At 37.1% G+C, this 51,507-nt stretch overlaps 4 protein-coding genes, 1 long non-coding RNA gene and 3 other non-coding genes across 12 annotated transcripts; 3 read left to right on the forward strand and 5 right to left on the reverse strand.

Annotated features, from left to right (window-relative positions):
* Window positions 1-215: 215 nt before the first annotated feature.
* On the forward strand, window positions 216-5,258 carry LOC116211505 (probable protein phosphatase 2C 42). 4 transcript variants are annotated; one of them, XM_031545952.1, is made up of 4 exons: window positions 216-878; window positions 1,719-2,089; window positions 2,953-3,211; window positions 4,792-5,258. In XM_031545952.1, the coding sequence occupies exons 1-4, from the start codon at window positions 563-565 to the stop codon at window positions 4,845-4,847; spliced, it is 1,002 nt and encodes a 333-aa protein (XP_031401812.1). In that variant the 5' UTR covers window positions 216-562; the 3' UTR covers window positions 4,848-5,258. The 4 variants fall into 4 exon arrangements, with proteins under 4 accessions (XP_031401812.1, XP_031401820.1, XP_031401796.1 ...); XM_031545960.1 differs by lacking the exon at window positions 4,792-5,258 and adding an exon at window positions 3,483-4,548 and having other exon boundaries at window positions 2,953-3,189; XM_031545936.1 differs by having other exon boundaries at window positions 220-878; window positions 2,953-3,189.
* A 5,195-nt stretch (window positions 5,259-10,453) lies between these two features.
* On the reverse strand, window positions 10,454-10,525 carry TRNAD-GUC. Its single transcript has one exon. It is a non-coding gene; the product is annotated as a tRNA-Asp (tRNA).
* A 940-nt stretch (window positions 10,526-11,465) lies between these two features.
* On the reverse strand, window positions 11,466-11,556 carry LOC116193345. Its single transcript, XR_004154257.1, has one exon. It is a non-coding gene; the product is annotated as a small nucleolar RNA snoR118 (small nucleolar RNA).
* Window positions 11,557-11,776: 220 nt separating this feature from the next.
* On the reverse strand, window positions 11,777-11,855 carry LOC116193399. The gene has a single exon (XR_004154305.1). It is a non-coding gene; the product is annotated as a small nucleolar RNA R66 (small nucleolar RNA).
* A 1,593-nt stretch (window positions 11,856-13,448) lies between these two features.
* LOC116193109 (calcium-binding protein CP1-like) lies at window positions 13,449-14,364 on the forward strand. Its single transcript, XM_031521878.1, has one exon. It carries the CDS (start codon window positions 13,562-13,564, stop codon window positions 14,063-14,065), a length of 504 nt encoding a protein of 167 aa, XP_031377738.1. The 5' UTR covers window positions 13,449-13,561; the 3' UTR covers window positions 14,066-14,364.
* A 470-nt stretch (window positions 14,365-14,834) lies between these two features.
* LOC116193108 (DNA replication complex GINS protein SLD5) lies at window positions 14,835-17,184 on the reverse strand. 2 transcript variants are annotated; one of them, XM_031521877.1, is made up of 6 exons: window positions 16,928-17,184; window positions 16,249-16,371; window positions 16,074-16,159; window positions 15,741-15,865; window positions 15,278-15,356; window positions 14,835-15,176 (listed from the first exon to the last, which is right to left on the reverse strand). In XM_031521877.1, exons 1-6 carry the CDS (start codon window positions 17,081-17,083, stop codon window positions 15,065-15,067), a joined length of 681 nt encoding a protein of 226 aa, XP_031377737.1. In that variant the 5' UTR covers window positions 17,084-17,184; the 3' UTR covers window positions 14,835-15,064. The 2 variants fall into 2 exon arrangements, with proteins under 2 accessions (XP_031377737.1, XP_031377736.1); XM_031521876.1 differs by having other exon boundaries at window positions 14,835-15,179.
* An 18,726-nt stretch (window positions 17,185-35,910) lies between these two features.
* LOC116192975 lies at window positions 35,911-37,052 on the reverse strand. The gene is made up of 3 exons (XR_004154178.1): window positions 36,809-37,052; window positions 36,575-36,706; window positions 35,911-36,127 (listed from the first exon to the last, which is right to left on the reverse strand). It is a non-coding gene; the product is annotated as an uncharacterized LOC116192975 (long non-coding RNA).
* Window positions 37,053-37,700: 648 nt separating this feature from the next.
* LOC116192974 (transcription factor bHLH148-like) lies at window positions 37,701-39,106 on the forward strand. The gene is made up of 2 exons (XM_031521690.1): window positions 37,701-37,920; window positions 38,084-39,106. The coding sequence occupies exon 2, from the start codon at window positions 38,262-38,264 to the stop codon at window positions 38,901-38,903; it is 642 nt and encodes a 213-aa protein (XP_031377550.1). The 5' UTR covers window positions 37,701-37,920; window positions 38,084-38,261; the 3' UTR covers window positions 38,904-39,106.
* The last annotated feature ends 12,401 nt before the right edge of the window (window positions 39,107-51,507 follow it).

Here is a 51,507-nt window from a genome sequence, read left to right on the forward strand (position 1 = left end):
AACTTATTTAATCTAATCAAACATTGTTCACTGTTCACTGTTCACCAAAAATTGTGATCAAATACATATAATACATAATACAAGATACATAGAAAATTACACCCAACAATATATTTTTGATTATTTTTCTCAATGAAGAACAGAGAGAATTGATTGAATTAAAATGGAAAAGAAAAAAGAAAAGAATTCCTTCTCAATCTCTCTCTCTCTCTCTCTCTCTCTCTCTCTCTCTCTCTCTTGTCCTCTTTGAGACTGTGTCTTGAGTTTATTTTCTGTCTTCCCCCACCAGAGAGGGGAATGATTCCTTGCCGTGTTCCTCCACCACCGAACACCCTCTCCCATCACTCCCTTGCGCTGACCCCAAACAGCTCTTAACCTGCGCGCCCCCCTCTTATCCTGCGCGCCCTTCAAGACCCCACCTCCCACTTCAAAACCTAGTCACCCCTCTTGGGAGCCCTCCCAGACCCAGATCGCCGGAACACCCGATCGGAGGTTGAGTTCGCCGGAATCGGACACCGGGGCTCGGTCTAGGGCTAGGGTTTGGGTCCATGAGAGATGTGGGATGCTAGAGGTATTGATGAGTCTGCTATCTTCATGTTGGAACCCGCTGGGTCACAATGATGGTAGTACCGGCGGCGGTGGCACCAATTTGGGCTCTTTCTCCAGGGAAGGTAAGGACGGCCTGCTATGGTTCAGGGACATCGGGAAATATGCCGCCGGCGAGTTCTCTATGGCGGTGGTTCAGGCGAATCAGGTCCTCGAAGATCAGAGTCAAATCGAGTCCGGTCAATTTGGGACATTTGTGGGGGTTTATGATGGCCACGGCGGCCCTGATGCTGCCCGATATGTTTGTGACAATCTGTTTCGGAATTTTCAAGGTTTGTTCTTTTTGTAGTCCCCATGTCAGAAAAATCTTGCTTTTGATTCTGATTGGTGGGTTCTGTTCTGAATTTCATCGATTTCTTGTGGCTTGGAGGTCAGGCACGTGATTGGGAGATTTTGGGGAATGACAGCAATGATTTTCTTTTCTTTTTCTTTTCCTCAAATCATTTTCACTTTTAATTGATTTTGGTTGGTTGAGCTCTTTATAAAAAGCCTCTTGCTTTTGATTGGGGCATCCGTGTGAAGGTTGTAGATTTGTAGTTTGAGGATTGCCCGATGAAAAGTTATGGAGGAACTCGTTGTTCTTTCCTTCTTAGCGATTTCGAATGCCTTGTAATTGTTTGCCCGGTTTTCTTTGCTGCGGGGGTATAATTCGGATCAGCACCGATCAGTTTAGAGTGAATTGCAGCCGTCAAATCTAGACTGCTGGTTCAGAGCCAATATGTGGACTAGTGCTTTTGCTTCTTAAGTCAAATGAGGATTTGTTTGTTGGGATCCCCCTTCACTAAACTTGCCAGCTCTCAGCTCACTGCAGATGTTAATCAGGAAACTCCGCACTTTGATGGATTCGTTGGATGGATAATTCAGGATATTTTGCTTGTATGCTTTGTTTGAAAGTCTATTGATTCTCCTCTTTGCACATGTCAAATGAAAGGAATAGTGAATTTGCAGAAAAATTAACATTGGAGTCAAGTGTGTCCCTCTGCCTTATTTGATTTCCTAAGCCTGTTTGTAATCCTGTCTCCGCTGTTCCACCTTCCCATTTCTTTCAAGTAATTGTAGTAATAGAGAGACGCCCTCTCATGTTGCCATTCTTAGGCTTTATGTTGGTGCAGCAGTCTCAGCTGAGACACAGGGAGTTGTGACGAGCGAAACCATTCGAAGAGCCTTCCTGGAGACAGAAGCAGGGTTCACTTCCCTTGTTTCAAATGTATGGAGTACCCAACCGAACATGGCTACTGTTGGGACATGCTGCCTTGTTGGAGTAATATGTAATCGGACCCTTTTTATAGCAAACCTTGGAGATTCTCGGGTTGTACTGGGGAAGAAGGTAGGGAACACGGGAGTAGTGGCTGCTATACAGCTATCAGCTGAGCACAATGCAAATATTGAGTCAGTAAGACAAGAGCTTAAGGAGCTACACCCTAACGACCCGCAAATCGTTGTCCTGAGGCATGGAGTTTGGAGGGTGAAGGGTGTAATTCAGGTACATCTCTAAAGTAATTTCTGCTAGAGAATAGAATTCATTCTATGAATCGGTCAACTAGCATCGTCTTTCCATGGAATTGCTTTGTTCGACCGCATGGTTGCTTCGGCTTTTCCGACATAAATATGATTTCAATTGTGCGTTGTGCCTTGAGAGTCGATTGAAACTGCCGTAATGTAAGGTCTGCAATTTGGAATAGAATTTGGAAGGCATTGTGTGAATCGATCATAGGCAATTAATTTGCTAAGGTTGAATTTTGGTATCGTGCTGTTCTGATTCATTGGGTCATTATGATAAAAGATGATATTTCACAAAATAAATATAAATAAGTTGAGTAAAACCATTTCTAAATTATGAAGGTTTAACTTCCCTGGATTGACATAATAAAATGATAAAAATTTGGCTTGGTCAAGTACTTGCTTAATATTCTTCTCAGCAGTTTTCTCTGTAGTTTTGAGGAAGATGATAGCATATGATGATCATAGTGAAACAGGCAATTTGTTTTAGAGAGTTTAATTTTGTCCTTGATAATACCCCATGGTAGAGGTAGAAAATACATCATTTAAGGAAGCAGATTCGGTCAGCCTTAGGAGAGGGGTCTGTTTGGTACTGCAAAACTTTCCAGCTTTTCTTTTCTTCCTACTATAATGTAAGATAAGAAATTAAAGGAAAAAGAAAACATGGAATTAGATCATTCGCTAGAATTTTGCTTATAAAATATCTCATGTTCTTAATCTTGTAAGACCAGAAAAAAGTGAAACTGGGAACTAAGCTCTTCCAAATCAAGTCTTTCCTTTTCACTTACTCTACCATGTTTTATAAATTTATTGGTTTTGTTTATTTATTTATATTTTTAATCACAGGTTTCTAGATCGATTGGGGATGTGTATTTGAAAGACTCGCAGTTTAATAGGGAACCGATAAACCCAAAGTTTCGACTTCCTGAGCCGTTTGACATGCCTCTGTTGTCTGCCAACCCAACCATCATTTCTCATCCTATTCACCCGAATGATTCATTCCTTATATTTGCGTCTGATGGTCTGTGGGAACATCTGACTAATGAGAAGGCCGTGGAAATCGTGCAAAGCAACCCTCGAGCGGTAAGACCCTCCTCCATTCTAGGTACTCCATTTTTATCTCTGCTGAAAGCAGTTTCTGCAATAAAGCTTGAATCTCTTCTGATCACATGGCCCTATATTGGGGAGTCTTTCAACAAAATTGGACTTCCATCTCATCTTTCTTAATTTCACAACCCAAGTATGTCTCTTCTGCTTATTAAAACCGAAATATGTCAAGTTTATGCAAGTCCGTGTAAGTTCATAAAGGGACAATATACTAGTGAAATGGGACAAAGTAATGTAGATGGATTTAATGTTTGATACTTGCTGTTCAGGTTTTTGACTCATATTATATGCAACACTGAGCTAGAGCTGGGAGAATCTCTTGAAAACCAAATTTATCATCCGCATAGGTCACTAAGGTTCCATTTCCACATCAATTGCCATTGAAATTACACTGATCAGCATGTCTATGATTGATCCAGATGAGTTCTTTTTCTTGGGTCTGTTGGGACAACTTTTGATTGCTAAGATTCTTGCATTAGTTGTCACTAGATGCACGCCTACACTATGCGCTGATATTTTTAAAACTTATTATATGAAACTTGTTTTATGATTGAAATCGACAGATTTGTGAAAAGATATGGTTAGTTGGGTTTGTTGTCTCAGTTTATTTCCTCTTTTCAAGTGGACATTCCTTAACGGTAAAACATTAATAGAAATTAGTAAGCTATTATGATATTAAAATTAAAATAAATATTAAAAGAAAATTAGCCTGTGCATGATTAATCTGGGGAGAAGGAAAGAGAAAAAGAAAAAAAAAGAGGGAGGGAGAGAAAAGTGGGGAGCGGGTGGTTATTTTTACGATCATGTTCTTGATCTGAGCTATTAAGTAATTAAGTTTAGATTATAGTATGGGTACAAATGGAAGTGGAAAGTGAGATAAGGATGCTTCTTCCTTTGCTTATGCTATCATGCTGGGAGAAGCTACCCTTTGTCGAAGTTTTCAGTTCCAACTTTATCCCTATAATCTATATTTCATTATTTAATCACCTTTAAGTTGATGGCATGATTGTAATGTTTCATAAAATAATTACCCACTTTCCTCTTTTCTCCCTTTGCTTTCTCTTCTCTCTCTCCCCCTTAAATGAACGTGCAAATCTTCTTTTCTTTTAATATTTATTTTAGTACTTTTATTATATTTTACTGAATTCTATTAATTTTTTATTGCGAGGGAGAACATGAATTCACTTTGAGGGTAAGAGAAGAGGAAAATAGAGGGACAAAATAAACCTAACGATATTTTATGGTGCAACCATTTGATTTCAATTTGAGGATGAATGTGGTATAAGATATAAACCCAAGACATGCCGCGGGCATTGCATTTAGTAATGATAGAGATGAAACCCAATATTATTAGGGATTTATGGTTTGCTTATTAAGAAAAATGGTCAATGAATGAGAAGAAAGATAAGTGACTATGGTTCAGGAAATCTGTACTGGGCATTCGTTAAATCTCCCCCCGATGTGATTTGCAATACAAGACCGATGAGAAAATAAAATGGGGATGATTTTCATGTTGCTAGGCGCAGCTTTTAAAGCAGAGAGTAGGTCTTCAATGATGTTCGACAATATAATTTGCAGGGAAGTGCGAAGAGGCTGGTAAAAGCGGCGCTACAGGAAGCGGCGAGGAGACGTGAGATGCGGTACTCAGACCTGAGGAAGATAGACAAGAAGGTGCGGCGCCATTTTCATGACGATATAACGGTCATTGTTTTATTCTTGAACCACGACCTTATATCCAGAGGCTCGGTCCAGGAACCCCCGCTTTCGGTACGGAGCGCCCTCGAGTACTAATTTTTCTTATTATTTGTTGAGAAAAACTCTCCTCCGGGGAAAATCGAGGAGTACCGTAGTAGTATTAGTAGTACTACCGCCACTGGGGAAGAGGAAGGGGGTGGAGGGAGAGATTTTATAACATTGTTTGCTTAGAGGGAGGGGGATTCTTTTTTTTTTTTTTAAATAATTTTCTTCTTATTTGTTGAGTGTAAGATCATCAGTGTAATAGTAATATCGTTTTGAATTCAAGATAATATTTAAGTTCCATGTCCTGAAGGGGATTACCATTCTCAATTTCCAAATCTGTGTGTGGAGAAGTGGAATTTTTTATCAAAATTCTTACGGTTTGTTTGGTTTTATAAATAAATTTTAATTTTAATTTTAATTTTACTCTATTTAATTTTATTTATCTTCAATTTAATAATACAATCATTATTATTTTTCAACTATTCATTACTTTTTTTACAATTTAATAACACAATCATTATTATTTTTTAATTAATCATTACTTTATCTCAAAATTTAATAACACAATTATTATTTTTTCTAAATTATTCATTATTTTTTCACACTTTTTTTCTCATAATTCAATAATACAATCATTATAATTCAATTAAAATTAAAATTCAACTCTATTTAACTCTAAAATTAAACACAGTAAATGCCTGGAGAGAGAAGAGAACAAACATGCATGGATGGACAGTAATTAATTTAGATGTTTATGGGAAAAAAGGAGAATAAAAATATTATTTCAGGGAAAAGGTCAGAACAAGAAAAAGAAAAGAGAAAATAATCTCATATAGTATAGTTTTGACCTTATTTTCACTTCCTAACACGTTTTTAAAAATTATCATACTCTAACACGAATTATCATTTTATTTTCAGATCTAGCACATTAAACTCCTAAAAAAAACTTAATGACATCTTATAACGCCATCAAACGTTAATTAACGGTGGGTCCTTCCTCTTCTTTTTCCTCCTTCACGCCTCTGCCTTCCCAGCTCCTCTAAGGTTCCACCAATTTCCTCCTCTTGCGGCCCTCTCCAACTCCTTTCCTCGACAATCTTCGCCACAACCTCTTCTCCCCTCCTCGCAAGGAGTCTCCGTCTCATCCTTTTTTCTTTCCTTCGATCTCTCCACGGCAAAACCTTAGAAATTGAATAGCAAATTCATAGGATAAATCCTTTTTAGTTTCTCCGATTGAGGGAGAGGAAGCAGGTTCTAGTCGTAGTCGTTTCTTGTTCGGGTCAGTGGGGTTGGTGTTTCGAAATTCATTTGTCGATTGTTTGAGAAAGAGGGAGCAGGTGGAAGTCCCGACTTGCTTTTCTGTTTGATTACGAGAAAGGGAACATGTGATGGTCCTAACTACGACACTTTGGAGAATCGGATATCAGGACATCAACTACTAATCGTCCAATCTAATACAAGGAATTCCAACAAGTCATCAACTAAAATGCCAACCCATAAGATGAACTTAAACATGATCAAAAAAGGCCATCATCAACCATGAAAGAGCCTACACAGACATAAATATTGCCACTATCTGTAGTAAGGACTCCACAACCTTTCTTAGCTAAAGCAATTTCTTTAGATATTTGTGCCTTAGGAGTTGGTGCAATTTGTTTCCTTTTTACTTACAAATAGAATTGAATGACTAAAGAGTATGTAGTGAAAGTTCCATAGATTTCATTAACATAAGATATATTCAACTTGCTTGTAGCTTTGGTGGTCTAAAATCATAAACACAATCAGGTCCAACAGAAGGAACCTCTGGTACAACATGACGTTATTGGTCCTATGTAATCACCTCATGCATAGAAGGTTGACTCATGTCTCCTGGCTCAGTATTGTTCCTCTTTTAACATGTCCAACATGCATGAATGCATTTAGGCTTAAACAAATCATAAAATGAACATATTCCACCAACATAACCTAATACCAAAAACTTACCTGAGTTGTGGAAGATTCAGCTTGGTTTTTTTTCCCTTTTTGTCTTTCCTTTTATGAGTTGTGGAAAGTTCAGTTTTGTTATTTTCTTTCTTGTTGTTTCTTCTTCTTGTAGGTTCTTTTTCATTGACATCCTTGTTTCGAGAATTCTTTGGCTTCCCTGGCCATCTTTTCACTTGTAGATGCAACACCGGTGGATCTTATACTTTACCCCAGAAGTTCTTACCATTTAGTGGTTCAAGTGGTTGCTCATATGCTTTCAAGTACATCTTTCTTTTAAAGTACTCGTGCACATACTTCTCTGTTCCAATAAACAATGCAACCTACAACGTGTAGGCAAGTAATGCTATTGAGATTCCACCTTCTACAAGAACATGTCATTCTCTTTGAATCAATCACATAACCTTCCCCGAGATCAGTAACCTGAAATTATGATTCCCCCGCATATACAATAGCGCAACGCCTACTTAGTTCTCTAGCCTCCTCAACTTTCTTTTTCACCCTTGGGCATAATTCATCAGTAGACCCCAATCACCAACTGCCTCTTCTCGGCCATCCTTTTCATCATTCTAGTTCTAATATCTTCCAACATATTTATCAACTGTTTAGCCCTTGCTTGCAAAATGTAGGCATTAAAGCACTCACATATGTTGTTGTGAACAATTTCACATTTATTTCATTCACTAATAAAAGCTCTACAAAACTTCGGAGGACCTACCTGCATAAACTGATCACATGCCTTCACTGATACTGCTCTCATTTCTTCCATTATCCTAAAAAATTCGGCCTCGGTTGTGCATATGACTGCTATCTAGAAAAGGAACTTTAGAGCCACTCCGCCATTGTTTTTTTTCCAATTAGCATAAATATGTCTAGCACAGTTTCTAGGCTCCACATGAGGTAGAAGTGCCTTTATTGCCTTCTCAAGGCCCTGCACAATTTAAAAAATAAAAATAAAAAGGAAGAAGAAGAAGAAGAAGAAGAAAGTTAGTCACTAAATACATGGTTATATAGCAATTGAACTCAAAGGAACTAGCAATTTATATAGAAATGATTACGTTTTGCTAATCGCTGATGATTGTCCACTTATATCCATCCTTAATTCCCAAATCTTTCATTAAAAGATCAAGAAACCATATCCAGGAATTTTCATTCTCTCCTTCCACTACTGCCCATGCAAATGAGAACATTTGATTGTTCTCGTTTCTACTTACAGCACTTAATAGTTGGCCCCCTAACTTAGATTTGAGAAAACAACCATCCAACTCAATCACTGATCTACAGCCATCTAAAAATGCCTTTCTCAAGCTATCAAAATATACGTAGAACCTCTTAAATCTGGTTGCACCATCAGGACCCCTCTATCGAGCATAACCTCAAATGTGCTAGTCTTATTCACTTTCTTTAACTCAGTTATGTAAGAGGGCGGCAATTTATAATGCTCTAGAATCTTTTTACATGTCAGAGATCTAGCTTTGTAACATGTGCTCTTAGTAACTGTGATTCCTAATTGCATATTCACCTCTCACATAAAGTATGAAATTCCCCAATTCAGATCAACTCGAAACTTTTTCAATAAGTGACTTGCTAACCACTTATAGGTTGTTTGGCTGGTCTTTGAAGTCCTGGAACAAACGTGATTTCCCGCAAGTTTTTTCATAACAAAGCCTTCTTTCTTGAGAGTTCAACTGCCATAGATTCTCCATATGCATTCTTTATTCTTGCAAATAGCCTCAATCTTCTTATCTCCTATCATCTTCCAGAGTATGTTAAACCCTTGAAAAATAGCCTTGCTTGACTTTCTTAAATTGATCAGGGCCCTCAAATATCAAGTTCTCCGAAAACTTGACATCATCAATAGGTGTGTTGGGATTAAAAGGTCTTCAACTCCATTATTATTATGAGTGACCACCTCATTGTCTGAATCAAAATAATCACTGAAATACTCAATATCATGTCCCTCTTCAGCACAATCATCGTCATTACCAACATCAATGTTACATGGTTTCATTATCTCGACAAGAACCATTTCTTCATTATCTTCTTCACTACCTAAGTCACTCAAGCCATTGTCATCATATGCACTTCCATCATCATCATGATCTGAACTAGCATGCTAAGAAGGATCATATTTATCCTTATCATCATCGTCATCCTCTACTCCATCATCTTCTCTATAATTTTCAGCTTTCCTATCAGTTTCAACATATATATCCACAATTTTATGCTTCATCCCATACTCAACCATCATCCATTACTTCAATGTTAGTGTTTGTGTCACACAACCCAACAACCAAACTAGTATTAGGGATCAAATACCACATCCTTTTTGGTTCCTTATGCCCAAATTCACTAAGTATACTCCTTAACTCGACCCAAGACACCTTATTAACATCCACAGGATAAATGGTTGATGAACCCCCAATGTACTTCTAGCCTAAACTCCACATATCCTCCATGGTGTAGTCTCAAACCAAACTTAGTTCGCACCGTACAATAGCCAGAGCATGTAAAATTATCAGCACAAATTTATTGTCAAGAAATAATCGTAAAAGATTAAAAAAAATCACTAGTTAACACTTTCAACTAAATTAATCATCATTAATTATCAATATTCAAATATTATAAAGTAATCAATTGTCAACAATTGAAGTAACTGAATGTTTTAGCTTACATTGTTTAACATTGATTTCAGTAAACAAATGAATAAATTGACAACTTCAAGCACGCAATTTAAGGCCACCTGCAAAGTAAGGGAATAATCTAAGTCATTTGTCTTCCTCGATGCAGTAAAGAAGTAGGGCCGAACGCAATAAAGAAACATGGAAAATCGCATATAATAACAATAAAGAAGCAAGGGAACTTACTAATGATTCTCCAAAGTGTCGTAATTGGGACCATTACTTGTTCCCTCTCTCACAATCAAACAGAAAACAAGTCGGGACCTCCACCTCCCTCTTTCTAAAACAATCGACAAATGAATTTCGAAACACCAACCCGAACAAGAAACGATTGTCACCGAAACCTGCTTCCTCTCCCTCAATCGAAGAAACTAAAAAATGATTTATCCTATGAATTTGCTCTTCGATTTCTAGAGTTTCACTATGGAGAAATTGAAGGAAAGAAAAGATGATGAGAAGGAGACTCCTCGCGAGGAGGGGAGAAAAGGCGACGCCGAAGATTGCCGAGGAAAGGAGTTGGAGAGGGCTGCGGAAGGAGGAAATCGATGGAACCCTGAAAGAGCTGGGAAGATAGAGGTGTGAAGGAGGAGGAAGGACCCACCGTTAATCAACGTTTGATGGCGTTATAAGACGTCATTAAGTTTTGTAGACGAAGTTTATCGGTGTGCTAAATATGAAAGTAAAATGATGATTCATACTAGAGCGTGATAACTTTTAAAAACGTGCTAGAAAGTGAAAATAATGTTAAAATCGTGTTATATGAGGCTATTTTCCCAAAAGAAAATAAAGGAATTTAGGCAAAAAAAAAAGATAATAAAGGAGACAAAAAGGGGGAAATACGCCGTTGCCGGGGATCGAACCCGGGTCTCCCGCGTGACAGGCGGGGATACTCACCACTATACTACAACGACTTCGACGTCTCATGTGCTAAACCATTTTCTAATGTTTGATGTACTGGTCTCCCACATTTCATAACCGACTACCATGAGTATTAAACAGGGGTGTTAGTCGTTCATAGTCCAAAAAAAATCCATTGAATGTTTTTTGAGTTTGAATTCGGTCATTCGTATGAGAAATTCCTTGCAGGCTTTTATCCAATATGATCGTACAATTTGAAGGCTCCAGGACCGGCTGGATTTTTCCCATGGCAAAAATTGAGCGCACTCTCCCTTCTTTTATCTGATTTCGAAATATTAAGGGTGCTTTTAGTTTGTATAAGTGTGAAGTCCCATTACGGATTTATTACATACATAATACCTATAAATCCGTAACACCTATTACCTTGTTTAATTTGACCAATAATCATGAATAGGATTTCGCTCGTGAATAAGGATTTGATGCGTTTATGTCTTCTTTATAAACTCGTTACATTCATGACCAATCCGATTACAATTAAATAAAATATGACAAACCTCAGTCCAACTCAAATCAACGTAAAGAAGATTTAGCTCCAAGAGCAACCAATTATATAATCGTGCATCATACCGTTGCCACTTCCCTTGGGAAAAAAGTGCCTGGCTCTTCCTTTAAAATCTTGAATGGTCCGTCCCCATTTTTATCCTTAATTAATCCTAAAATTCCCATCCATATTATTCAAAGCTTCTGCTAATGTTTCACCCAAAAGAAAAAGGCTTCAGCTAATGATTTTTCGGCCATGGAATCCGCCCCTTGGCACTGTTTCTTCAGAAACCATACCAAATTAAGTCATTTTGATAGCAAAAGCTGGTAGTCAATTAATTCCCTCTTTCGCACTTTCGGCTTAGATATCAAAATTTTCCGAATTCGACTTAAAAAATTGATTTTTTTTTACAGATTATTTATAAAGAAATTATGATAACAGAGCATCTAATGATATCAGACATAGCTTTCTAGGCTGCAATGTGCATCAAATTAAGCAGTCAAATAAGACATGCTCAGAGCCCAGTGCATGATCATCATCTATCGGGGAGAGCACCCGACTTGGAGGATACCGTAGCTGAAGCCTCATCCATTATCGGCTGGGACCTAAGGTACCGTACCAGCCAAAGGCGGTATGAGCTCCCCGGCAAGTTCAATAGTAAGAAACAATAGTGAGAAAGAATACCGAAGATAGTACTTCAAAATCTTACAGAAACTAAATAAATCGATCACAAAATAAATATAGAAATGTCTTTTTTCAAAGGGTCCTCAGGGATAATGCTTGTAGTTGTCATCAAGCCAATAAAGACAATCAGGTCTCAAAGATTTCATGCCATCATAGGAGCCCCCTCATAGCTCGGCTGTGTCAGTGACAATTCGCTTAAGAAAAAAGGATTCTGTTTGGAAAAAAAAAAAAAAAAAAAAGCGAATTGAGAGGAAGAAGAAGAGGATGGATGTCGCAGGATGTTATTCACTGCGCCCGGCGGTTATGGCGGAGGCGGAGTGACTCAACTCTCCTGCTGACGATCTGTGTGTGCCTCTTCCGTTGAGGAGCTTGAGAAACAAAACCCCCCATGGAGCTATGGAGATCTCATCCTCAGAGAGGCAAGAGACATTTCTTAATGAATCAGATACATTATCGCCAGAGAGAAAGAGGGAGACGGAGGGAGACAACCTGCGCAGCGTCACTGGTTCATGCGTGGACCAGATGCTGTGCCCTAAATATATAGCGGGATTAGGAGAATTAGGGTTTCTTCGAACCGCAGAAGAAGAAAGTTGAAATTACCAAAAGCACCTCAAGGCCCAGCCCATTGTCCTTTTGAGTTTGGGCCTGTGCAAGCCCAATATCTGGGCAATGCAATGCAAGGAACTTGAGTCGCGTTTTGCTTGAGTCCCCTCCCTTTTTTTCCTCTAATTTTTGCCAAATGTTTGAATGAGTTTGCTCGTATTAAATATAATGTGGATTGGATTGAGCCACAAGGTTTAGTACGCAGTTGAGAAATGAATTTTGTCTGCTATGACCGGGACAAGTTAATGGTTCAAAAAGCTATTCAGTTAAATCAATAAGTTGAGAACACCTCGTGATCTCACCGAATATATCATATATAGATGAGATAGTTGATTTATAAAATAAGTTCCAAGGTAAATAGTTGACCCTGCAGAGGCATTCTTTTTCAGAATTTAAAAAAACAATCATTTTGCGATATAATTTCACATTCGAATCTTATCAACCGAGGATGATTGGTCGTTTTGATGGATATAAATGAGAGACTAGTCATGTCATCCCAATGCATAGTTTAACTGGACCTCCATATCATCCCAATTATTAACTGAATCATATACATTAGTTTGTGGATCGAGTATATTGCCTCGTATTCTAATCCAATTATTATGGTGCAGTCGCATCTCGAAAGCAATCCCCATTCCGCTTCCCTTTCACATGTCCTCATAGCTAACAAGCTCCCGCGCGCACATGCTCTAAAGAACTTGATTAATCCGAACAAAAGTTGCCGATCGAATTACCGACAGTAATTCACAAATTGTTTGTGTTGCTTCACATTCTAATACGACACATTAGGACGACCTAATATAAACATATCGTACCATCAAAGTCACGTCACGCAAGCATTCCCCCCCCCCTCCTTCCACGCGTTCTGAGCTAAAGAATTTGAGCTTTGATCGAAGCTCAAACGCTTGGTGTTGCTAGTCGGCGAGTCTCAAGCTCTCAACCTCAGACGAATCGCTTTCAACATAAGAGACCAAAAACCACATGACGTAAGGCCCTACGACCAGTTCGAGCCACAACCACCGTCCTTCTGAGGCTTCCGATGTCACGACTTACGTCAGCACGATCCCCAATAATTTGGGGCATAGAGACTTTCAAAATCAGTGGGCCCACCGGAGCTCTGAACGCCTATAAAATCGTACGTATATAGCAAAGCCCCTCTCGCTCCCATTCACTTCCATTTCCATTCAAATTTCAAACAGACATCGTGTAAGGTTTCAATTTCCCCAGCTTAAGACAAGTACATCAATCGCCATCTTGCACAATGTGCCCTTCAACTAGGACCCTTACCCTAACCCCTGGTGGCGCGACCTCAAATTTCAAGCCAGCGTTTGAGGTCCTCGATGCTGACCGGGACGGGAAGATCAGCTACGATGACCTGAGCACGTTCTGTTCCGGGTTCCTGAGCAGTCCCGCTGACGCCGACCAGGACATTGTTGGGATGATGATCTCGGTGGCGGATCTAGACCGGGATGGGTTCGTCGAGTACGACGAGTTCGAGCATGTCCTAGAGGCTGCACAAAGGGGAGCCAAGAGCTCAGGGAGGGTCGGCGGAGGTGTCATGGAAGAGGTGTTCAGGATGATGGACAAGGACGGGGATGGGAGATTGAGCCATGGGGACTTGAGGAGCTACATGGAATGGGCTGGGCTTGAAGCAAGCGATGAGGACATCAAGGCCATGATCAGACTGGGCGACGGGGACGAGAAGAACGGGGTTTCCTTCGACGGCCTACTCAAGATCTTGGCTGTTGATAATATTTTACTATGAGACATCAGCAGACTCGAGTGGAAGATGGCACAAAACTTTCTTGTAATTTGTTTAAAAATAGATTGCGAAAAATGCCTCTCGGATCCCCTCATCGAGATCACCGTTCATCTTTCTCGTTTAGTTGTAAACTCGAACTCAGGTCTAAATGAGTGGACACCTTGTTTCGCACGAATAACATCGTCAATAGCTATCAAGTCCTTTTCTTCTGCATAAGGTTTTGTCAGGAGGTTCACTATCTCTCTTGTACAAGTGTTACCAAATATCATTGACATTATTTGAATAAAGCACATACAACCAAATCGAGGGACATAATTTGATTCGCCAGTTTGAACCGATCAAATGAGCTTGGCTGCTTGGTTTGGCTATCTCGGGATTGAATTTGTTTGGGATTAGTTTAGCTTATTAGATCAAGAGTTGTAACCTGTGAGGGATTCCCAGCCAAGTACCTACCCAAAACTCCTTTTGGCTCAACTTCTCTAGCAATAACCGTCTCTATATAAATTACGCTATGCTCAGCTTCCTAATTCTTACTGGAGTCCGTATAGAATTTAGTCTCGAATGATTAATAACGGACTACAACTGGAAGGATTTCTGCAATGTACTTAGTCACATGAATTTTTCTTAGCAGTGGTCTAGGAGGATCTGCTGTATTCTTTCTCTATAATGTACCATTTTGGGCATTTTTAAATATACTCGTTTTTTTATATCTATGGACATTCATTGATTATCGAGAAAAAGAAAAAAATAAAAAAGAAGAGGGACATAAATATGCGGTGAACAGCTCTGTTTATGAACCTGTGGTGCACAGAAACTGAGAGAAACCCTATCTCAGGGACAAAAGTATCAGGGAAAACATCATATACGTCGAATGAACAAAGCGAAGATTATTTCAATTTTGCGACCACCGAATGGACCCCTCGGAATATGCAGCAGAGTAGGATTTTAACGTTTATACTTGACGCTAGCACCAAGTTGTCGTTGCAAGAGATTTTTATGTGGTCATACCAAATCGACTTTTCTGCTCTCTAGTAGCTTCTTGATTCGTCTATACGGTATGAAGGACAGGTCACCAGGCTCCATCTCTAGTGGCAGATCCATCGCTAAGCTATCACTGCTGTGCACAGACGGGAAAGGGTAATACTACGAACACAGATTGAAATCACGTACCGCTTGCAGATGTTCAAGGACAAGATAATAGAATGGGTTGAATACCTGCTGTCTTGAAACTCGGAGGGCCCTACGTATTCTCGGGCTATACAGACAACGAATGTGTCCAGTGGGGGCTCTGGGACTGAAACCAAAAAATTTGGGGGACAAGTTACATTACCATCATTCGGAAACAGCACAGACAAGTGATCCTAAGCTGGTATTTCCCCCAAGTATTTAAGAACTCAACAAACTAAGAACGAAGGAAAAGATATATGGCAAGTCCGCAGAGATACTGGGTTTCATTTAACTCTTGAGAGATTGACTTGCCAATCGTTCCAAAAGCTTGAACTTGTTAGATGAAGACGTTGGGCGCGGTGATGCAAACACAAGCTCCAACATCATGTTAGATTTTCTAAACTAGCATTGTCAAACTGTTCTAGAAGCTTCCAACTACAGACAGAACAAAACATTTCAGCTTGCAGGATTATGTGCAGCAACATGTATTAAGCATGGTCAACAGCTTTACCCATGTCATCGACTTCGGCGTCATCTTCTTCAACAGTCGTGAATTGCTTCAGGATTGATTGGTAATTTTTGGGCAAGTGCGACAGCACGCTCTCATCAAGATGTTTCTTCATATCCTCAGCGCACCTATAACCAAGAATTGACAACTCCAATTAAAACAATTACAACAAGAGTAGCTTGTCTCACATATCAAAATTTTCACGTCACAGTTATTCGGTGTAGAGTAATGCAGCAGCAGCCAATTTGACAGAGCTTAATGTCTCTCTCATGAGAGTTGGTGAGTAGTATTCCGACAAGTTCGGAGGAAGATCGATTTCCTTCAACTGATCATTACCTTTGAACGAAGGCTTTCTCCTCTTTAGAAAGCTTCTCATGAAATTCTTGCTTCTTCAAAAGAAGGTGGAACATGTATTTTTCGATCTGCGAAAAGCTCGTAGCGTCAAATTAGGTGTTGACTCGCACACAGATCAAATTGAAACACTAGTTAGGGGCCGCATCAAGTGTACTACCTTTTGCAGACGAATTCGAAGATATGATCTCAACAGAAACTGAATCCGGTCCAAATCCATCTGGTAGAGGGATATCATAAGGGGATCGACACCATCCTCAGTAAAATCGTCCACTGTCCCTTCCTGTAAACGCGAGCCAAATTGGCATTCGATTATGGAAACCCGACACTCAACAGACATCAAAGCTACAAAGCATAACAAAGCTTCGCATTTTCACAAATTCCATCAGTTACAATCTGCCGAGGTAATTACGCGATAAACAAAGGCGAAGAAATTCAAGATACATTTTTTTTCTTTTAGAGGCTGAAATCAGAGTCAAGACTTTTCGACCGCGAATTTAACAGTGCTAGAAATAGTGTCCGATCCCGTAACGCGTTCCCGACAATCGGCACATGACGGTGCTTAAAGGGAGTGATATTCAGCCAAAAACTCGACTGACTTAGCACACGAAGCTCAGCTCAGCTCAGCTCCATAGGATTGCAGCCGAGATTGAAGGCAGACAGTGCAAAGGGATTTGAGGTCGAGGCAAGAAGCGCAATCAGATGCCAAGACATAAATTTACCCAATAATGCATCAAATTGATAAAATTGTGTGAAAAAGATATCGATTCTATCAAATCTCAGGTACAAATTGAGCGACCGAGAACTTAGCAGCAGAAAGCTGTAGAAGATGGAAGTACCAGTAACTCGATCTGCTTTGAGACTCTGTAGATCAAGTGGGTCTCGTAACGTAGGATCTCAGGAGCCGCCTTCTCGTTCCTCCACGCCCGCTTGAGCGGCTCCACGTCGGTCAACGTCCCGAGATCTTCCGTCGGACCGCTCGACCCTGACGCCATTTTCGATTCTCGGACTCCTCTGCCTGTTTCTTCTTCTTCCTCTGACCGAAGTGACGGGATTGAGATGAGAGGGAAGATGTCAATTTTTGGCGCCAAAATTGAGTTAGGGTAAAGACTAAAGAGGGGGGGATTAGGGGCTTCGGTAGACCGGAAGCATTTGGTTGCTCAACCGGTTCGGTCTTATAATTGGACCGGAATGGAGGTTGGCTTTGCATTTGCAGAAGTAACAAGTAAGCTAGGTTCCAATTCGCTCTCTACAGAAGTTAATCGTTTTCATTAATTGTTCGACCGTCCGTCGATCTTCACCTTCAACCTCGGAATTGCTGTAGTATTGTCACAACTTTTCCGTATCCTGTCAGTTTATTAAGTGTTCGGAATCGAGAAGTAACAAGTAAGCTCCGTTCTCATTCGCTCTCTAGAGAAGTTAATCATTTTCATTAATTGCTCGACCGTCGGTCGATCTTCTCTTTCAACCCTGGAATTGCGGTAGTATTGTCACGACTTTACCGTATCCCATCAGTTTAATAAGTGTTCGGAATCGGAATGTTGGTCCGTTTACTCTTTATTGTGCCTGCTGCTGCATAACAACAGCACATTAACTATGACACTCCCAAAGCATTAGCTTGACCCTCAACCTATTCTGCATAACCGAACGTACTATGACAGTGTGCTTTTCTTAATTATTAATGTCACTGTTGTTTTGGTGCTTCAGTTCAACTTTATATAGTACTTCAATTTTGCATCACATTTGTTGTTCGCAGTGCACTCATTTGTTTCGATGTCATGTAATATATATTATAAGCTGTTTGTTCTTTGTGACCATCCTTTCTATTTATCGAGAACCAGAAGCACATGCGAAGTTCTTTTTCACGATTTGGAAAGTTCGGAATTGCGTAATCTCAATGAATGATTTGCATAGGTTTTCGGCTCAGATTTAAAAAGCTGTACATTCTGCGTGTCTATCCCTGTCAACTTGTCAGCAAAACTGAAGCGTATACGGAAGTCCCTTTTTCATAATTTTGAAAAATTCAGGATTGTATAAACTTCGTTGATTTGCATCTTAGGTTTTTAAATAAAAATTTTTAATCGTGGGATAGAAAATTGATGCAAAGTTCTATGCTCAAGTTGAGTTCCTCATTGTTAGCTCGACGCACGGGTTCTACGGAAATGTTGTTGATCGCTCTATTCTCATGCTTTGCTTTTGTTCAAAATTTGCTGATTCTGCCGCCTCATAATCCAACTTAATCCCCTTGAGCTGTTATATCCGCTTCATCGATCTGTTTATTCCCCACTTCTCAAGTTTAATTGAACAGACCAGAAAATGTGAAGAATTCCCTCCTCCTATGAGGAGATTTTTAGGCTAAGGTCATTAGGTCACCTGCAATGGATTCTCGATCCCAAAAACTTGTAGACGCAGTGCCTAGGTTTGGAAGAGTTTGCGACTAATCTGTGCATTGAAAGACACAGGTTTGGAAAAGATTGCGACTGCTCGGTGCCTCGAAAGACAGACTGCTTCAATATGATCACTTATCAGAACAAAAAAAAAATTGCCTACTTAAACCGTGTTACAGTTGGGCATTTTACAGTCCGACATATTCGTACCTGATATGCATCTTGGTCAACAATCGCATATCCTGCACTTTTACATGCTGGAATGAATTCTTTTTCCCCATGGATTCGGATGATTTTATAATTTGCAACAATTTGGATTGAATATTGCAAAAGTTTTGAACACTCCCATCATCTAGAGACCACATATGTAGTTCACGACACCTTTAAAACTACTCTAGGCATATCCGTCATTCTAAAATCTTGCATATAAAATATTTGGGAGATATGTATCCTTCAATGGACTGAATTGGCCAGAATCTGCTTTAGTTAGGATCGATAGTATTTAAACTTCTACTGAATTTATAAGCCATGTCCATCTCCAATCCCATATTAAAATTAAAATGATCTTTATCCCTATTGTTATATATTTATGAAAAATGATTAATTGTTTTTTTATTTTTCAGTTACAAGATAAACATATGGGCTTAGTATAATGAAATATAATTTTAAATAACTAATAAATGAGCACGACTAGTTTCTTTAAGAATTTCGAACTTGAAATCTCTTGATTATTAGGCAAAAACATGCGCTATTACGCTATGCGCTCCTTGATAAGTATTTACCTTCTATTAATTTGCTTCTTCTACACTATTAATGTATTATCCCTAAGTAAGTAATGCCCTCTTGGTGTCGAATTCCAATTGGACAATTCATGCCAGTCTGAGAACATGAAATTAAAAGATGGCTAAAGCAACAACCTAGAAACAAACCTTTTTCTAAAATAGATACACAAATCCTTCAGTACAAAGAGTCAAATGTTAAAAAGCAAATTCCTTTTAAGTGGACAAGAAAAATATCAATCTTCTCAGGCTAATTATATCTTTGGTAGGCTTTCTACTGACTCGTGAGCTTGTCGACAAGGCAGAAGTTAATGAACTTGTCAAACTCAACCACTAGCCATGTGCATTACATTATAATTCCATTAAATTTCTGCTCGAAAGTACCAAACCAATCACAAAGAAAATGACTTGGAATAAAAATATCAGGAAATTCTCGTCCCTTTCTACGACGGTGCTTTGGACGCCTGCTACTGAGAGGTAAGAATCAATATTGATATGATGGTTTAAAGAGCCCTAAAAATTGTTCAGAAAAGAATCATAATAAAATATTTTGTAAATATTCCTTTTAAAGGATGGATGTATTGGGATGATTGCAAAGGTGGTGAGATGAGCAGAAGATACGTACGGTGCAAGCCTGAATGCCCCGAACGGTTTGTCACTGATTTGTCATAAAGTGTAAAGCCAATTACCGAAGGTGTTATAGGCTATTTCTTTGCAAGGATCAATAAGCTTGCTTTCATGTGGTAAGGGAGAGTCCGCATCTCTGTACTGATAACGAACCTTCCACAACGCATCGTATACGCATCATGGAACATGTGGAATCTACTCCATTGCGCGGGTTCCTTGCATTGTGTTGCCGTTGTCGGCCTTCTATCAATTTCATAGGCAAGTGTTCTATTGAGTTCCCTGTCCCGTTTGAAGATCCCGTTCAATTGGGGCCCTGCTAACGATCAACAGTACCAGTCGACAATATATATATCTGACTAGCTAGTTCTTAAGGTTGAATAATCAAAGTCTATAGTATATTTGGTTTTAAAGTTAAGTAGAGTTGAGTTTTGATTTTAATTAAGTTGTAATGATTATGTTGTTGAATTATGAGAAAAAATATGAAAAAATAATGAATAGTTGAGAGAAAGTAATGATTGTAAAAAAAGTAATGGATAGTTGAGAGAATTTAGTATTAAAAATTGAATTGAATGATTAAAAAATTGAAGAAAAAAGTTAAAGTAATAATTGTGTTATTGATTTTTGTTGTGCAGTGGATAGAGTTAAAATTAGGATTCAAAGTGAGATTTTAAAACCTGACTTTAACTTAATTATACCCACAACAAAACAAAATAACTCATACAAAGTCAAAGGATAGTCTCATTTATACCAATTTTTTTCAAAATCAAAATCATATAACTTATACAAAGCCAAATGATGGGCTCCATACATAATCATTTATGCCACTCTTTTTCAAAATCAAAATTTGATTTTAAAATATTACTTACAAACCAAACACAACATTAAAAACTTGATTGCAAACCAAACGGACCATTAAGATCTTGACTGTTATCCTAATCCTGATGGGGCAGGACTAAATTAATTTTTTACGCTGAGGTTGTAAAGATTGTTATGAGTAAATTTATTTTTCAAGATGAAAATGACCCAACATTAATCAAAGGTTAACGAATCCAAAAATCACGAATTTTACACTTTTTTTTATTTAGTTTTAGCATTTTTTTTAAAAAAAAATACACAAACATGGCAAATGATGCCAAATGGTGATTTACATGGCAAGTTACATCATCAAAAAATCAAAAATTTAAAAAATATAGAAAATGGATAAATAAATGTTTATATTTTCAAATTTAGCATTGACTCTTATACTTTTGCAGATAAAATCATGAGCCGTCATTTTTACCATATCAAAACCGAAATTTGAAATCAATCTTCCCACCCATCCTAGGGGTGGTGACCATGTGAGATACCTCCTCTCTTAAGATTTGAGTCTGAAAGTAAATTCCATTATAGGATCAATCTTAGGGGTGGGGGCTCCACCGACTGCCACCATCCCTCGAAATAAGGTCGCCAGGAACGTCAATAAGTTCCAATGACCTGATCTAAGAGGAAGGGGTTTTTAATCGGCGGTTAGAGATATCAATACCTCATCCAGGGACGGTGACCTCATCACAAGATGTGGTGGTCACCGGTGAGACCCCACCTCCTAGATCAAGCCCGAAATTCAATTTCAATTACGGGATCTAAGGTTTTCCATAATTCGGGTCACACCGAATTCAAACCGATCAGAGGTTGGCTCGGTTCGGTTTGAATTAAATGGACAACCCTAACGGCATCTATCTCGAGCCTGGGAGCCTTAACTGTGTCAACCTATTCTAGGATGAGGTCACCTGCAACCTTAAGAGACGCCTGCGACCTTATTCCGATGGAGAGGTGGTTGCGGTCGAGGGCCCCATCTCCGATCGAGGCCAAAATTTAATTCCAATTTTGGGATGGAATTCGGATATGGTGGGCTTGCCAGAGTTCATCATCATCCCGCGAGACGAGGTCGCATGCAAATTCAAAAAGTGTCAACGACCTCATTTGGGTAGATAACGGTCGTAATCGAGGGCCCATCCTCGAGATCCAGCCCGCATTTGAAATGCAAGGCTCCCAACCCCGTGATGGAACCCAAAACTAAATCCAATTCCACATTCGATCTTGCGGTTGAAGGCTTAGCTTTGAATTCTAGATGAATCACGGGGGCAAGGGTCTCACCCATTGTTACCAGCACCCGCACTTGGATGAGTTCATTGGCACTTATTGTTATTGGCAACGGCCTCATCTCGGGGATGGTGGCTACTATCGAGGTCCTCACCCACTAAATTGACCCGTAATTCAAATTCACTTTCATGCTCCGTCCCAGGGATGGGTTCCCGCATGGTCGCCGCCCCCAGGATGAGTTTGTTTGCAATATGAAGAGGTGATAACCAAATATGACAGCAACTTTATCCAAGGATGTTGTGATCGTGTATTTGTTAAGTGTCACGTTAGCAAAGTTGATAAAAATTTGAATAGATGATAGATGGGGTGAAAAACAATTTCTCATGTTTCTTTGAAAAAAAAAAGAAGTTAAAATTAAAGAAAAATATAAAGTTCGAGATTTTCTTACTCATCAATAGAAAGAAAAACATCGCCGCCACCAACACCATACCTAAGGAATTTAATTAAAAAGAAATGAAGAAACAATGATAAACTCTTGTAGCTTATTGTGGGGACTGATTTGATTTTCAACCGATTGTTTTCTTGCTAAGACGATAAGATGTTTTCAATCTATATTGTAATTAATTCACGTCTGGGCCACAACCAAATTAATCATCCACATATTTCACGACACCTTTAGATGACGTTGCCTATGAACCATCGGATCAGAATCTTGCATAATAAACCATATAACAAAGAAGACTATAGGCATCTTGATAGACTGTTTATATCGTACACCTTTTATTTTGCTTGTTCTACTGCTCGATTTTCTTCCTAGGTTAATGATGCCCTATTGTTGTCGAATTCCAATTGGACAATTCACGCCAGTCAAATCAAACAAGAAATAACTAAAGAGTCAATTTCAAAAAGCAAATTCTTAATTTATTAATAAGTGGACGAGTAAATCTCAATCTTCTCTGGCTAATGATATCTTTGGTGGGCTTTCTAGTGACTCGTGACTAAGAGGACAAGGCAGAAGCTAATGAACTTGTCAAACTCGACCACTAGCCAAGTGCGTTACATTTAATTTAATCAAAATTATGCTCGAAAGTACAAACTCCAATGACAAAGAAAGCGATTTGAAATATAAATATCAGGAAACTCTCCTGTCCACTCCCCAAGCCGGTGCCTTGTGCAATCTGGGCCGTCCGTCCGGCACTATCCGATAGGAAGTAGAGATCGGTGTTAATTTGACGATTCAAATGACCCAAAAACTGCTCAAACAAGAGACATGATAAAAATTCCCGTAAATATTTCCGTTAAAGGATCGATGTATTAGGGCGAAGGCAAAGGTGGGGAGATGCGAGCAAGAGATACGGTCACAAGGCCGAACTATTAGTTGTTAACTGATTTGTCATGAGGCCGGTTTGGGCCAATTACTGAAGACCTGATAGGCCGTTTCTTTGCGGGTAGCGATAAGCTTTCTTGCGGTACAGGCGGTTAGCATCAGTACTGATGACGACCTTCCATGACGCATCGACATATACGCATCATGGAATATGTGGAATCTACGCCAATGCCAAGGTCCCTTGCATTCAATTCGTAAGGATCACATTGTTTGTTGTCGGGGTCGGCCTTCGATCGACTTCGCGGGCAAGTTCTCATTGACTTCATTGTCCCATTCGAAGGTCCCTTGTAATTGGGGGGCTTTTATAACAATCAACAGTACCAGTACTACGTACTGCAGCATATGTATCCGACTAGCTAGTTTTTGAGGTTGAATAATCAAAGTCTAAGATCTTGATTCTTATCCCGATCCTGATGGGGGCAGGACTAGCTGGAAAATTGATTTATTTGCCCAGGTGGTTAAGATTCTTTGGAGTAAAGTGAAATAATTTCTAGAATAGATAAAATTGGCTCACGCAAGTAATTTATAGCAGAGAGAATACAATAAATCTGAATAATATTAAAAATTATACAATATCATAAATAGAAGATATTTTTCGATATCTTTGACACGATATCCCTTGATTCTCTCTCTAATACTCCTCCGCAAGCGCAATGGGATGAACTTAAAAGGTTTAATTTATAAGTGATAGTACCTAATTCTCATATAAATCCATGATTATTCCTTTAATTTTCGATGAGAGATTAATGTTCTCAACATCCGCCCTCACGTGTAATGTGTGGTCTCTGCCTAGACGTTGTTACGTACACTTTAACACCCGCCCTCAACAAATGACCTCGAGTCGGACTCATCTTTCGTGCTCGGTTGAGGGGCACTAACACGAGGCGCTCTTTTGGCTGTTCTCGGACATATTGGACTTGACGTGGTGTTGGTGAGCATATGCGCATGGGTGCGCATAAGCTTAACTTGGGATCTGATACCATATTTAATTTTCATTGGGCTTATAAGGGATTATGCTCATTTCCTTATAATTGATGGTACCCAATTCTCATCTAAACTCATATTTATTCTTTTTTTTTCATGTGAAATTAACATACTCAACGTAAATTCATCTTCAACATGGAAATGAGCCAACATTAATAATAAAAAGAAAAACAACACCACCACCACCGACACCACATCTCAGAAATGTCACTCAAAAGAAGAAAATAATCAGCTCTCATAGCTCATCGTGGGGAGTGATTCGATTTTGGACAAATAATGCTGAGATGATAAGGTATCCTCAGTTTACTAACTGACTTATCATGATCCACTGATGACTTAGTCTTATCACGAGATGCTTCAGCTGAATTTGGACTCTTGTACTACAAATAAAGATTGTAGTGCAAGAAGCTCGGAGTATTATTGAGATACAGTATTGTGGTTATTTTGGATATCGATATTTTATATATAAAGGAATGAACGCAGGGCCAGGGATTTCAGCTTCTGCTACTCAATTCCAAGAATTACAAGTTCTCTTTGCTCCGCCACTTAATTGAAGATACATATACACACATAGAGTCACCCAAACACAGTAAAAGAAGATATTGTTTTCACCAAACCAACATGCATTAAGGATATATCATGGCTTTCTTCTGATATATGAGATGTACATATATAAATATATATATATATATGTTAGTTATCTATTGAAAAAAAAAGTGATATATATATATATATATCTCTCCCTTTTAAGTGGGCAGTGTTTTATTGTGTCTCAGGAAAGGGAGACAATAGCTCTGGCACCTCATAATATCTCCATATATATTGCTTTTCTCTTTCTCTTTTCTCCAAATAGAAAAGGAAAGAACATATATAGGAAAATTCCATAATGTATGTTAAAGTCGGGAATAAGTTTGCTGGAAAATCATCAAATTCATTGACTATTCTCACTGTAACATATAGGCCGAGTATGTCAAAGCAAAAGAAAAAGTTACATTGTTGCCTAAGATACAATCAACTAATAAGGGTAATAATAAATACAATATGATACATGAAATCCCACAAATCTCTCGGCCATGTGCTGTAATCCCGTAATAATATAAGTCTGTTGATAGTGTATAGGGGAGAGGAGCCTTAAGTTCGAACCGAACCGAATGTTATTGGATCATCGGGGTTACATGTTTACCTCACATTTGATTTCAGCCCATAACACAACTGGAAAGATGAAATGAAAATATGCCAATCTCTGTGGATGTGAAGATGCGGAAAACTGTACATAATCGATCCATTGAAAAGGGACTGATTTTGTAAGTTTGGATTTTGTAGTATCATTTGTTTCTGTTGTGATCTGAAAGGGAAAAGTTCAAATAGAACCAAAACACTTCCGACCTCCATTTTTATTTAAAAAATTTATAACGAGAATATTCGGGCTCCAATATCCTTGCACATGCATGGATAATCAGTTTCTTATACTAAATCCATATTCAAATCATTATAGTTTTATTCTTGTTCATGGACGTTCAAATGTACATGAAGATGAATGATATATCGATCTATATTTTATGAAATGTCGGTTTTTGTGAATGGGACATGTTTGTTTGTGGAGGATTATTAATTTCGTGATTTTCGGAAGAGGTTTGGAACCAATGTTGAAATGTGGGTTGATATGTGGGAGCGGCCACATGGAGCAAATGATTTTCGGTGACAATAAGGATTACGTTTATGATTGCTCTCTTAATAATTAGTGCAAGCACATTCATGTCTTTTTGCTTTTTTATAATCACGATGCACGGTTGTCAGTTTCATATTTGCACTTCAATTATTTGTGTTTCTGGGGATTAAAACAATTAGTAATTTATATTAATTAACGAATTAATTAATTTATTTTGTTGTTTTTTTGGACCATAGAGCAATCGACATGTATATTGTGTAGTAGATTAATTCGAAAAGGATCGATGACAGCTGTCTCAGCTGTAGCAACGCCCAACATCATGTGCTTTAATTCTTTCCCGGTCAAAAATTTGTCCAAACTCATGCCAAACCCTCCAAAGGCGCCGTTTTAACTTTTCTTTTTCTCTTTAAAATGATTGTTTTTATTTTTCCAACATATATTAGGGTTTATGCATGGTGATATTAACCCGACCGGGGTAATTCCAAAAGGGTATAGCTTGGTGGTGGTGAGTGTGGCATCTATACATTCCACTCGAGTTCAAATTATAAGGTTAGGCCGCAGGAGGTAAATCCCTTAAGCGGAGCATGCATGGCATGTTTTTTACTCGATCGTGAAGGTGGATTAGTCAAGATGCTCTCAAATTGGTTCGGAGGACACCACCTAATTGCAAATCAAAAGAGAAAGAATAGAAAAAGAAATTAACCTAAAGTGACTTGGACGTACGCTAGTATATATTGCCAAGCTTTTTGATATATCGAATGTATAAGCGCAGATTTATATATATATAAACTTGGGATTCTTATAATACGACATTTATTATAACTGATGCGTGAACAATAGTGCGACAATGAATTTCTTCTTGATTTATAGAGAATCATTTGATGACTAAATTTATTGTCTATATGATCACATTCTTATCCTTTGCTCGAGTTTTGATAATGTGAATGGTCGTTTCTTTTATGTTTAGTGCCATAATTATCTCGACTATCGCATGATAGTTATTGATTTCGACGGGATTTGCTATTCGTTCAATTAGAAGGGGGAGGGGTCCCACTGCAGCCATGTGGAACATACGAGTCCACACCTCACCTTCCAACAATGAAATTTTCCAAAACACGAAACGAGAAAAATGATAAAAGTTATTGATGGAAAAAAAAAAGAATGATAATATTTTATTCACCCCAAAAAAAAAGAATAATAAAAATTTTCACCCGAAAATTGAAAAAAATGATAAAAGGCAGAAAGGAAAAAAAGAAAAGGAGAAGAGAAGTTAAATATTGATGGAGTGATTTTCACCAATTACCATTTCAAATTGCGATACTATTAATTTATGAAATTAATATTAGTAGATTTCTCCAATATTCAATTCAAGCCAAAAAAGTCTCCAATTTGAGCGTAATAATTTAGATGAATAATAATCTTCTTTTTATGAAGAATCAAACTAATTTTTTCATTCAAATAAAATGTAAATAAAGATATAACGAAACTATTTATGTTACTTATTTAATTCTGCAGATATATATATATACACTATGGACAACAAATGTTCTAACTATCACCAGCGATTTATTTTGGCCGATGGGTAGGTGATATATATTGTGTTCAGACTTCAGAGGGTTCTAAATAAAATTATTTCTATTCCAGATAATAATCATAATGACTATTTTCTCGAAAAGAAAAGAGAAAAGAATTTCGGCTAAAAGGGCGAGGGAAATGAGGAACATCGCACATGCATCCTCTTTTTTGCTCACCTTTCCCTACTTGTGGATCCCCACCTCCCACATCTCCAATTAATCATTGCACGGAATACAAAAATATATATAACAAATATCAATAAATAAATAAAGATACTTACATTACAATATATCGCGTGATATGTGCACATGACGATAAATATTCAGTACTTCAATATATATCTTGTGAGTCGCTATTTTAAAAAGATAAGTCCCATACAAATACCACGGAATAGATATACATTCATGTTTACACTCATTTTCTTCATATTGTGAAAATTGGGGGTCGACACATGTGACCAATTAATTTCGGTTAATTTGAGGTTTTGTTTCTTCGAGCTCGGTTATGTTTGAGGTAGAGAAGGCCCGTGTTTAATTAATTACATATGGGCAATATTTGTTTGTAGTCAAGAATATTAGTTAATGGAGCTAGCCCTATGGAGGAAGGTTGAATTCTAAGTCTTGGTCGTCTACGTGGATTGGTGGCGGCGGAGGAAATTTATATGGCAGCCAAGATACAATTCTTGGGGAGTAAGGACGTAATATTCTCGGTAATCTTTAATTTTGAGTAGTTAATAATCGGGATATATCTCCGATAATTTTAGAATATTTGGTTTTAGAGATTTTAGGATATTTAGGTAGTTGTTTCCTCTTTTAATAGTATTCCATATCGTATATTATGGGGTATCCGATTTGGATAAATTTTTTTAGGATTTCATGTAAACGCCTATGTATATCAAATTCGGAGTTTATTGAATTACACTTTTTCTATCTTTTCTTTCTAGTACTTTACTTTCGTGACACTTACATTATAACACATTCAATATCTATCTTTCTAACACTTCAATACCATGCACCTTTAATTCCGTACAATCGTCGACCACTCAACACCTCTCCTACCCCTTTTTTAGCTTCCGGGCAAGGAACGGCTTGCACCCGAGCTTAGATTTCCGGACTTAGGTGCAGCTTCTCTCAGTTTTGTGAGGCCGAGATCCATGCGTTACAAATCTTCCGAGATTCGTGGTTATATCATTCTTAGAATCGGCTTCTTGGCCATCTGTTCTATCGAGTCTAAGTTTAGGCCTAGATTCCTTCTTTTCGGCCATTGAAGAATGAGAACCATCTTTTGCATGGTCTTAGTAGCCGTGATTCAACATAGCACGAATAAATAATGAAGAACTCATTGCGGCTAAATCCTCAAGCCGCGAGATTATCTGAGACATATTCAACCGTCTATTTCGATTATTCAAAATCTAGTCGCCGTTCAGTCCCCGCAATCTCTCGAGACTGTGGTACAACTCCGTATCAGTGAGGTCGGCTGGTGTCGCTTCGGTACTTTTTTTGGAATAGCACCCTAACACACCTGATTTTCTCATCATCTATTTGTCGGCGATTTTTTCGACCCGATAAACAATTCATTATACACAAAAATTTTCATAAGATAAAATTTATCCTTTCTCTCGACTATTTCCATCATGACATCCTTTGCGCTGTAGCTTTTTACTTGTCGAATACATTTTTTTTTTGTCGAATTAGTTATTGAGCATAAAGTGACATGAAATATGTGGACATGATAATTGTATCAAAGCTAGGAGTTGTTGGACGACGAAACATACTATGCTAGGTATTTTTGTGAAAATGTAATACGGCTCTTACTATGGTAATTCATGCAGGTGAAGATTCATCAAGGGAAGGTTAATGTTTAAGCCTTAAGATTATGAAAAATCTGAAACTATAATTTCCACCAAAATGTGAATTAATGCTTAAGATATGCCAAACAAATATGTTAACCTTATAATTTCCACCAAACAAATTATTGTATATTCTTGAGGATTACTTTTTCTGTTTTCGAAATTTTTTAAGAATTACTTTTTCTTTTTTTGGAATTGCTTAAGGATCAACTCGACCGTTCCTGCTAAACTTTATTTTTGTCGATTGTAAAAAGAAAAAAAAAAGAATTATTTCTACATATAGTCAATATCCTATCTATCACAAGTTGCAATCGCTATCCTTACTATATTTGTTATTACTATTACACAGAAAAAAAAAGGGAAGAAAAACTAATCGAAATTATGTATATTTAACATATTGTTTCATATTATAATTTTAAGAAAATGAATTACGCTTTTCATGTTTGCAAATCGTTCTTTGATTCACTAGACTTAAGTCTACGTATCACCACCACCTTTGCTGGTCGGTCGGACCTCAACCAAGGACGATGGAACCGTCAATAAATTGAACTGGAGCTCTGATAACCTTGTCGATTGTTTATTGGCATATATATTTCTTCTCGTGAATATTATCCACGCGAAATAAATAAAATTTTTAATAAAAAAATGATTCGATAGCGTACAAAAACATCATGATATCATCAACAGGGCGGGGCTGGCTGGTTGGGGAAAGTCATGGGCTGTTTTCAGTTTTCGGTTGAAACTTAACCGCATGTCGGTCGGTCAAACTCCAACAGTCACTTTCATCCCAATTTCCCCTCCATATGATATGATTCCTCCTAGCATTGGTTCATCAATGTCCATTGAAACTGGTCATGATATATTCTAATGTGAGGTAAACCACTTTTCGCCTAATTAATCATAAGTCGCATTCATACGATAAAACCAGAAATGTTATGTGGAAATCTTAATTACTACCCGCCCACTGAAATTCGAACTATACGAAAATTTTTAGTACGGGCGGTTTGGCACATGAGACTACGCGGGAACAGCCGGGAGGCTCCCCGCCATTGCTTAAATGGTGAAGCTGCTATAATTATTGGCATTATCATTTGAACAATATGAACATATGTGATGATTCTTCACATCTGCTAGATTTTTTCCTTATTTTTATGGAATAAGGGTTTTTTTTGGCTCAATATAATATTAGGAATTAAAATATTTATTGTTTTCTCAATTTTTTAAACCAAAAAAAATTACGAGAATGATAACGAAAAAGAGAAAAGTCCAAGCAATTAATAAATAATCCTCATTGCATATAATGTCTTATCTTATATTTTATATTATTATTTAAGAAAATTTTCATTTTGCAACGGCCACAACTTTTTTTAAAGTTAAACTTTATGATATTTTTACAAGAAAAAAATCAAAAAATAAAAATCACCATTTCTTTACTTCAAAAATATCTTCCATTATCCCATTTATTATCCATTTTTTAAAGAAATTTAGAAGAGTTTTAAAAGTTGAGTCAATTTTCTAGAAACAAGCAATCTTGAATTTGCGCAAAGATTCGAAAGCAATCTCACACGTGCTTTGCGCGTGCAGGATGACTAATCTTTTCTAAAAAGTGAAAATGTTTTATCCAAAAAATAAAAATAAAAATGGAATTTCTTATTTTGGTTAAAAAAGAAAAATAAATGCTTTATAAGAAGCTATTTTTTTTCCATTGTGAACTTTTGTATCTAGAGTCCAATAGATCTCAAATAATTCAGTCGAGCTGGGTCTATTCACTATAAGAGATAAATCTCCTCCAATCAAGGATTTTATCCATTCACAATACTCGGACCCGAGACTTTGTTTGAGGGAAGCAAGAGTCGAATCGGTTGAACCAATTTTTATGCTTTATCAAAAAAATTTCCAGATCGAGCGGAAATAGCCTAACGTAATTATTTCATTAGATCATTGGATAAATGAATCGATTGAGCTAAGAATTTTGTGGAAGGTAATTTTTTGGATTTAAAAAAAAAAAGAAATGAGGCGCTCTATCTTTTTATATTTCCTTTATGAAAACTAGACGGAATCCTTGCGCAAGAATAGATGGATAAGTATTTACCGAATGGTTATATCTTTTGTTTTGAGGAGGGCCTATGTTGCTTTTGCTTGAGATATCAAACTTCATTAAATCATACTTTGTAGAATGTCAATGTGCCGTATTTTTTTTCCGTATATAGAGTGAGTCTTGGGAGAAATTGTTTATAACCGGATGGCTTTATTTTGCATTTTGATAAGGCCCTATGGTACTTTTGTTCGTGAAATCGAATTTTCATTAAATCATGTTTCGATGACTGGGGAAATTTGTGCATTTATTTTGTAAATTCAATCGTGTTCATCTTATTTTTCTATACAATGGAGAATATGAAAAGATGAATATGTATTATCGGAAATAGTGAAGTAATTTTTTTTTTAAATGGCATCAATAACATAAATGCATGCACACCGTGAAAGTACATCGAACTTTCGTAAAATAAAGAAAGTGAAGAGACAACTTAATGGTAGCAATAATAGAAATGCATGCACATGGTGAAGGTACATCGAACTTCCTTAGAATAAAGCAAGTGAAAGGATAACTTAGTCACAAGTTAAGGGTGTTCGAATGGGTTAATTCTTACAACCAATGACAAACCATGAGCTTGGAGTTTTCAAGTTGAATAATGACAATCCGTACTTCAACTTTATATGTTACTAGGAGTAGCCCGCGCGTTGCACGAATATGTGAAAAATAAAAATCATTGATTCTCCCATAGGACTAATGGTTCTTCATGCTTTGACTGTTTTGTTCCAACTTCCCTCCATTCCATTTATCAAACCCATTGATTTCTTTATACAAAATAATTTATTATCTTTTAAATTATTAATGAGATGCATATAGGCTGCATTGGAAAATGCGTCAAGTTCTCTTGATATATAGATACATTCCGACATATATATATATATATTTCATGCAATAAATAGGGTTAGAGAGATAAATGTTTGTTCATAATAGGGTTTAAAAAGTCAATAATTATACAATAAATGGCGTTAAAATAGTAAATATTTTATTGAAGTGCTCGTCTACATGAAATGGAGAAGTCTCTCCCTTCTGTCGAGAGACATCCCCTAGCTAGTGGTGGGCTGCCGTTCTTGTGCCTCACGCGACAGCTCCTGTCCCCCACTTTTAAATTTTTTTAAAAAAAATTGATGCAATGGCCAATTTTTTGGCTGTTGGATGTAATTTTTTTGTTAAAAACTTCATAAAAATTTCTTATAAATACCTAAGAAATTCCACTTCAAATTCTCTCTATTTCTTCCTCTTCTACGATCAAAGAGAAAATGACCGATCCAAATTAATTTCCGAACGCTTTCGAGTTCTACATCCCAAATCATAATTCCCCCCAAAATCCAAATCCTCAAAAGCCGAATTTTCACCATTCAAATCCAAATTTGCTCTCTCCAAATCCCAATTTTCTCCATTAAAATCCCAATTTTTCCTATATGAATTCAAATTTTCCACAACCTAATTATCATGGCGGATATCATTATCCTAGGTTTTATCAATATCCAGTTCCATCGCCGTATTATGGACATGCGGGTTCACCCACCAAATTTATGGGTGACACTGAGTCCGCATCTACGAGTACTGTGGCTCTGATCAATCCCCACATTCGACACTAGGGGATTCACCGTTCACTCATGTTCCAATGAGCGGCCTAGAGGGTATCGACCCCCACGATGATGATAATAACATTGTTGAAGGTCAAGACACAGGAGTTGGCAATTCGATTAAATGGCAGTGGGAACAAGATGAGCTACTAATCAAAGGGTGGCTATTATACAGGAAATATTATGTGGTCGGCGACGATCAAACCACCAGGCAATTTTGGGACAAAATTCACTACCATTATCGCTAACACAGCAATGCCTTTTCTCGAGGAAAACGAAAAACTCCTACAAGCAACGATGGTGCAAAATCAAGCAATACGTCACAAGCTTCAGAGGGTGTTATCAGACTGCTGATCAATGTCATCAAAGCAGATTAAATGAATATGATATCATGGAGGTGGCACACAAGCTATTGAAAGACAAACACAACATAAAATCAAATTTCTCCTTCTTGTTACATTGGAACATACTTAGGAAGGAGCCAAAATGGAGAGCACTTTTTTATCCAACTGATAGTTCAAAGACAACTAAGACAAATGCTTCTGGGGGTTACACGACATCGTCCAAACCCGATGAAGATGGATGCCCTGTACCTTGTTCAGAAGGCAGAGACGCTGCAAAGAGAAAGAAAAAAGGTGAAGGTAAATCTTCTCTTTCTGCAAATGAGGCGTTGGAAGTTATCTTTACCCGATTTGATTCGAGATCTTCTCTGTATGATGACATCATGAAGATGAAGGCAGAGGAGTTCGAGTTGAGACAGAAGGAGTTGGAGGCCAAGAAGATCGAAGCCGACCTAAAGAGGGAAGAACTTGCAATAAAAAAAAGGCGCGCCCAATCGGAGGATATAAAATTGTTGTCGCATCTCATTTTTATAGACAAGTCTATGATGCCTCCGCAAGCACGTGCCATTCATTAACAGCTGATAACAAATCTTATGGAGAAGTTGTACCCCTCTAACATGCCATGCGTATTTTGGCTTATGGAGTTGGAGCTAATTCCATTGACAAATATCTCCAGATGGCCGAGAACACTGCATAGAATGCTTGGAAAAGTTTGTCTTCAGCGTCGTCGCAGTGTTCGGGGGTAAATACTTGTAAATGCATAATGCAGCCGATGTAGAATGCTTGCTACGAATTAGGGGGCTCAGGACTTCCCAGGTATAATGGGTAGCATTGACTGCATGCACTGGTAGTGGAGAAATTACCCGAATGGTTGGCACGGTATGGATCGGAGTAGTTATCATGGTGATCCAAGCTTACTGCTTGAGACAGTAGTGGGACTTGACATGTGGATATGGCATGCTTTTTTTTGGAATAGTCAGGTCCAATAATGATACCAACATTTTAGACCGGTCATCGGTCTTTGATGATATGCTACAAGGTTGTGCTCCAGATGTACATTTCACTATCAATGTCAACAACTATAACATGGGATATTATTTAAAGGATGTTATATATTCCCAGTGGGCAACATTCTTTAAAACAATCCCTTGACCACAGTCAGAGAAGAATAAGTTCTTTGCCAAAGCTCAAGAATTAACGCGGAAGAATGTGAAACGTGCATTCGGAGTGTTGAAGGCTCGCTTTGCAAATATACGTGGCCTTGCTAGATCGTTGTCCCAAGAGAAGCTCAGAGTGATTATGAGAACTTGCATCATATTGCATAATATGATTGTTGAGGATATACGAGAAACATATGATGTCAATGTTGATCCAACAACCTTATATGATGAATCCCCTAACGGCGACTTACCACAATCGGAGCAAGGACAACAAAAATTTTTCCATTACAGGAATTTTTCCAAAATAATATCAGGCTTCAGGATATAGAAAAGCATCGATAACTACAAGCCAATTTGAGGGAACATATATGGCAACGACGGCAAAATCACGATGGGATGTAATTTTTATAAAAAAAAATTATCGTTTCGCATGTAATTTTTTCTTAATGGGTGTATTTTTCTTTTTGCATCTTGTATTTTTTTAACATTAGGTAATATTATTTTGTTTGCATGAATTTCAATTAATTAACATATATTTTATTCTAAATTTTAATCTTTTTTTTGTTATTTTTAATTAAGAATATATATTAATTATATATAACAGTAGTTATATGCATTTAATTAATATAATATGAATGTGGGATCAGATCAAAGACACAAATACAGTAAATGCCTCTCCTTTTCTTTGGAGTTTGTTTCCGTCTAATGTATCGCTTATGTGGCAGTATAGAGTCCAGTTCAGATACAAGGGAAAGACACCCCACATGAAAAGGCCTTAAATTCACATGACATGGATAGTTTTAAATAGGGGTGATCGGGTCCGGGTACCCTGTATTTTTCACGATACCCGGACCCTACCCTGTAAGGTACATGTTCCAAAATTTTGGAACCGGACCCTACCATGTTGAATCATGGAACCGGAACCTACCCGGAACATGTATTATACCACAGGTTTCGGGTACCCTATTGAAACTTGTAAAATTTTTTTAGTAGTGGAATGACATAATCTACCACTACCAATACTGCCCGAATTCAGCATAAATGAATTCACATTGACCTAGTAGTGGAATGACAATCTCACAAAGCCCCTCCCCTCTCCCGAAACTAACCAAATGGGAGTTCCTACTCTCTTCTCTCCTGATCTATTCCTGTCCTATACAGTTACGGAAATTACAAGACCATAGAAGAGAAATGAGTCCTCCGACTCGTAGTGTTGGCAAAGAATGTAGTCATCAAAGGATGAAATAGCAGCCTTGCCAAAAGTAACAAATCAGAATTCTGATCGAACGACTCTTAGCCCCCTTCTTGTGACCAACCAAATATTCATATTCAACATAAGAAAGATATGTGCAGGCATATTCGAAAGACAACCCTATCTTTCACAATTTTTGATCTACAAGAATTAAATTTATGAGTAAATGTTGTCCCAGAGAAAGGGCTGCAGTGCGAAATTAGAGTCTCCATATACTTATCATCTGCAAAGTCTGATGATGTGTAGGTGATGGGACCACAATTGCCGAGCTTCTGTTCAGAACAAAGCAGTGAAAAAAAAAAGAACCTAAGTAATAAGATTACATCAAACCACTTCGAACTTTCCATGCTGGAAATGCTTAAAGAACATGAGGCAAATGCCAATTCATCCAGAAACCACAGTAGATTGTTTAATTAACCAAAATAACTCTACCAACCAATGAAATAAAACACAAGAGCCTCATCAAAACAAACATAAATGAAATCATGCATCTAAGAGCAAATGTGGAAGCATGCTAAAAATAAAAAGCTAAGAAGACTGTCGTAGCTTGTCGTGATGAAAATTCTAAAAATTATCTGCTAATGCAATAACCAATTAAGACTATGCATCAAATAGCACAAAGAATTCGACTTTTGCACCAGTTATAAAGCAGATTGTATAACAACTGAATCCTGAAACAAGCAGCCAAATCATTTATTAATATGGACTACAGAAATTACCATGTTGACAACAGCTTGGCTCGAAAGGAACTCAAAGACACCATCACTCGCAACGACAAAGAACAAGTGATCTGATCTTAGTTGAACCACAAATACTTCTGGATCAGCAACCATTGGAATCGGATTACAACCCTAGCAAGAAAGCATTTGATAGATGCCCACTCTAAGCACATAAAGCATGAACTTGTTTACCGCTTCTAATTGACGCCAAACTAGAAAAAACTTTCAGAATACCTGAAGGAGAGTGAAGAAGCGTCTCCCTACGACCTGACCAGCCGGAGGTGACCATGAGATCGAAGAACCAGACTCCGGCAAACGAAAACCTACAAAAAAACGAAACTTTACCTTGGCAGAGCGTAGGAGATGCTCTGGCTTGGCACAAAGGACGAAGCAAAAGGCTGAAATTTAGAGGAGAGATCGAGAGAGAGAAGATGGAGACGCCTGGGTAGGATTGGAGCTTAGCTCAGAAAAATCGAGAAAGGGGAATGGAGAGAAAAGTCAGCGAGAACAGAGTGAGAACAACAGGGGAGGCGGAGGTGTTAGGGTTATAGTTTCAAGATTATTTTTTTTAAAATTAGTAACCGGATACTGGTTCCGGTTCCGATTCCGATTCTGAGTATCTTACGTGCAAGAACCGGAACCGAAACTGGTTTTCACCGGTTCTTCATTTTAATACCCGGACCCTATCCAATTTTCAATACGAGTTACCCGGATCCTACCATAACGGGTAGATTCCGATCGGTTCCGAGTATACCCGGTATCCGTGCACATTCCTAGTTTAAAATAATGGACAAATGCATGAATCCTAGTTAAAAGTACAAGATGCGTGTCAAATCAAGTTACTGAAGAGACACTTTATCACATTTTAAGAATTATCGAATGGAATGATTCGAGCCAATTACATCGTTTAATCAAGAGTTGAGGGTTCTCGAATGGAATTCTCACGGTCTTCCCTTCAAACTTTATATATTATATATTGATATATTGATATAATTGCAAAAATAATACTAATGACAATATCAAAAATTAATAGTACCAATTATTATAAATATATAAAGAAAAATTTAAACTTCCAATAATTGTTTTTGTAATAAATATAATAAATAATTTATCCCTCCTTCCTCTGGCCCTTTCCTATCAACTCCTCTCCTCCCCCACTTCTCTTCCATTTCATATACTCGGCACCTCACCAACTCCGTTCCGTTCCCTCTCTCTCTCTCTCTCTCTCTCTCTTACTCTTATCTGCGGGATTATCATTCTCCGACGGAACTTCCCTTCTCCTTCTCATCCTCCTCAGAATCGATCGATCAATCGCTCGCCCGGTGATTGCTACTACTCCTCAAAAGGTATAATCTCTCTCTCTCTCTCTCTCTCTAATCCCTGGCTTTTGATATCTGTTGTTGTTGGTGGCGATGACGATGATGATTGGAATTTGGAGCTGACCGGTGTTGATTTGATCGTTCAATTTGATCGAAACTTAAAATCTCATATTCTCCATCGTTGTTGCAGAGATTCCGATTCGTGCTTGTTGGAGAAGGGAAAGAAGGGAATATCTCAGCATCGGCATCGTTCTGACAGGCCAATCGTCTACGTCCGGATACTGAATCTCTGACCAGTTTGAAGGAGGAAGGGAGAGGAGGAGGAGGAGGAGGAGGAGAAGTTCGGTATCCGCATAGAATCGAGGGATATGATGTCATCACTGGTGGCGAATCCGGTGGCAAGCTCTGATCGGTCCCGCGATTCGAGGAGGAAGAAGAAGAAGAAGGCGCAGGTTCAGTCGCGAGCTCAGGAGAGCACTCAGCCGTCCTACGCCAAGTGGAAATCCGAGTCTCAGCAGCAAATCTACTCCTCCAAGCTCGTCCAAGCGCTGTCTCAGGTCCGGCTCGGGGACATGGCGGCGCCTCCGCGTGGCCGAGCTGTCCGTGAGGCGGCCGACAGGGCGCTGGCTTACGCGGCCAAGGGGAGGACGAGGTGGAGCCGCGCGATCCTCACGAACCGGATCAAGCTCAGTAGGTTCCGGAAACAGAGGAGGCAGAGATCCGCGTCGGCGATGGCGGCGCTCACTGGAAGCAGCCGGTCGAAGAAGCCGAGGGTCAGCGTCCACAGGCTGAAAGGGAAGAGCCTGCCGGCCGTCCAGAAGAAGGTCAAGGTTCTCGGCCGGCTGGTCCCTGGCTGCCGGAAGGAGCCGCTGCCGGTGATACTCGACGAGGCGACTGATTATATAGCGGCACTTGAGATGCAAGTGAGAGCCATGAGCGCACTCGCTCGGCTGCTTTCCGGCGATGGCTCGAGCTCTAGCTCCGTCTCCGAGCTGCCGCCCAGCGGATAATGACGACGGCGATCTGCCAACAGTCGCCATGCCTGATTTTATATATTTTTTTTCTCCTTTTCTTTTTATTCATGTTTATATCGTTTTCATCTTCTCCGATCGACATCGTCTTCTCAATCTCAAATCTGTTAAATACGAATGGTTCTCTGCCTCTTTATCTTTTCCATCTCATAAATTAATTGTAAACCATACCTTAGATTTTAGATTTTTCTTCTCGCTTCTGCATTTTCTTAATCACAGGCTTTTCGATAACCGATAATTTTTCGCCATCCCACATTGAAACTAAATAAAACCGGACCAAATCTTGGCATCCCTGATCATGTTCACTTGAATCTACGCTTCAAAAACAATGGACATGAAAATCAGGTTGATAAACATAAAACGGGATTTTCCGTTATACATCTCGACAGCAGCCACATCCGATATCGATTTCTATCCACTTTTAACTTCAAATGGAACATCTTGTAGTTTGCCTCTGGTTATTAGCAACACCGAAGCCGGCGCCTTGAAGTTTATAAGCAAGCCAGTATAAGAATATCGGATAGCCCCATATTCAATCTTAAGTGTGAATTAGGCCTTCTAGGTCTGTCATGCAACGATAAAAGATCTGAATTCAATTCCGATTCAAGTAGTATATGGTTGTTTTACATGTGCGGGACTATCTGAATATAGAAGCAAAAATTCGAAAAAGATATTATTTTCTTTTGATTCGGAATTACTAATATGTGGTTAGTTCAACTACATAAAATGCATGCGAAAATGAGTGCAATGTAATGTTACGCGGCTCTTACCTAATAACCTATAGGTTTCGAATTTGATTCTTGTTAGTATGATTATAAGTGCTCATAAATTTAATTTTTTTTTTGATTTACTCGTACCAGGTACATGATTCTCTTTTATTTAATTTTTTTTTTAAAAACCTAATAGCTACATTAATCCCAAGATGAATAATTATCATCAGTGCAATTCGTCTTTTTCTTTTTAATTTCATGATTTTGTGCTTGCGATAATGAAACGAGAGTTTTATGTCATGGAAAGCGGGCAGATGTGCCAAATAGTATTAATAAGTAACGGATACAGTCACGTTGGGTATTGATAATGTTCCCAGCTGGTAGGGCATGGCAAGTAATTAAGTTCGTATGGTGACCCCCTGACTTTAATAAAGGGGAATGTCTTATGATTATTCTTTCACCACCAGTCGATTAGTCAGACGCGTGAGTGCCCGATCACAGGACCAAATTACGAAACAGAACTACGGCATATGTTACGGGAATTTTCAAGTTTTATTAGTATATTCATTTTATTACAGTCTAATCATAACGTGAATTCATGAAGTCATATGAAATATCCTTATATATAAGGATTTGGTTAAGCTGTTTTATGAGACCCCAATTTAGGAGGCAATGGACCACGTAGGTACATAACATTCCCCGGGATTAGACACCATAAATTTTCAATAAAAATGGTTACCATGTAAATATTTTCAAAAGAAAAATCTACAACACGAAACATATGCAATCTCATTATCTTTTCTCTCCTCTCTTCTCTTCTCCATTATTGTAAAACTCGAAGAACTCTTTTTAACTTTCCAAGGCTGAAATTTCCATGATAATCATAACTTAATTAATTAGAACCGTTAAATTAGAATTGTAATGGTAATTTTGTAATTATAACCACCACTCACTCTCACTTCTCTATTCCAATTTCCCATCCTCTCTTCCTCCCCCACCTTTTACTTTGGCATCTTCACGTTGGAATATTTTGATTTTGATTTTGTGGTTTTCTTGTCCTTTGAATTATTTTCTTGTACTAAGATAACTTGTTCATTAACTATTTGATTTTTTAAGTGTTTCTTATGCATTGTTTCTACGCATAGCACTGGTATATGGCCTCTAGTATTCATCGTGATTGTATATACTTCTCTCTCTTTTTTTTTAATGTAAAATAACAGTCCTGAGATTGGGGTGAATTCCTTTTTCCTCCTCTCATTTTTCACAAAAAAAAAAAGAAGAAGAGGAAAAGTACAGTTGTTTGTTGATTCCATGAATCGCGTTTCCGTTTCCTAGGAACTTGGATGGGAGAAGAACAACTTGCTAAAAAGGAAATTTGGATGTCAAACCATGATGCGAACTTGGCAATCATGCTCAATTGTACAAAATTATATATAATTTATATTAGAAAAAATTACCTCAAAAATCAGGAATTTATGCGTGCTTTCTATATAGCACAAACTATTTTTTTACTCGCAAAATATATCAATTTTCAATTCCTCCCTACTCTAAAATCGGTCCACGATTCCGTCCCTTTTGATTGGCAAACGAAATCTTATGTGGCAGTCGACGGAGCTACGCCTTTCAATTTTTGGGTTCCACTATAACAAAATTTCTTTTTGCCCCCTCATCATACTTCTCCGGCCCCATTTTAACAGAGGGCAAATTAATACGTAAATCACCCAGTAATTTAACATTTCTTGTGAAAGACAGGGTTAAATCCCATCTATGCTTTTCATTTGTAATGCGTCGAGACCATATATAAAATTATGAAATTTTTTTGTCCCAAGTTAAGAGGACCACCATCACCACAGAATTATAGCTGATCCGGTGAGAGCATTCACAAAAATCAAATTATGTACCATAAATTCATTTAAGAGAAATGGAATAATACTTTGAGATACTCGACATCTTCTTGCCAACATTTAGACCGCTTAATCATAAAGAATTAACCCGACCCGAGTTATATGTGGTATAACTTTAGCTATTACAAAAGAAAGCATGGGTCGTCAATGTCAATGGCAATTAATCAACCTCGTTATAAATTTGCGGCCAATGACGCAAAGTTCCATCACTTGTTGAACAGTGCTAATTATATACAACATATATATATATATATTTTGTATCATCGCACCTCCAAATTAACACTGATTTCTTCTAAATCTAATTAATATATAAGAGCCCATGTGCATCCACCAAAAACCCTAATTGACAATATAAAAAAAAAGAAGCTGTGTTTTGATTTGCCTAAAGTTGGCTGCATCACATGGAGGGGAAGAGAGCTTTTGTCACAAAAAGGGCTTTTTTTCCTTCTTTTTTGCCCCTTTTCCTTTTGATGGTTAGTGGGTCATAAAAGTTTAATGCTATGCATAGGAGTTCCATGTGGCTGCCACTACCTATACATGTAGCTAGTGTTTCTTCTTCACATTTTTTCTTTTAAAATTGTTGTAGCAAATAATGTTGTCCTTCATATTCTATTCGACACGATCTGTGCGATATATCATTGTCGACTCTTTTGCAGGTTTTCGGTGCCACGATCGAGTACATGTGTGTGGCAACTAATCATGATTCTGGTAAGGCACGCATGTTCTAATCAAATGTTTAGTCGTTAGGGCACTTACGCACGACATTACTTAATAAGCTACCAACACTAATATAATTTGATTATTTTTTGTTACATAATATAATTTGATTTCTCTTCTTTGTTGTGTATATTACGCGTATAGGAGATTTTATTTAATTGTTGTAAAGGAATAACATATTAAATATCAAACACTTATGGATATTCTTTTCTTCTTTTAGGTGAGCACGAAAATTTATAATATATAGATTTAGAAGTACTTTTGGATTCTCTAATTCCAATTTTCTTCGACCACTTAACATCTAGTTAGCGTTTTTTTAATAAGTAGAACTAGTTAAGTTGATTAATGCACATTTTGAGTGGTTCTGTGCGCTGTGCAGTAAAACATCTTCTACTCTAATCAACGAACCAATGACTTGAGAGTATGTAAAAACCCTCGTCCCGCCAGGATACGAATTGACCGTCCCACTTCCAGGATATAAAAACAGGCATATGCGGCTTCAATATTGTTGAATGGAGAGCAGGTGTTGGCCGCTTCGCTAGTGGTAGGAGTGTAAGTGAGAAAAGAAGATTCGCAAAGGGATCGAATTGGGCTCGATAAAAGCTCGAATTCGACTCGATCTTACCGAACTCGAACTTGACTCGAGCTCGTCAGTCAAACGACTTAAGTCACCCCGAGCTCAATAGTATTCGGATTGAAAAACTCAGGAGCCTAAATAAGCCTTTTTAATAGTTTTTTATGTTGTCAAATGTAGTATTTTGATTGAAGAGGATGTGATATGAATTTGACGACTATTAAACTATATCAAGTTTTAATCGTTGTTTCGAGTTTAAATGAGTCCGAACTCAAGCTTTGAGCCTGAGGGCAAGCTTTTCTACAGCATCTGGCAGAGGTTCGCCGAGTTGAGAGCCCCAGCCTTCGATTTATTTGCCAAGCCTTCGGACTCGATGAAGCTTAGACCCAAGACGAGCACTTGGTCGAATTACATGCTCATGAGGGGGAGCATTAGAAATCTTATTTTTCTATTATTTAAAAAATAATGCGATAGATTTAGGGGCAGTTTGGTTCTATCTAATCTTAGAAGATCACATGAAATCTTATAAGATTACATGGAATCTTATTAGATTACAGGGAATTGTATTGTGCTTGGCTGGAAAATAATTGAGGACAATTATTTCAAACGGGCTACCCATTGTAAAATAAACCACCAAGTCAAGTAAAGCAACCGCACCCCCCCCCCCCCATTCCCACAGTTCACGTGAACACCTTATGAATTCACGGAACAGATCAGGCCGGCCTTAAACTGTGCAGGTGGTCCAATATGGAGTATTCTCCTGCATACTTTTTGGAATGAATCGAATTTCAGATTTCATCAAGAAAATCTTTGTTTTTAATCACTAGACCAACCCTAATGGGTTCAAGTAAAGCTTGTATATCTGTAACAAGTCAAATTCTTCGCATGCAACTATGCAACCCACCTTGGTAATCTTCATATTTCCTCACAAGTCCCCTATGGCCTTCACCTTCCTTGAAAACCGCAGCTCTCCTACTCCACCAATGACATATATTCCTCTCAACTTCACCTCTTCCTTCTCCATCAATAAGGCATCTTCTCCACCGTCGTATATCCTTCTCCGCTTCTCTCCTTTGTCGTCTCCTTCTCTTTCGTCTCCTGTTTATTAACTACATGGCTTTCCTATTGGGTTATTATTTTTCGCAGCTTCTCTATATAGTTATATGTTATAGAATGATGTATCCAACTATATATTAGACATCTTTGTAAATATGATATGCAATTGTTTGTTGTATTCAGAATTCTTTCTTAATGTTCTATAGTGGATCTCGAGCTCTTTCTTTCTTAATGTTATGAGTGCAGTCGATTATAAGTTAAAGCAATATTTGCAAGAGACGGAAAACAACTGAATGTATTCATATTTGCAGTTGGCTGTATTTTGTACCGTACTTTCTAAAAAAGTAACTATTTTTCAAATAGCATGATTACCAAATAAGGACATTATCGTAAAATTGCATTAATATGCATCAGTTTATTTTACATGCCAAACACTACATAATATCATATTACCATCCATATTCCAAGTAATTCAATATATTTCCCAACCACAGCAACATTCATTGATATAATGACCTTATTCCATGTAAAATAATGACCGGTTCATGTTTCTATTCAGAAAAATAATAATAATAATAATAATAAAAGAATGGGTCATGTTTTCAAGCAATCCTAACATCCCCATGTTCTAAGAATACTTTAACCAAACGGCTCTCCTAGCTTATATTTTAAAGGTGTAGCCGTATCTTTTGCCATATCCTCTATTTCTAGATTTACTCTGCTCTTTGTTTTTAAGGGACACTTGTGAGTTTAGCACAATAAAATAAAAATTAAATAACTAATTTAATAGATTTACTCCACTACCTATAAATATAGTTAGGTTAGCTAATTTAATTTTTGAGTTGTTCATTACCGTAAGTTTCATGCCATCTTGACAACATCACTTCAATGAATTATATTAGAATTTAATTTAAGAACTGCAAGAATTTTATCTGCGGTACTTGATGCACTTTGTTTTTCCAATTTTGCGTTTCATATATATATATAAACTAGAGCAGGACACCTGCGCTACACGCGAAAAAGATTACTCATAAAAAAACTAAATTAAAAAAAAATTTGAATGTCAGCATGTTCATAAAAATATTTAAATAAATTGGGATCCATGCGTTAATTTTATTTATTACAAAATTTTGTACTCTATCAGTTTCCATTATAAATCAGGAGAAATTAGTGATAAATAAAGAAAATTGAAGTAAGTGGGAGAGAGGAGAGTGTTAACCAATGTTTTTAAAACCGGCTCAAGCATTGACCAGGCCTCTTCACTGGGTCGATGGTCAAGCGGTTCAACTAGTTCAACCATCGGATCAATTATTTTTGTTTTTTAATTTTTAATAAATTATAAGTAATTAAAACAATGAAAAAAGTGTAACATTTTATGCATAATTGAACTGTATATTGAATTTAGACTATTAATATAACCTAACAATAATTAACACTAGCAATGAATCACATTAAATAATTAAAAGTTAACAACTATAATTCACTAAGATAAGATAAGATGATATAGCCATATCCTTTTTTTTTAGAATAAGAAAAGAAGTGTTGAAGTTTTGAAGAAAATAATGGAGATGGAGTATAAATATGAAATGAATATAGACCTTTTCTTATTCTTTCGATCTGAATTTCAATTGGAAAGGAATAAAGTATCATTTCGTGATTTTTGCCATGTGCAATACTAAGGGAATCTCTTAAAATTTCATGAGCGTTTCAAACTAGAGAAAGAGTAGTCGATTTATCTCATAATAATTCTGGAATTCTCTAGCTCAGTTGCATTCAATATGAGAAAGTACATAAATAGAAGATTGTGCCTTTACATCAAAGGAAAAGAAGCAAACAAAATACTCTATGCTAGGGAAGAATACAAAGCCACCTAATATACGACACATATCCACGATTCTCATAATATCACCATATACACGAGATTCCCTTAATAACCAGTTCGACCATAAAGAGCGGGTCAATTTGCGAGATGGGTCAAACGGTTTTGACCGATTTTTCAACTAAACTGGTTTTTTGTTAAACCTGGCCCGGTGAAGGCAGTGGGTCACAAGCCAACCGGTTTAACCAGCCGGGTCGGGCTGGGCCGGGTTTTAAAACATTGGTGTTAACACTTGTGTGTGAGAGGAGAGAGCTAACATGAGATAGAGAATTGTATATGCTGCCAAAATATTCAAAAGTAGGTTTTTCCAATTGGATAGTTACCTTTTTAAATGGACAAGATGCGTACATGGACTACGTATGGTATTTGTAGCTTTTTTCTTGCCGTTTTATAATCTCTTAAGAAATATAATTCTTTTTGTTAATTTTCTAACTTGTATATATATATTTTGTAGCAATTAAATAGTATAGCATTTAAAAGTATTTTTTTCATTAGTTAAAATATTAATGAGTAATTTAAAAAAAATTATGAGGTGAGAGAGTACGAGCGGCTCAGAGAGTCGAAACATGAGGGGATGAGAGAGAGGAAAGAGAGAGGGGGAAAGAATAATGGGAGAGAGAAGAGAGTGGGGAGTTGTGAAGAGAAAATATAGTCGTTAAAAATAGTAAAATATCTCATTTGACCTTTTAATGTACTCTACACCTATTAACTTTTAATTTGTAATGTTTATATTAGAAACGGGCATTTTCAAGATAAGGAAAGTTACCCTAACTACCATCCTATTCCCTTTTGTGATATAGATAAACTCGTAATTTTATAAAAAAATTCTTATATTTTTAAAAATTAAAAAATAGGAGTTCTTTCTCTTTATTATATTATAATTTTAATTCCCTACTAGGCAAAGTGCCTGTACGGTGCTACAGGACTAAAGTTTTTTTACCAATAATATCCTAATCGTAATTTATGTGATATAACACATAACCTCAACATATAATAATAGAACTAAAATTAGGAACTTTTAATTACTAGTAAAATTGTAGACTTCTTATAAGCTATATTGATGAATAGCTATTGTAGACTTCTTATAAGCTACTTCTCATAAGCTGTATAAATGATAGTCTTTATAAACTTAACTTTAATATTCTAAATAAAATATATAGTGCTCAAAATCACTTTTTATGCATTGTTAGTTGTTACTATGATGATAAAAGAAAGAATAAAATAACCAATAAGGCACTTCATTGCAACAACAAAAAAAAAATTATTTACTCAAGAAATCACATATATAATCAATTGCAAGAAGCTACCCCTTATGAAGCCACTTCTCTTCCTATAAGCTTATAAATTGATTATTATTTATTTTAATGATGTTTTCCACATAATTATTATAATTTATTTTTGACATGAAGTTTATTATTTTTACACATTATTTTTACTCTTTTTTTTTTCAAATTTTCAATTTCTAATAACTTTTTTCTCATTCAAGACTTTCCTACAAACTTTTACTGTCGTTCATCTTTGTCCATTCTATTTTTTCCTTCTTATTACATCCACCAAAAGAAACAATTAAAAATATGGAAAAAGTAGTAAAATAAGATGAAAAATATGTATGGAATACTTCCTGTATCATACAAAAGAATACTTCCGATTGGACCCCCTATTTCCAGGTGATCAACCTTGTAGACTTGCATGGCATAATGAAAGATATGGGGAATAGTTGACTGAAACTGAACATCCCTCGCTATAAAAAAAAAAAATTATAAAAATGCAAACTAATTTTTTTAAAAAAAGAAATGGGCATGTATGAAAAATTTCCCTACTCGCCATGTGGTAAGCATGGACGACTTTTTATTTAGTTAAGAATAATATGAAACTTTTTTTCTTTTTTAATGAGGATATTATATTGTGCAGATTAGAATATTATTTATTAATTTATAAAATTATATAATGAAGAAAAACAAAGAAATGTCACGTTTTGAGGAGAGAGGAAAATAGAAATAGGAACTAACAAGAGAGAAAAAAAAAGTGAAAATAGAAAGGGGGAGAGAAGGATGTAGTTTGTAGTTAAAAATATTTATAAACAAATATATCCTCAACTGCCTTTTAATTTAGTGGTTCTTAATGTTCGATATTATTATACTATGGTTATATTGGGAAAAGAATGTTATACCTCAATTTGTAATATATATATATTGAGAGAGAGACTTCACATAGAATTTCTCACATTATTCTGAACAATTTTAAAAAAAAAGACAGAAAATATCGCATATCCAAAGAAGCCAGAAAACAGTCTCTCAGGCTGTAAAATAACTGAGACAATCTTCCCTTTTAATAACAATCCAAGGCTGCAGTTGACTACGAAGCCCACTGAGAATATAAACAGGCCCAAATCTTTCAGGCCCATAAAATAGTCCAAGCCCATATCCAATATGCTGACCCATTTACAAAAAGAGTTACATTTAGCGGATAGTCTTCAAATAAGCACCATTTAGTTCGGTCGGCACATTTGACTCAGATTCGTCGTACCGAAACCAAATCATAATTGAAAAAATGAACCCTAAAAAGTAAAACCCCTCTCCGTCGCTACTGCGTATCGGATGATAAGCAAACTATCTAAGATAGAGGCCTAGGGTCCAACATGTTTATGAAGAATGCACAGGCAATCGGTTTTTATCGATTTGTGCTCGTACTCTCTGGGTTGCATCTGAGGATCCTAGATCGTTTGAATCGTACCTTTTCATTTCAAGGTCGCTTCAACAACTACTACTCTTCACGATGATAAGCTTTATAAGTTTAAAAACGCGGATAATATTGTGCATAAGTTAAATAAAATTCAAATATTTCCCTTTTCACCGTAACGTATGAGAGCTTCTATGGTTCCTCTAAAGGATCCATTACTCTGTAAATCGGCTTGTTTAATTGAGGCCAAAGTCACTTTAAGTTGATCCAACAGCTTGTACCGCGTGCTATAAGTTTTTTAAGTTTGAATCCATGGACCATAAAATGGAGAAAGATTGTTTTTCCTCATCTCTTTTTGTTGAAAATACAACATTTTCAGTGATTGGTTTTCATTCAAATGAAATACGTGCAACATCAATGGTGCTCCCTCATTTAAACAATAAAAAATAGAAATAATTTTTCATATTTACCGTTGGAGAAATTATTATTTTAAAAAGAAGACGTTTTTCCGGACGTGGCTTTCGTTTTTCTTGGAAAAATAGAAAAAATATGAACATATTAGGCATATGACAAACATATACTCATTTTTCAGTCTTGAAACTAGCCCATCAGGGATTTGAGATTGGCAGAGTCTAACATGACACGATTTCTAGAACCCGACATTATGACTAGTGAATGCACCAACACACCTAGCTAATCCTGTTTGACCAAGAAACTGAACCATATATAGGTAGAGATTGAAAGGGAAGCTTCTTCTTCTTCTTCCTCCTCCTCCTCTTCTTGCATAGCTCCAGCCTTGCCACTGGGGTCAGTCAAAGATGGGGACAGTATAGCCATATATATATGTATGTATGTATGTATGTATTTTCGATCATTCATCAGTGAATTAAATGTCACAGTTGGTTGACCTACGTGAAGAGACAGAGGAGGAGGAAGAGGAAGGGCTCCACTGACAGAATTCAATCACAACACTGTTCCATTTCTGTTGCTCGTGGGGTTTGACAATTGTTCATTTGGTCAGCTCAGCTGAAGCCCGGCTCCTTTCATAAAATGGAAAAAGGAACAAAGAAAAAAACTCCAAATTCTTTGCTAATTAAAAAGGACACTTCCTTCAGTAGCTTAGTGGCAAATTAAGCTCCCAATGAGTATTGCAACATAAGGATTCGAAGCTCATTAAAAAAGCGAAAATTCCTTACGATTAGGATCAAACTGAAACTTGAAATGATATTAGTTTCAGTCGATAAGTTCAATTTTTATCATACTTGAGAATCGTTTCAAAAAGTGAAGTTTTCCCGAGCTTGATTTCTTCGTCCATTGGGATTGGATATAGTTCAATTCGATTTGATTCCGGATTGAGGTGCAAGTGAACAATTTTGAAGTGTCTGTTCCTTGGTTCACTCCAGTGTTCGGGTAGAAGGCCGATGGTTGAGATTCTACAGCAGAAAAGAATAGGTAGTACGGTTACTTAGCAAACTTGATCTTGCCAAATTCATATTATCATAGCAAATCTTTTGTATTAAGAATGTCTTCAAAACTCGTAATATTCCACCAATTATTTGGCAATGTCATGGTACGATAGGACTATGAAGATTTTTTGCTGAATGGATTGCATATGGCTAGATTTTATTTTTTTGGGGGGTAAATGAATAATAGAATAGAAGATTGATGAAAATTTTTATATAATTGGGCCCATTGGCTTTTTGATAGAAAGATTTGACCACCGGGAGATCCACTTTCTAGTCACGGGTCATGATTTTGTTAGACCGGGAACGTGAAAAGATAATACATGAGCGGATAGATGGGGAGAAATATCTTATCGAAGTGATCGTTTTTATGTATTTTTCTCTAACTCTGTAGCTGAATAATTGGAGAAAAAGAATTCGTGCAGTAATACTCTTGATCTCAGGCCATCTGAGTTGATCGGTACTCGCCAATCAGCCATTGGAGCGGGTCGAGACTCGTCTCTTGGCCAGCAGAGTCTAACGAGACTTCTCGCTGTCAATCAATCTATTCAGAGCAAGCGATAAGAGTCGGATTCATCGTTTCCTTCGAGTCATGTATGCGGAGGCATTATTTATTTTCATACGACGCGGTTCATAAATTGAAAGAAGGAAAAGGATTTTTCAAAAGAGATGTAGTGTTCGAGATCATCGATTAATCGAAATAATAATTCACGAAGTGCAGGATAAGGAATTGGTTGATCCTAGCAAGAGACGATCCTATAAATCTAAACCACATAATACAGAGGCAATCTCAACTTGGCCTCCTTTGTTTTTCTAAATAATAATATTATTCAACCCTACTTAATTTTATTTTTTTTCTCAATTTTAACAGTACAATCATTATTTTTTTATTTTTTTCTTTAATTTAATGTAATCAATCAATTTTTAATAATAAATTGGAAAAATAGCCCTATGTATCCTAATGTTATCTCATTTTCTTAGTTTTATCCCAACTTGTAATTTTTTCCTGATGTATCCTCATGTTACTATTTTGGTGGATAGATTTGAAACCAAAATAGTAACGTTAGGTTATCTTCCTAATAAATTTTCCATCTACTTTCAAAACTATATATACATATCAATTTTTTAATAATAAATTTCTTATATGCTTTCATATTAAAATATACATACATGTATATCAATACATTTGTCAATATTTAGAATTATTGCATAAAATCAAGTCGAGTTGAATCATTATTCAACTAGAAAACCAAACGCAAGCTTAACAATTCTGATTTTCTAATTTGGGTAATAAATTTTCAGCACTTATTGATTGTAGACATCTCATAGAACTCGTAGGAAGCCAGCAATAATTTTCCAAATAATTCCTCAAATTTCTTTTAAAAAATATAAGTTTATATTGGTATCGATAATAATATATAGGAGTTTTTACCTAAAATATCCGATAGTTTACGCGTTTTGTCAAATCTATCATATGTTTTTTTTGTCAGTTATATCTCACGGTTTATATTTTGCTTTAATTCTATCACGCCGTTATCTTTTCTGTCGACTTCTAAATCATAGGACATTTTAGATAAAAATTCCCTAATACATATACATAT

This window comes from Punica granatum, chromosome 1 (genome assembly GCF_007655135.1).
Source record: "Punica granatum isolate Tunisia-2019 chromosome 1, ASM765513v2, whole genome shotgun sequence".
Taxonomy (NCBI): domain Eukaryota; kingdom Viridiplantae; phylum Streptophyta; class Magnoliopsida; order Myrtales; family Lythraceae; genus Punica; species Punica granatum.

What these genes read in the sequence shown, in the direction of transcription:
- LOC116193108 (XM_031521876.1), bottom strand. Translation starts at nt 17,083, where the DNA reads ATGGCGTCAGGGTCGAGCGGTCCGACGGAAGATCTCGGGACGTTGACC. An exon ending in CAAAGCAGATCGAGTTACTG is followed by an intron (nt 16,372 to 16,927) that starts GTACTTCCATCT and finishes TCGCGTTTACAG; the next exon opens with GAAGGGACAGTGGACGATTT. An exon ending in CGCCGAAGTCGATGACATGG is followed by an intron (nt 15,357 to 15,740) that starts GTAAAGCTGTTG and finishes TTTTGGTTTCAG; the next exon opens with TCCCAGAGCCCCCACTGGAC.
- LOC116211505 (XM_031545936.1), top strand. Translation starts at nt 563, where the DNA reads ATGCTAGAGGTATTGATGAGTCTGCTATCTTCATGTTGGAACCCGCTG. An exon ending in GGGTGAAGGGTGTAATTCAG is followed by an intron (nt 2,090 to 2,952) that starts GTACATCTCTAA and finishes TTTTAATCACAG; the next exon opens with GTTTCTAGATCGATTGGGGA. An exon ending in TGCAAAGCAACCCTCGAGCG is followed by an intron (nt 3,190 to 4,791) that starts GTAAGACCCTCC and finishes TATAATTTGCAG; the next exon opens with GGAAGTGCGAAGAGGCTGGT.
- LOC116192974 (XM_031521690.1), top strand. Translation starts at nt 38,262, where the DNA reads ATGATGTCATCACTGGTGGCGAATCCGGTGGCAAGCTCTGATCGGTCC.
- LOC116193109 (XM_031521878.1), top strand. Translation starts at nt 13,562, where the DNA reads ATGTGCCCTTCAACTAGGACCCTTACCCTAACCCCTGGTGGCGCGACC.